At 42.7% G+C, this 61,987-nt stretch overlaps 4 protein-coding genes and 1 pseudogene across 6 annotated transcripts in view; 3 read left to right on the top strand and 2 right to left on the bottom strand.

Moving 5' to 3' along the window:
• Nucleotides 1-16,383: 16,383 nt before the first annotated feature.
• On the bottom strand, nucleotides 16,384-20,504 carry tyw3 (tRNA-yW synthesizing protein 3 homolog (S. cerevisiae)). The gene is given in 4 exon segments (XM_070436754.1): nucleotides 16,384-19,103; nucleotides 19,288-19,417; nucleotides 19,535-19,610; nucleotides 20,206-20,504. Coding segments are annotated over 4 exon segments (531 nt in total). The 5' UTR covers nucleotides 20,314-20,504; the 3' UTR covers nucleotides 16,384-18,886.
• Nucleotides 20,505-20,840: 336 nt separating this feature from the next.
• LOC111956974 (quinone oxidoreductase-like) lies at nucleotides 20,841-24,373 on the top strand. Its single transcript, XM_070436781.1, has 6 exons — nucleotides 20,841-20,869; nucleotides 21,209-21,281; nucleotides 21,455-21,593; nucleotides 23,607-23,778; nucleotides 24,016-24,078; nucleotides 24,244-24,373. The coding sequence occupies exons 1-6, from the start codon at nucleotides 20,841-20,843 to the stop codon at nucleotides 24,371-24,373; spliced, it is 606 nt and encodes a 201-aa protein (XP_070292882.1).
• Nucleotides 24,374-45,360: 20,987 nt separating this feature from the next.
• On the top strand, nucleotides 45,361-48,231 carry LOC111956872 (protein FAM151A-like; annotated as a pseudogene).
• On the bottom strand, nucleotides 47,995-57,027 carry LOC111956870 (acyl-coenzyme A thioesterase 11). Of its 3 annotated transcripts, XM_023977554.1 has the most exons (17): nucleotides 56,570-57,027; nucleotides 56,399-56,456; nucleotides 56,119-56,291; nucleotides 55,244-55,313; nucleotides 55,064-55,124; nucleotides 54,834-54,935; nucleotides 54,530-54,665; nucleotides 54,233-54,386; nucleotides 53,820-53,939; nucleotides 51,085-51,223; nucleotides 50,881-50,936; nucleotides 50,710-50,776; nucleotides 50,174-50,257; nucleotides 49,865-49,998; nucleotides 49,559-49,723; nucleotides 49,322-49,448; nucleotides 47,995-49,114 (listed from the first exon to the last, which is right to left on the bottom strand). In XM_023977554.1, the coding sequence occupies exons 3-17, from the start codon at nucleotides 56,264-56,266 to the stop codon at nucleotides 48,926-48,928; spliced, it is 1,752 nt and encodes a 583-aa protein (XP_023833322.1). In that variant the 5' UTR covers nucleotides 56,267-56,291; nucleotides 56,399-56,456; nucleotides 56,570-57,027; the 3' UTR covers nucleotides 47,995-48,925. The 3 variants fall into 3 exon arrangements, with proteins under 3 accessions (XP_023833322.1, XP_023833321.1, XP_070292919.1); XM_023977553.1 differs by lacking the exon at nucleotides 56,399-56,456; XM_070436818.1 differs by lacking the exon at nucleotides 56,399-56,456 and having other exon boundaries at nucleotides 56,911-57,022.
• A 2,876-nt stretch (nucleotides 57,028-59,903) lies between these two features.
• Nucleotides 59,904-61,987, top strand: part of LOC111956363 (trichohyalin-like) — an 8,568-nt gene continuing 6,484 nt past the window's right edge. Inside the window, exon 1 of the mRNA XM_023976821.2 lies at nucleotides 59,904-59,947. Within this exon, the coding sequence (XP_023832589.2) occupies nucleotides 59,937-59,947 (11 nt within the window). The 5' untranslated portion in view covers nucleotides 59,904-59,936. The remainder of the gene's footprint in view (nucleotides 59,948-61,987) is intronic.

The raw sequence follows: 61,987 nt of genomic DNA, 5'->3' as shown, positions 1-61,987 counted from the left end.
TCAGTGACGAAGTCGGGGAGGTTAGGCCACAGAAGAAGAAAGAAACCGGCAATAATTTTTATGAGTGGGGGCACAGTAGCAGTCCGGCAGGAGCCAGTCTGGGAGAAGAATGAGAATTCGGAGGAGAGGAAGAATGGGAGGGAGTGTTGAGGTTGGTGGAGGACACACGATTTGGAAATACAGGCTCATTAGGCATGTGTTTTGTGGGCCACCTGAGTCAGCTCCCCATACTCGGTCCTGAAACGTTTGTTAAATGTTCCGTAAACAATATGATGCGGGCTCATACGCACCAGGTCTCCAGTTAGCTCACAACCCAGTGCGTCCTGTTGCCAACTCCTCGCACTCTTCCCTCAAGTGTGCTTTCCCAGTCAGGTGTGTCCTGTTCCTGTTCCTGCTCCTCGCACTCTCCCTCAAGTGCGTGTCCCCAGTCAGGTCCGTCCTGTTCTCTTCCCCGCACTCGCCCTGAGGTGCATGTCATCAGCCCGGTGCCACCTGTACCGGTCCCACGATCATGCCTCTAGTGTGCCTCCACAGTCCAGTGCGTCCTGTGCCTCCTCCCCGCACCGCCCTGAGGTGCGTGTCATCAGCCCGTGCCACCTGTACCGGTCCCGCCGCATCAGGCCTCCAGTGCTCCTCCACAGTCCAGAGCTTCCGGCGACAGTTCCCAGTCCAGAGCTTCCGGCGACAGTTCCCAGTCCAGAGCTTCCGGCACAGTTCCCAGTCCAGAGCTTCCGGCGACGTTTCACGGCTCCACGCCCAGAGAGCCAGGTGCCCTCCAGGGACGGTCGCGGTCCGCAGCCTCCAGCGACGGTCGGCGGTCCAGACCTTCAGCAGGGGTTCTCAGTCCAGAGCCTCCTGCGACGATCTACGGTCCGGTTCCTCCGTCGACGACACACGGTCCGGTTCCTCCTGCGACGATCCCCGCACCAGAGCCACCATGGAGGAAGACGTCGGATCTGCGAGCGGAGTGTACCTCGTCCCTCACCGGAACCGCCAACGACGGTAGATGCCCACCCGGACCCTCCCTATTGAGTCAGGTTTTGCGGTCGGAGTCGCACCTTTGGGGGGGGGTACTGTCACGCCCTGACCATAGTAAGCTGTTTATTCTCTGTGTTGGTTGGGGAGTGATCGTGACTAGGGTGGGTCATCTAGGGTTTTTGTATGTCTATGTTGGCCTGATATGGTTCCCAATCAGAGACAGCTGTTTATCATTGTCTCTGATTGGGGATCATATTTAGGTAGCCATTTCCTCATTTGTGTTTGTGGGATCTTGACTATGTTTAGTTGCCTGTCTGCACTATTTTGTATAGCTTCACGTTCCGTTTGTGCTTTATTGTTTTGGTGAGTTTTCAGTTTATTAAAAATATGTGGAACTCTAAGCACGAACTCTTGGTCCGATCATTACGACGAACGTGACAAAATGCAACAAATACATTTGTTCGTTTGACATGGTGGGATTATGTTGACCATATGTGACTGACCGGCTCAAATCAGTTTTAGGTTTTTTACATTGGGAAAAAGTAGAGACTCAGAGCTACAAAATGGTATATCATACACTGCATTGTTTGAGGAACAATGGGAAAGTAATTCTGCTTTGAAAGTTGATAAACTTGTAAACTCACTTTTGAGAAAAGGATCTTTGAATGTTTTGCTACCTACTGGAGAGCTGTCCTTTGTCTACACCYATCCAGCATTGTTCACACCCTCTTAAGCCAGCCCCACCCATCTCTTTATGGATTCACATGTGAGGTCATGTGCTAAACAGTGAGTRGTGTAGTAAAGATTAAGACTAAAAGTGGAAGTAGTCTACAATAAAGAAAAATTCCAGGTAAACAGAAAGAGTCCAGATAAAAATATTTTATAAATATTAGATGACACTTACCCAGACACACTTGTCTAAATTGATGGGTCATGTGAAAGAAATGCTGTAACMCCCAGCCACRTCCAGTGGTGGAAAAGTATTACATTGTCATACTTGAGTAAATGTAAAGATACCTATATAGAAAATGCCTTCACACCAGTACATTAGCATAGTTTATATACTGTTACACACACACTTATCACATAGTATTCCATACATAAGTTAAGGCCATGCAACCTGAGTTGAAACCTGCATGAGGTGCACATGTACAGTACATAAACAGATGCATGCACCATATATTTATGTGGTGGACACTTGATACGGTCACATTATATTGTTGTGGTATGTCACAAAATCATGTTATGACCACAAATCAATATTCATTTTATATATCAATATTTTGCTAAGTCTTGCTAAGTGGATGGGTCTCTACAGAAGGTGTAAACGGTACAGCCAAATGGTTACTTACATAGTAGCAATATCAGAAATAGATAGCGTCAGTATAAATAAAATAATATACAATATGTATACGAACAATATCAAGTGATCGACAAGGTAGTTATATGCATACAAATAGAGGTAAAGTGGCTGAGCAGCAGGATAAAAAAAATAGTAGCAGCAACGTATGGCGTGTGTGTTAGGAGAGAGTCATTTTAATAGAGGCACTGCAGATAGTGCTGATGACTGGCCCGTCCGAACCACGCATGAACAAGGGAATCTAAATTCGGAGAGCCTGTTTCTGTCCTGCCCTTGACTTTGGTTCAGGGCATGTGATGTCCATAGCCTCTTCGTCGCAAAACTCCCATATCTTCTCAAAAAGATAAGTTTGTCTAGCTGTGTCCAGTCCAGGTGATGCTTGTACAGGCAAGCATGACTAGTATGTGGTACCGGTTGATGTTAAACACTTCTCCAATCCTCTGTGCAGTGCAAGACGAGATGTAGGACAAAATGGCCAATCCTGCCAAAAACATTGTATTCATCAAATATTCATTGGGGTGGCAGGGTAGCCTAGTGGTTAGAGCGTTAGACTAGTAACCAAAAGGTTGCAAGATCAAATCCCCAAGCTGACAAGGTAAAAATCTGTTGTTCTGCCCCTGAATGAGGCAGTTAACTCACTGTTCCTAGGCCATCATTGAAAATAAGAATTTGTTCTTAACTGAGTTGCCTAGTTAAATAAAGGTTAAAAAAAATACACTGTCATGCAAAGTTGTCCCACATGTGGATACTAGGTGTCATGTTCTGACCATAGTTCTTGTGTGTTTTAGTGTTGGTCAGGACGTGAGCTGGGTGGGCATTCTATGTTGTGTGTCTAGTCTGTCTGTTTCTATGTTTGGCCTAATATGGTTCTCAATCAGAGGCAGGTGTTTTGTGTTGTCTCTGATTGGGAATCATATATAGGTGGCTTGTTTTGTGTTGGCGTTTGTGGGTGGTTGTTTCCTGTCTTTGTGTTTTCTCTGCACCAGATAGGGCTGTATCGGTTTGCCACATTTGTTATTTTGTATCGTGTTTATCGTTTTATTAAACATGTTGAGCACTGGCTACGCTGCGTGTTGGTCTGATCCCTGTTACACCCTCTCTTCTCGTGAAGAGAGGGAAGGCTGCCGTTACACTAGGTGGGATCTTTTTGTGTTGTAAAATGTATTATGCGAGAAATGGCGGTGGAAASTCCTTAATGTGAAAATATTGATATAATAACTATTATATCGAAGTAAACTTGGAGTCATGTGGTCCTCGTTTTTTKGGGGGGGCTTGCCTGTTTTGCATATTATTTTTGWATTAATACTTGTCACATATCAGTTTGCAAACAATGTAAAAATAATATATATCATTGAGTTAATAAGTCTGCGTTAAATACATGGTCTCTTTTTTGTGTTGTTGAGTAACGACTTTTGATGAAAAAATTCTGCCACACGCAAGGACCGGCCGCCGCCAACTTCCTGTTCAAGTGAGGCACAAAGTGAGTCCCAAAAATGTCTTGTATGCCTGCCTGATACATCATGTAATATGCCAGGGAGATATGTAATACTGCTAGTAAGTAATACTAAGTGTATGTTGGCAATATGTAGGCTGTTAGTAGCCCATGTGCCTCTCCCTACATACCTAATATAGGCTTATGGTTACTCATACCTACTCTTAAATTTCCGCCTACTGTTCTCTGAACTGTTCTGCTGTAGTCTTATAACCTGTTTTAGAGAAAATGTAATAATCAAATATGTAAGAGCTTTCATTGTCTGCTTTTATGCCCCTTTATTTAACCTACAGTTCTGACTTGGTATACAGGGAGAACACTGAAAGAACGGACAATGTTCTGAATTCTGTCAAAAGTGTTAAACAAATAGTTATATTGACTAACGTTATGTCCGTCCTAGCGCGCTCATTAATGTCTTAATCGAAATTACAGATTGCCTCTTATCCGCTGTCGTCCCCTTATGCCATAATTTGTGCATCTCAATTGTCACTTAGAAACCACATTTGTTTAAGCAAGTGATCCATATCAGCTATGGTTTTTCTAAAAGGCAGTAAATGAGGATGAATTAACTGTTTTCGCTGCAGACAAGGCTCAACTGATAGCCAGGTGTAGCAGTGGTAAAATGTTGGGACTGCTGTTGGGACGGTTTTATGTAGATCCTAAGCAGTTTGTGGCACACTGTTTGTCATCGTTATAGTACAATTCTGTATTGTTTAGTGTTGTGTTGTAGTGGCTTTGCTGGTCATGCATTCCAGTTGTTGTTTTTTTTGCCCCACGAAGATTTACATGCTAAAATCGCCACTGATTAGGCATAAAGTTAGCAAGTGTGGTGAAAGTTTAGAGTTAGATTTAAAATCAGACTTTTAAGAAATGGCGGTTTTATGACTGTGTGGCTGTGGTGAACTAGTGGTGACCGTGGTCCTCCCACGATGACTCGTGTAAACCATGCAGTTTATTAGGCTACGGATGAAATAAATTAAGATGAACTTCACAGGGTRGTGAARGTACACAGTGATGCTCCTTTCTAATAAATATTGAAGGTCTTATTCTGGTGACATGATGATCGATGCTTGACTGCCGTTTGACAAATAAAAATGATCCATAATAATCTCATCATGTAGACTAGCCTATGTGCACAGCATACCTGCACTGTATCTGCAAACTATTGGCTAGAGAACACGTGCCAAAACCAGAGTAGACACATTTGCTATTTAACACMACAGYTGCTGTGACAAAACTATCGGTACAGTTGAAAATGCGATGGAAACACATTGAACTCTGATTTTTATTCGGTACATGGAAACTTAATCGAAAAAGTGCATGTCATTAAGCACTGATTTGTATCTGCAACAAGTTATCCTTGGTCCTATCCATATACGTGYGTAAGGCAGAAAACKGAGGYGAGAAAAATAACAGCTCCAAAGCCCGGGACCTGTAAGAAAAAGCTGCATTAGGACGTAACATCACTTTGGAGTCGTCAGGCGCAAACTAGAAACAGGAAGGGTGTACTGATAGCTCATGGAGATCCCCAACACGTTTGGCTGATGCCAAGGCCATGAGCAGGGAAGTCTTGTAGGAAAGGACCTTCAGGTCCACAGACTCCAATGGTTCAAACGGAGGCTCACACAGAGTGTCCAGAACCAAAGCCAGGTCCCAGGTCAGTGCCATGGGCTTAGACACTGATCTGAGCCGRCGCACACCTTTCAGGAACCGCACCACAAAAAGATGAGACTTTGGGGTAGAGCCGTMAATCCCTACATGATACACAGAGATGGCTGCCATATAAACCTTCAATGTTGAAAAAGAAAGGCTCTGTTCAAAAAGCTCTTGCAAGAAAATCAAAACATTCACTAAAGAGCTCTGAAAAGGAGAAACTCCTTAAACCTGACACCAACCCTTTAACGCACGCCACTTAAATGTATACAACCCTCCCGTAGAGGGCACATGCGCTGACTGTATAGTTGTAATCCCTAGTCATCAAATTGAACCTTTCWGGAGCCAAACCCACAGATCCTATATCTGTCGTCGTGGGTGCCAAACTCTCCCGTGYGCCTGGTACAATAGATCCCAATGACACGGAAMCCTCCACTGGTCTCCACTTGCGGATGATCTCTCGGAACCAAGGTTGTCAGGGCCAATGGGGAGCCACCAGAATCAACAACAGACCATGATGGACCCTCTCCATGGTGGCCTGAATCAGGTCCACTGGAGAAAACGCATAAAGCAGGGTCCGAGGCCACTGATACGCCAAAACATCTGCTCCCAACRGAGCGCCCAGATCCCTCATTGAGATGAACCGACGACAATGCTCGTTTTCTTGAGAGCGTAAAGATCTACGTCGGCCCTACCGAACTGGTCCGAGGGGTGCAGTCTCCACCCACACACACACACACTGGAAAGTAGATCTGCACCTACGATGAGAGATTCGGGATGATACGTCGCCCTGACCGACAGGAAATGTGCCCTGCTCCATACGAGCAAGTTTAGGAGAGAGACCATGTGTCCCCCCACCTGTGTATGTACACCACCACCGTCCTGTTGTCAGATCTTACCAACACCTGCTGGCCCTCCAAAATCGTAAGGAAACGCCTCAGCGCTAGCATAACAGTAGCTCTAGGTAATTGATATGCAGTGCCCTTTGCACTGTTAACCAAATCCCTCTTTCTGAGTAGCCCACACAGATACTTCCCTTCCCAGTAAGGATGTGTATGTCGTGATCACCCTGCATGACACTACYTGGCTCATGAGAACCCCCTGCAACAGCAGTCGCGGGTCCTCCAAAGAGTCAACGCCCTKAGACACATGGATACGTTGAGCTACCTATGGCAGTGGTGAGATGTGTCCAGATGCCTAGCAACCCCCCAGCACTGAAACAGATGCATCAACATAAGTCCCAGAGGCACTACAGCTATCATAGATGCGATCGGACCCAATAACCGCGGGCAGAAGCAAACCATGCCAGACAGAGTCGGAANCATCAACATAAGTCCCAGAGGCACTACAGCTATCATAGATGCGATCGGACCCAATAACCGCGGGCAGAAGCAAACCATGCCAGACAGAGTCGGAAGACCCTCCTCTGTTGGGACAAAAACGCATGATTCCAAACCAAGTCCAGAACAAGACCCAGAAACTGAATGTGCAGAGCCGGAGTCAAACAACGTTTCTAGTGATTCACTATGAACTTCAGAGACTGAATATGGAAACCAGTGTGGCAGTGTGGAGCCCCACCTGTTTACTTAACTCCGCTATGACCAGCCAATCATCCAGATAAGCCAATACTCTGATCCCCTGGCACTGCACCCGTGCCAAAGCCTCTCCACCACCATAGAAAAGGTGCGGAAACTCGTAGGCCACTCCCTCGAAATGAAACCTCAGAAACGTCCTGTGGGAAGGATGTATAGCCACATGGACATAATGCATCCTTTAGATCTATAGACGGGAACCAATTAATGGGACGCACCGACTGCATAAGTCGGTGAAGTGTGAGCATTTTGAACTTGAGGTTTAAAACACACCAGTCCAGGATGGGACTCAACGTCCCCTCAGTCTTGGGAACTAAGAAGTACCGGCTGTACCAACTGCTTTGTACTTCTGACACAGGGACAACCCGAATAGCCTGCTTTTGAAGAAGTGAGGAAATCTCTTCTCTCAAAACAGGCGCTAGGACCTTGGGGACCATTGACATAATGATGTCACGAAAAGGAGGAGGATGCACAGCAAACTGCAGACTGTACCCCCTCGTCACAGTCCTCATCACCTATGGTGAAACTGCACATGCCCGCCACTGGACGGAGCACGCTGCCAGTCTCCCATACATTATCTCCTGAACGGGCAGAGCGCCACCCTGAGAACTGGGATAATTCGTTTTTTCTGTCATGCTTGTATTCATATCCACCACTCTTGGCAACCGTGTGTCTGAATGTGGGGAAGGAACTCTGTTTATTATGCCCACACCTGGATGATACCGCACTCTCAATCCCCTTGAAAACCAAGGAACCTTGGTTAGAAAYAATGTGCTTTTGTGGTACCGCCGTTCTGATACTCGGCCCAACCCAAGTTTGGGGACTTTGGCAACTAGTAACTTGCTCCCATTGACCGAGCCACTTGGGACCAGAGTAAATGCTTTGGGAGGGAGGGCCACGAGAACACGCCCCCTCCCCCAGCTTCCGAACCGCGAAGAATCTGCTTTCAGCCCGCTCTCCTTTGACCCATTACAGTGTCTGTATCAAGACAACCGCCACTGCCCAGAAGCAGCAAGACTTGTCAAAAACTGACCTCGAAGCTGCCCCCTGGCAACAAAATGGGCCTGTAGGGCTTCCTTGGCCATGCCAAACAACCTTGTTGGCAAAACTGGCTCATCCAAATACATCCGCCTGTATCTCAGGAATCCGGGAGAAAGTCAACCAGAGGTAGCTCTGAGCCAGCACCGTCACACTCATACTTTTCCTCACATGCCAGGATAGTACAGCGGGACAGACGCAGCTCAAAATCAGCCATAGCAYGGATTTCATYGAGAAGCTCTGAAACTGGCYTCCCAGCCTCCACGGTCTTATTCAGCTCCTGCAGCAAATCGATATGACACATCTGCAGCATTGTGWCCACATTCAACGACRATACCAAGACCCAAAACTTGCAACATCTAGGGGGACGAGTACTCTCTCCCCATTAACAGACACCTAAGTCTCGTAGTCTTCATGTGCTTGAAAAGTTAGCAAATTGCATAACACGTTCTTCCTTTAGGCGAGCTGAAGAGCGAAACATTTAGGAAATTAATGCTGAAATTAATTTGGACTATTTTAAGTAAGTGACTATTTTGAGGTATTGGCTATGTTGTTGCTACGGTGACTCAGGAGGGACAAACAACAGTACCTGCCAGGGTATGAACAAAGCACACCCACTYCAAACCACACCCCCAAGACAACTCTCCTTTTGCAGTCATGGCCGCTAGCATTTCTTAATGAGAAATCTTCAAAACGAGGCCAAATCAGGAAGTGCACTTGCCCTTTAAGAAATTGCCGACAGCCTGTATGCCCAACCACCTATCTGTTTCATGTATCAGGTAGYCTGCAAAATCCAGCATGGATAGAATGCAATAATTGACTAATATTTGCAATATTCTAATAATTATCAAGTGCCAATGTATCACCACGGTCCGTGCCATGGTGAAACTTGCACTCCTGTAGATCTGAAATAATTGTATTGTGAAACTTGCATCCTGCCAACCAGAAAAGCAAGTCAAAACAATTCAGATATTCTTGAAAGTCAGGACAAGGATCCTGCAAAGAAACATAATTTTTTATAGTTGAAAAATACATTTAGTAGGCATTTAGAATTAAATGTGGACTGGAGTTTCATAGTTACATTTTAACATCACGTGCCCCACGTAMCTTCAAAATGATTTGTTAATCATCATTTGGTTGAAAAACACTGTTTCCATCATCATTTGTTGCAATAAAGAAAGTAAAAAATAAAAATCCACCCGTCAAACAGACACAATTTTTGTCGATCTATATCTACCACTCCCATTACACTTGCAAACCTGCCTACGCTTGCAGATCATAGTGACTCACAATCAACTTTAGGTCAAGTTCTAGGGGAGAGAGTGGGGTAAGTTGAGCCAAAGGGRTAAGTTGAGCCACCCATCATTTCATAGAGTCTGTGAAGGAAKWAACCACATGGAGTCCAAAAAACATAAATCATTTTTAGATTGTTCTATACATCATTTAGGGTCTCTATAAGCTTCAATATGAGGTCCTAAACCTAGCATGAAAGTGCATCCTTGTAGCGTGTGGACTAATAGTAAAAATGTGGATGTCGATTAAGTCAGCCCCCCCACACCTCTCTGATTCAGAGGGGTTGGGTTAAATGAAGAAGACACATGATTTTGCCAAAGGCAAGTTGAGAAAATTGAAGTGTTTTCTTCCCAGGCGTAATGCAAGGCTTTATCGCTGGAATATGAGGAAACAACAGGRCCTGGCCTATGTTAAAAGTGTTTAAACAAGTACAAAGTGTTTGTTAGGTGTTAAGGCTGTGTTAAATTTTTTTAATTAAAATACAAAAAATTATTGTGATTGTGTTGAATTGTGTTTGGGAAATAAAGATAGCCATGGTTTTAAAAAGGTAGTGGTAATATTTCATTCAGTACAGAAATGTATAGGCGGCTTAACTTAACCTGTCACGTGGCTCAACTTACCCCATACCTGGGTAARTTGTGCCAAACTATCCCTTTTTTGGACAAGCTGTTTTCAAAACTGTTATGTTTACATGAAACCGGATTATTTCCAGGGATACACAATATCCTGAAATACTGTATATGTAGATATCTTTGTTTCCCTTGACGGTGTGATGTTGAATGTAAAAAATGTCTCAACTTACCCCACTCTCCCCTACTGCAGTTGTTTGTTTAGTTACCAGGACTGAATTCACAAGTTGGGAATCTTTTACATTTTATATAGAGCATCTTAATTAATCTGAATTCTATTTGACAATTTTTACAGTTAAAATTCGGATAATTTATCCAGATCTAGCCCTGTCTGGTTTCACTAATAGGTAGCATTATATAGGATGTTTTTTTATGAATGTATGTACGATATTGTATAAATATTAGTTCACAAATGAGCATAGGCTAACCCAACCTCTGACCTCATTTTGTAATGGTCTACCTTCTTGATAGCTCTGATCAGGTCAAGAGTTGTTGATAATGGCCAACCCGCTGTTGATTGGTTTTCCACATCCATCTCTCTACTTCCCATGTAATTGCTTCCTTTAGGCCTCTCTAAAATGAAGGCAAATGGAGACAGGGTCAGCTCAGCTGCCCTCCTCTCTTCTCCTCTTTGTACCCTCTTCATCCTTCTATTCAATTCAATTCAAAGGTCTTTATTGGCATGGGAAACACATGTTTACATTGCTGAAGCAAGTGAAATAGATAATAAGCTAAAGTGAAATAAACAGCAAACATTACACTCCCAAGTTTCAAAGGAAAAGACACATTTCAAATGTCATATTCTGACTCTGTACAGTGTTATAATGATGTGCAAATAGTTAAAGTACAAAAGAGAAAATAAATAAACATAAATACGGGTTGTATTTACAATGGTGTTTGTTCTTCACTGGTTGCTCTTTTCTTGTGGCAAAAGGTCACAAATCTTGYTGCTGTGATGGCACACTGTGGTATTTCACCCAATAGATATGGGAGTTTATCAAAATTGAATTCCTCCTTCTCCGCCGGCCCCTCTCCTCTATGTACCCCCTCCATCCCCTTGTCCCCCCCATCGACCACTTCAGAGGGCTCCAGGAAATTACAGGGGATCTGACTAATTGCAGCCGGCCCACCGGCAAACAGGGAGCACGCCWCCCGTCAGGAGAGAAGGGAGGASAGGGGGAGGGGTGGAGGAGATGGTAAAATGTCTAGGGGCCTGATCGAGACAGAAGTCCACAGGTTATGATTTGACCGAACAGGAACAGGTAGTGAAGAATACCTTAAGAACAGTCAGGTACAGGCTACGTTATTACGGCACATTACTAAATACTCTACTGTGTGATGCCACTTGCATAGATGCTTGCAGGAGCCTAGTGGTTAAGTGCGTTGGGCCAGTAACCAAAAGGTTGCTGGTTCAAATCTCTGACCTGACTAGGTTTAAAAATCTGTTGATGTGCCCTTGAACAACTTAACCCTAATAGCTCCTGTAAGTTGCTAAATGGCTAAAATGTGTAACTTAAATACCTGCAGACATCATGTTAAAAAATGGATGATAAACCTATATCTATTCTCATCTAGACATATACCGGTAAACTATTTCCTACTTTACTGAAGGCCTACCACCACTCTGGAGGCCACTGTACTAAATGGAAGCAATTTAGGCAAGGTAACTAATAGCCATGCCTGGAGTGGACAGCATGTGATTATTCAGGGCTCTGAGATGGGCCACCCTCAACCCAAATGATGCCTAAAGCCCAGAATAAGGCCAATTCATCCTGATGATGTAATTTCCACTAGTCACAAGTGACTTGCAGCCGGCCCTGCATGTGTCGGCCGGCGGAATAGAATGCATCCGTCATTCATCGGCTGATTAACRCACTCCAGATGTGCCCGTACTCCGATTTCAGGGCTTCCCGCCCCCTCGCTTTGTTGTGATAATGATACAGTACCCAGAGTACAACTGTTTATTTTATTTTCCGTCCGTTTCTCCGGTGGTGTAGCCGGGCAAGTCAGGGACCTTAGGTTCGAGCTGCTTCTCGATAGCCAATTGTGCGGCTGAGATGAAAGCGAGAGTCGAGTTATTCTACTTTCCCCGTGGAGTCAGGCCCCCCTTCCTCACACTCCCGTCCACCCTACCTCAGACATGAGTGTAATTGTAAACTGCTGCTGGTAGCTGTACTGTAAGTTTTGAGGTGGAGGGACCACCATGGGCCACGTAGGAAATTCATGAATGTCAGAGTTGTCAGGATCAAACGAGAGRCACTTCCTGTTTGGGTCAGGTGACAACAACTCCAGGCAGGCAGCGTGGAGGGTGGTTTTGTCTGGAAGGGACTGAGCTATACACAGAGTAGGTAGAAGAAGTTGCCCCCAACCTCTGATACTAGGGTCAGATAAATTTAGGATTGGGGTTGGGTAATCTGATCCTAGAACTGTGGTATAGTGACTGCAACTTGTACTTCTAGTAACCCAAACCCTGATTCTCACCATAACCTTGACCCTCTGAAATGCTGCCACTGAGGAACCCTCACAGATAAGGGATATAGCCATCTCTCTTAGCCCTGATAGGCCRTATAAAGATACAGATCTAGGGGGGAGCCTGTGTAGAGGCTGGTGCAACAGGACAAGGTGGCCAAACAATCTGCCCCAAGGAGGATGACAACAACCCTTCAACAACACACACACTCAAACACCACCCTCATCCTTAAGAGATTAGACTTGATGGCTGTTCCCAAAACAAAAAACAAGGCATATCCTCCACGTTTTAGGTTGTTTGTGGACATGTTTTGGGAAGCTGGGAAAGCCAAACCCACTCACAACATTTCTTCACAAACAGGATTGACTCACAAYACAAGTTATGACCTTATAGTGTTCCAGAGTTGACCTTTGATGAGATCCACAGAGTCCTGATGCCAAGCCTAGGAGTATCCATTGCTTGACCATCAGCTGCTCGATTTACTTGTATCAATCTTCTCAAAAAGTTTAAACCTTTCACATAACCCACATGAAAAAAAAACTATAGTATACTATAGTTTTCACTGTAGTGTTTTGTTTTGTTTTTGTTTTATTATCTTTGTCATAGAAGTGGAGGCTTTCCCTTCCAGGAAACCTACTGGAGAAATACAACAACAACAAAAAATCCAGAAATTGTAGTTAGGAACTATCTATTCAGGTGTCTGGACAGATAGTTCAGCGCTTTCGCTCTGTTCTATAACCTGTAGGGAACACACTATATGGTCTGCWCCGCCCACAACCGCAGGGCTCTCCAGAGGGTGGTGCGGTYTGCACAACGCATCACTGGGAGCAAACTACCTGACCTCCAGGACACCTACAGCACCCGATGCCACAGGAAGGCCAAAAAGATCATCAAGGACAACAACCACCCGAGCCACTGCCTGTTCACTCCACTACCATCCAGAAGGCGAGGTCAGTACAGTTGCATCAAAGCTTGGACCGAGAGACTGAAAAACAGCTTCTATCTCAAGGCCATCAGACTGTTAAACAGCCATCACTAACACAGAAAGGCTGCTGCCTACATAAGACTTGAAATCATTGGCCACTTTAATAATATGATCACTAGTCACTTTAATAATGCCACTTTAATAATGTTTACATACTGTATCTTGCATTACTCATCTCATATGTACAATATATACTGTATTTTATACCATCTATTGCATCTAGCCTATGCCACTCTGTAATGTCTCTTCCATATATTTGTATGTATATATTCTTACTCCATTCCTTTACTTAGATTTGTGTGTATTAGGTAGTTGGAATTGTTCATTACTTGTTAGATATTACTGCAGTCGGAACTAGAAGCACAGGCATTTCGCTACACTCACAATAACATCTGCTAAMCATGTGTATGTGACCAATAACATTTTATTTGACTTGGCATGTGGGGGAGGGGAATGGGCTTGGTATATGCAAATTAAATACTGTAGTATTCTACAGTATACTATAACATTCTACAGTAAGTACTACACATGATCGAGAGATACTACAGTGRGTAGTATAGTATACTACAAAATTCTGTAGCAAGCCAGCAAGCAAGCTACACCCGGCACAGCCAGAAGAGGACTAGCCACCCCTCATAGCCTGGTTCCTCTCTAGCTTTCTTCCTAGGTTTTGGCCTTTCTAGGGAGTTTTTCCTAGCCACCGTGCTTCTACACCTGCATTGCTTGCTGTTTGGGGTTTTAGGCTGGGTTTCTGTACAGCACTTTGAGATATCAACTGATGTAAGAAGGGCTATATAAATACATTTGATTTGATTTGATTAGTATAGTACTCTATACGACAGTTTACTACAGAATTCTATAGTAAGTACTATAGTATTCTATAGTAAACTGTAGTCTTTTTCCATCTGGGAAACCTTCACCTGTGATATTGAAATGAAAGCTAATTTCTGGTGTGTGTATGGAAGGAGCAATGATAATTCTACATGCCCTTTAAAGTACCAGGCAATTTGCCCTCTGTTCTATGTGTGCCAGTTTATCACAGTGAAGGGGGAGTAGATTGTCCAACTAAGGTCAGATTGACAGTAATAGCAATAATTACTTGGAGTGACTGAGGAGCACACCCAGCTATCCAATCAGGCACTGAGGGGACGTCCAGCCATCCAATCAGGTGAAGGACCCTAGTTACTAATCAGTAGCAGAATAGCCCACTTGACAATCAGACAGGACTCCCAATTCACCACTGATTGCAGAGGTCGTATGCCCCCCTCAAAACCCTCAACCAACCCCCCAGCCTGAAGACACACTGCCAATCCTAATCTCTCGCAATGAGCCACCCTGGCCCTATAAGCCTGTTAGCAGTGAAGGGTGCATGCAAAATAATGATGTGTGCATGCAGGTGTCTCTACAATATCCCCTGAGTTAAATTGAGTATAGGTTAAGTTATTTGTCTCATCCACCTTGAGGTTTGTGACCAGCTGTGTTTATACTGCAGCATGCAGATTAAAAGCATATCTAGTCTACTCTTCGGCTCAAATCCAAACATGGAACCAAACTGCAGTGTGCTCCATACGATTCTCTCCAGAGTAGCGAAAAGCACATTTTCAGAAGGCAAATGTATTCAGAATAGTAGGTGAAACCTTGAACTGCTTCTGACATAGAAATGTTCTATTGAAACCAAGTGAAGACAAATAATTTTAGACAGACATGCGGCAACCGAGCCAGACAGGGAGGCCTATGGACAGTGTAACACCAGGGGAAACCCTGGGCATGAAGCTGGGCCTCCTGGTGGTTCAGAGCAGAGCCGGTGCAGTTCTTCCTGGTTAATGAGGCGGGTCTCCCTAATGAGGCATGAGTGCAGCAGGAACCAACCGGGCCTGGACAGAACCTGACTGACTGGATACTAATCCTCAGGAAATGGGCTCTTAACCGCACGCCATATCCCCATCAGAGCAACTGTCAGACATGAAAAAGGTGCTTGGCGGTCTGTTGATGTATTACCCTGTAGTACTAAATCTCCTCTCTCTTCACAGGCAAAGRCACAGAGCGGCCAACTTTGTACTCAAATAGAAAGCACAAATACATACACACATGGATGTACGTATGCTTGTGTGTGTATGTTCTTCTGTGCGCTTTGAGACAATGATGGTGGATTAAACTGAAACAGACTGGAGGGAGTTGCACGGGAGGCAAAAGCAAACACGAACGTGCACTTTGTTTTATTGTTACACAGGCGCCAGTCATCAAAAACAAAGGGAGGTAGAGTCTTTAGTGAGATTAGATTTACGGTATATTTACATAAAGGACAAATATGGATGCACTCCATGCTTTGTCTTAAGGCTATGTTTGATTGACCTTGTAATATATTTACAATAATGTGTGGTTGATCTGTTTTTAAACCTCCTTCTGCTTTAGTCCAYTAATAACACCACAGTTGAATACACTCCACTCTTTACTCTGTCTAGACTAGCTTTACAGTGTCTTCCAGAAGACCAGTGTTTTCCTAATGATTATGGGGACCAACGATTATCTCTGAACAACCCTGTATGGAGGCTGAAAAGATTTGCATTGGCCCTCAGACCCTCAAAAAGGACTAAAGTACTGATGCACCAAGTCTGGAACCAACAGGACACTAAACAGCTTCTACTCACCAAGCCATAAGACTGTTAAAAAGCTAGCTAAATAGCTACCCGGACTATCTGCATAGACACTTTTTTGACTCTTCACATACACTGCTGCTACTATTTATTATCTATCCTGTTGCCTTGTCACTTTATTACTAGGTATAGTGYCTTCTGAAAGTATTTGACTTTATGTTTTTCAGTGGCAGGGACTGGGAGACTAGTCAGGATCGAGGGAAAGATGAACGGAGCAAAGTACCAAGATATCCTTGATGAATACCTGCTCCAGAGCGCTCAGGACCTCAGACTGAGACAAAGGCTCAACTTCCAACAGGACAACGACCCTAAGCACACAGCCAAGACAACGCAGGAGTGGCTTTGGGACAAGTCTCTGAATGTCATTGAGTGGCCCAGCCAGAGCCCAGACTTGAACCAGATCAAACATCTCTGGAGAGACCTGAAAATAGCTGTACAGCGACACTCCCCATCCAACCTGACAGAGCTTGGGAGGATCTGCAGAGAAGCCAAAGGTGATTCAACAAAGTACTGAGTAAAGGGTCTGAATACTTACAATACCAGTCAAACGTTTGGACACACCTACCCATTCAAGGGATTTTCTTTATTTTTACTATTTTCTACATTGTAGAATAATAGTGAAGACATCAGATATATAAAATAACACATATAGAATCATGTAGTAACCAAAAAAGTGTAATACAAATCAAAATATATTTTATATTTGAGATTCTTCAAAGTAGCCACCCTTTGCCTTGATGACAGCTTTGCACACTCTTGGCATTCTCTCAACTAGCTTCACCTGGAATTCCTTCCCAACAGTCTTGAAAGAGTTCCCACATATGCTGAGCACTTGTTGGCTGCTTTTCCTTCASTCTGCGGTCCAACTCATCCMAAACCATCTCAATTGGGTTGAGGTTGGGTRWTTSTGGAGGCCAGGTCATCTAATTCAGCACTCCATCACTCTCCTTCTTGGTCAAATAACCCTTACACAGCCTGGAGGTGTGTTGGGTCATTGTCTGGTTGAAAAACTAATTATAGTCGCAAACCAGATGGGATGGTGTATCGCTGCAGAATGCTGTGGTAGCCATGCTGGTTAAGTGTGCCTTGAATTCTAAATAAATCACAGTGTCACCAGTAAAACACCCCCACACAATCACACCTCCTCCTCCATGCTTCACGGTGGGAACCACACATGCAGAGATCATCCGTTCACCTACTCTGCGTCTCACAAAGACAYGGTGGTTGGAACCAAAAATCTAACATTTGGACTCATCAGACCAAAGGACAGATTTCCACCGGTTTAATGTCCATTGCTCGTATTTCAGGCCTTCAAGTCTCTTCTTATTATTGGTGTCCTTTAGTAGTGGTTTCTTTGCAGCAATTCAACCATAAAGGCCTGATTCACACAGTATGCTCTGAACAGTTGATGTTGAAATGTGTCTGTTACTTTAACTCTGTGAAGCATTTATTTGGGCTGCAATCTGAGGCTGGTAACTCTAACGAACGTATCCTCTGCAGCAGAGGTAACTCTAGGTCTTCCTTTCCTGATGCGGTCCTCRTGAGAGCCAGTTTCATCATAGCACTTTTTTTTGCGACTGCACTTGAAGAAAGATCTTGAAATTGACTAACTGATGACAAAGTTGTCATCAATGCAAAGGGTGGCTACTTTGAAGAATATATTTTGATTTGTTCATCACTTTTTTGGTTACTACATGATTCCATATGATTCCACTTTTGACTGGTACTGTAGGTTTACTAAACAAAAGCAATGTCGCAAAATAATCCCTGAGACATACAGTATGTAATGGAAATGGMAGATATAGAGTGYATTCGGAAAGTGTTCAGACCCCTTCCCTTTTCCCACATTACAGCCTTATTCTAAAATAGATTAAATTAAACATTTTTCTTTATCTATCTACACACAATACCCCATAATGACAAAGAGAAAACAAGTTTTTTGAAACTTTACAAATGTAGAAAAAATAAAAAACAGAAAAACCTTATTTACATAAGTATTCAGACCCTTTGCTTTGAGACTCGAAATTGAGCTCAGGTGCATCCTGTTTCCATTGWTCATTMTTGAGATGTTTCTACAATGTGATTGGAGTCCACCTGTGGTAAATTCAATTGATTGGACATGATTTGAAAAGGCACACATCTGTCTATGGTGTTGGTTACTACATGATTCCATATGTGTTATTTCATCATTTKGATGTCTTCACTACTATTCTACAATGTAGAAAATAGTACAAATAAAAGAAAACCCTGGAAAGAGTAGGTGTTTCCAAACTTTTTACTGGTACTGTATGTAAATGTTATATTTCAGTTTTTTATTTTTAATACATTTGCAACAATTTCTAAAAACCTGTTTTTGCTTTGTCCTTATTGGGTATTGTGCGTAGATTGATGAGGGGGGGAAATAATTTAATCAATTTTAGAATAAGGCTGTAATGTAACAAAATATGGAAAAGGTCAAGGGGTCTGAATACTTTCCGAATGCATTGTATATGTACTTATCTACCTCAATTACCTCGTACCCCTGCACATCGACTTGGGACTGGTATCCAGTGTATATAGCCAAGATATCATTACTCATTGTGAATTTATTATTGCTTGAATTATTACTTTTCTATTATTTCTCTATTTTCTCTCCCTCTCTGCATTGTTGGGAAGGGCCCGTAAGTAAGGATTTCATTGTTGAGTCTACACCCGTTGTTGACGAAGCACGTGACAAATACAAATGTATTTGATTTGATTTGTCTATGTGAACAGATCCAGCCCACTGCCCAAGCAGTCCTCAAGGTCAACTGGATTAATGTCTCTGTTGTCTTGGCAGGCGTCTGTCTGAGTGTCTGTTTAAACGTCTGTCTGTCCTCTTTTCCTCCGTTGCTTGTAAACAGATTTCTCCTCCGTCTCCTGTCTACTTGGGCTTTGAGGTTCAGCTGGTTGGAAAGCAGACTGTAGCCACTCGTAGAACCTGTTGATGCACRAAAAACTTTTGCTATAGCGAATCGTATGCTCAAGAGTTGAGGTCTGAGAATATTTAAATTCCAATAAATTCTGAGCGCTTTTTGTAAATCAAGTCATGAACTAAACTTTGATCATCATTTTAGACACAATGATATGTAGCTAGCTGCTGTAATTGGTCATGGACAATTTACCTCTSAATTTGTTTGACATTTTCCTCCATTTTCTGATTGGCTACTTCCACCAGGAAGTAGATGTAGTCCTCCTTCACCAGGACCTGTCCTTTGTGGCTCAGTGGAACCTCCAGACCATGGGTACTTCGGACTGCCTAGAGAAATATCCCATGGAGAATGCACACAGAATAAAACAAACATCTTCTGTTACACAAGCATTAAAGCACTTCATTACAGAAGAATAATTGAAAAACTTAAACTCAATAACAAATCGTTATGATTTTGCCCTTCTTGTCTACAGTCAATCCAGAGTTTCTAAAGCCAGAGTTTATTGCCAAAGAGTGCTGTAAAATAAACATCAGTTTACATTAACTATCACTGCTGTGTTTTTCAGCCAACACATTGCATGCACAGTTCATGGTACAGTAGTTTTAATATAAGCAAGCTATACAGAGCCAACTGCAACATGTTGTAAACTAGTCTGGAGAGTCTGATATTTTTTTCTGGTGTTTTCAATGAGAACTAGAGAGCAGGACTTTAACTCCAACCAGAAGCTGTGCATCTTCAAGCTGTCTGCATTGGACATGAAGCACAAAACTTAAAACTTCAACACAGTATCTTCACATGACATCTCCAAATCAGACATCAAATCGCCCATATGACATTTCTTGGTGTGATGAAAAGCCAGGGACAGTTCAGTTTCTGCACATCTGGAGTGTCTGACACCTGGGACGGATAGATGATAAATAGACAGACACCACAGGAATAGGATGATACACCAYTGTAGCTATGACTTGCATAGTAGCTAGCTATTTGAATAATGTAATGGATGACAGTAGGCTAGCTATCTAACTAGCTTACAATGGTATACTAGTTAGATAGATAGCTGCAGCAGGCATTTAGTGACTGGAATAATACAAAAGCTAGCAAAAACCTCACCCSATCTATGAGAAGAATCMTTCCAGAACAKGAGCTGGTGGTGAAATAATAGGCTGAGTTGTTTATGGCAGAAACAATATGTGAGATGTCCTCCCTTCTTGCTGACATCTAAGTTATGTTGTTWAGACATTGTTTCTTCCATTGGATAAATGCATTTTCCATTTTAGCTAACAGACAGATTTTGAGAGTATAGTACTCTGTATCATCTATAATATACAGCGTTTTGCATTTAGTAAGCAAGCATGCTTGCCTAATGTTTTGAATAAAATGTCCTGTTTATCAAATGAAAAAAGCGTTTTACGGTTGCCGAGAGAGTCAAATGCTGATCAGTCAAATCAGAGAGGAAGAGGTAAAGCGAGAGGGATAGCTGGGCCCAAAATCCGTCTTCTCTGGCAACTGTTTTTTTTTCGCTCACCAAGCGAAGAGTTCTTCTCAAAATGTGATTTTAAACCTAACCCTGATCTTAACCACACTGCTAACCTTATGCCTAACCTTATATTAAAACCAAAAATCAAATGTTTGTTTTGATGAATGTTTAATATAGCCAATTTTGACTTTGTGGCTGTGGTGGACTAGTGGAAACCTGTTGTTCTCATATCTAGTTAATATAATGGATAATCTGTGGTCAAACGCGGATGTTTAAAAATTTCCTGCTGTCGCCACCGTGAGGCAACAGAGGGGAGGACAGCCACTTACAACTTCTCTCATGAATTAGTCCGTTTTGACATACCTTATCGTTGCCTTGATATATGTTTATGCTAGTTGTATTTAGACACATTATGGTATTTCTACTCAAACGTCCTGTTGACGTAATGAAGTTAGCTACCTAGGTAACAAGAAATTGCTTACTTGCTAGCTAATGCCACTKTCCAAAGACCACAAGTCACTCGTGTGTCTTCTACTGCTGCTTGCCAGCGTTCTGCATTTAACGTGRTTTACAAAGACTACTCTATTTGTGTGCAGATTACAACATCCAAGTTAACGAGCCATTCGAGTGAGTGAGTAAATTTGGAGGACCTTCGGTTTGGAAACTGTTCCCACAGTACATACCTGCGCCAAATTCAGATCAGAAACCAGTAAATAAAATAATTCAAAAACTTGAACTTACTATTACTTTTGCTAAAGTACAATAAATACATTGCATGGTTAGCTATTGCACTTCTACCTGTAGCTGTTTTATATGTTGTATTATGTTAGTTGAATGTAGTTCTGCCGATGGTTCTCATGAAACTGCCTGTGTGTTCTCCAGGTACTGATCCATGTGTGTGGAGTGAACCCAGTGGAGACCAACACCTGCTCTGGGACCTACACCAGGAAGCCCAGCCTGCCCTACACTCCAGGAACTGATGTGTCCGGGGTTGTGGAGGCTGTTGGAGATGGGGTCCAACTTACAGGTGCTGATTTTCTCCATCCATCCCTGTTACATTATGATTACTGATGGTATTCTCACGCGGAATGTGATGCTAGTGTAGTTAAGAAACATTTTGCATCCAGCACTACTTAAGAATATAGACTGATGAACCACAAGTAGCCTTTTGGTGAATGCATTTACAGTTCATATTAGGAAATCAGCAGAGGTGGGACCAAGTCATTGTTTTACAMGTCCCAAGTAAGTCTCAAGTCTTAGCACTCAAGTCCCAAGTCAAGTCCCAAGTCAAGACAGGCAAGTCCGAGTCAAGTCTCAAGTCATAAACTTTGAGTTTCGAGTCCTAAACAAGTCATAATGTGCTCTTCACCAAATGTAATACCATTTCATATGTTTAACAAGCGTAATAGTTAGTATATTACATTTACGCAAATCATGAATGGTTTAAAAAAATATCTATATATTTATTACTTTCCAAATAAACATTACATTTCCATGGAAATACATGGGTAGCCATGAGAAGACCCCCGCCCACCCAATAGTGATCGACTATCGAGGATCGCTATGGGGCGCAATCGGGCGATGTAGGCTTGTACACAATCTCCCAACCTTAACATATACACACACACACACATATACACACACACTCTGTGTGTGTACACTCTGTGTGGTTACAGTAGACTAACATATGTCAATGGTTTTAGGAACAGCAGTAACATCAGGCAGGATTTAGGCTACAGTCAAGTCACGAGTCATTGGTGTTAAAGTCAAGTTGCAAGTCATCATATTTGTAACTCGAGTCTAAGTCATGTGATTCGAGTCCACACCTCTGGAAATCAGTCAATTGAAATTAATTCATTAGGCCCTAATCTATGGATTTCACAACTGGGCAGGGGTGCAGCCATGGGTGGGCCTGGGGGGGCATAGGGCCACCCACTTGGGAGCAAGGYCCACCCACTGGGGAGCCAGGCCTAGCCAATCAGAATACATTTTTKCCCACAAAAGGGCTTTATTACAGACAGAAATACTCCTCAGTTTATTCAGATGTCTGGGTGGCTGGTCTCAGACAGATCGTAGGTGAAGAAGCCAGATGTGGAGGTCCTGGGCTGGCGTGGTTACACTTGATCTGCTGTTGTGAGGCTGGTTAGACGTACTGCCAAATTCTCTAAAACGACATTGGAGGCGGCTTATTGGTAGATCAATTCAATTGTCTGGCAACAGCTCTGGTGGACATTCCTGCAGTCAGCATGACAATTGCACGCTCCCTCAAACTGTGGCATTGTGTTGTGTGACAGAACGGCACATTTTAGAGTGCCTTTTATTGTCCACAGCACAGGTGCACCTTTGTAATGATCATACTGTTTAATCAGCTTCTTGATATGCCACACCTGCAGGTGGATGGATTATCTTGGCAAAGGAGAAATCCTCACTAACAGGATGTAAACAAATTTGTGCTCAATCAGAGAAATAGGAGTTTTTGTGTGTATGGAACATTTCTGGATCTTTTATTTCAGCTCATGAAACATGGTACCAACAATTTACATGTTGCGTTTATATTTTTGTTCAGTATATATTAAAGAGATTCTCTGAGTACTATTGTACACTTTTTAGACAGTATTTCTGAATGTAGTGCTCACGAGCCAAAAGTGGTCCCCGAAAATTGCTTACTACGTCACATATGTGTGCCATGTCATTGTTCTCTACCTCTCGCTCTGCTGTGTGTGCATCTTGCAGGCTGTCGCTTAGTTGGCGAGGGGCTGAAGCTCATTGGCTAGAACTTGAATTGCTCGGGGGCTGGCCCACGTGGGGGAAAATGTAAGGAAAATGGCGCATCATAGCTTCCAGAAAAACTAGGGATTTCGTGGCTAAGTGAGGTAAAACAGTAATTCTGCTCATAGATTATGCATGTATGAACTACACATTGACACATCCTGCCCAAAGCGGGAGGTTTAAAAAAGACTTAGTAGTCGCCAAAGTTCCTGAACATGTCTTTAAGTTGTTTGCATGACATTCAGGTGTATCTTTTGACCTTTCATCTTTCAGGCTGGTGACCGTGTGTTCACCACGGCCACAGAGACCGGAAGGTATGCAGAATACACCGTTGTGTCTGATGACCTTGTCCCTCGGCTGCCAGACTCCTTAGACTACAAACAGGGAGCTGCCATTGGGATCCCCTACTTCACAGCATACAGAGCTCTCTCCCATAAGTAAGACACCAACATTTTGACACCAATGTTTTGGTTGAGGTTTTTGGATTTGACATGGTTAGACAGATTCAGCATCACAATCGATTTAATGTTCAATTAAATTGAGGAGGTTCATTGACTCGGCTGGCAGAAAAGACTTACATTTTATGTTAAAAGCTGTATGCCTATTATTAAGTAATAGGCTTTGTTTGGGGGGTGTGTACAGTACAGTATAATGAATTSTGTCTTATGATGCAGAGCACATGCTAAAGCAGGCGAGACAGTACTCATCCATGGAGCCAGAGGCGGGGTAAGACCAATGCCCTCTTCTGTTTAATGTTTGTGCTGTATATTTTGTTTTTCATTTTGATTTATGAAGATCAAATTAATTCAACTGACCTTTATTGCACGACAGGTTTTTTAGGTGGGGTTGATTAAATACGGCTCAGCGTTTGTGACGTTTTCTTGGTGGTGTGTATCTGTCAGGTGGGGGTGTGCAGCGTGTCAGATGGCCTTGGGTCTGAGGGTCCTGGGGACAGCAGGGACCCCAGAGGGACTGAAGCTTGTCCTGAAGAACGGAGCTCACATAGAATGCTCTTTCCATGACATAGACTGACCAGATGAATCCAGGTGAAAGCTATGATCCCTTATTGATGTCACTTGTTAAATCCACTTCAATCAGTGTTGATGAACGGGAGGAGGCAAGTTATAGAAGGATTTTTAAGCCTTGAGACAATTGAGACATGGATTGTGTGTGTGCCATTCAGAGGGTGAATGGGCAAGACAAAACATTTCAGTGCCTTTGAACAGGGTATGGTAGTAGGTGCCAGAAATACCGGTTTGTGTCAAGAACTGCAACGCTGATGGATTTTTCACGCTCAACAGTTTCCAGTGTGTGTCAAGAATGGTCCACCACCCATGAAGCCAATGGTGACTTTAACAGAGTTACYGAGTTTAATGGCTGTGATAGGAAAAAAACTGAGGATGGATGAACAACATTGTAGTTATTCCCCAATACTAACCTAATTGACAGAGTGAAGAGAAGGAAGCCTGTACAGAGTAAAAAATATTCCAAAACATGCATCCTGTTTGCAACAAGGCATCAAAGTAATAATGCAAAAAATGTGGCAAAGCAAATTCAACTTTTTGTACTGAATACAAAGTGTTATGTTTGAGGAAAATCCAATACAACACATTACTGAGTACCACTCTCCATATTTTCAAGCATAGTGGTGGCTGCATCATGTTATGGGTATGATTTGTTCATTAAGGACTGGGGAGTTTTTCAGGATAAAGAAATGGAATGGAGCTAAGCACAGGCAAAATCCTAGAGGAAAACCTGGTTCAGTCTGCTTTCCACCAGACACTGGGAGATTAATTCACCTTTCACCAGGACAATAACCTAAAACACAAGGCCAAATCTACACTGGAGTTGCTTACGAGAAAACAGTAAATGTTCCCGAGTGGCCGAGTTACAGTTTTGACTTAACTCTACTTGAAAATCTATGGCAAGACCTGAAAATGGTTGTCTAGCAATGATCAACAACCAATTTGACACAGCATGAAGAATTTTGAAAATAAAATTCCAGTTGTGGAAAGCTCKTAGAGACTTACCCAGAAAGAGTCACAGCTGTAATCACTGCCAAAGGTGCTTCTGCATAGTATTGACTCAGGGGTGTGACACTTATGTACATGTGATATWTCTGTATTTCCTTTTCAATACATTTGCAGAAATWTCTATAAACATCTTTTCACTTCGTCATTATGTAGTATTGTATGTATATGGGTAAGAGAAAGAAAATTGAATCCATTTTGAATTCAGTCTGTAACACAACAAAATGTGGAATAAGTCAAGGAGTATGAATACTTTCTGAAGGCACTGTAAATTGATGATCTGATCGCATTCGACTCCATCAACACTCTTTTTCACTTTTTTCACTTTTACGGAGTATACCAAACATTAGGAACACCCACTCAAAGGCACTTAAATCTTTTGTTTTGCCCATTCATAGCTTTCACATGGATTCGCCTGGATTCATGTTCTTAATGTTTTACATACTCAGTGTATATTTGGGTATCGTCAGCCTAGCTGTGGAAGTTGATGTTATAGTCTCTGGGGATATGGCCAAGAGGGAGCATGAGATTAGGAACAGAATAGGCCCCAAAATGGACCCGAGTGGGATACTGCATGTGACTGTAGACTCCAATGTGTCCATAATATTCATAATCTCTTTGAGCACCAGAGGGTTATAGATGGTAGTATGATTCCCTTTACGGTCTATTGACATGCTTAAAACTGTTGTASTCCCCTACCATTAGAATACAGTTATTTGAATCCATCTTCCTTGAGGATATTATTTAACGGATTGCACCTCAAGATCTAGATTGTTTTTGAATAGGATCGCAACACCTTTTGAACTCCTTAGCCCATGACAGAAATAGAATTTACTGGCCCGCTCTTTTTCCCAGGCCACTTTGTCAGAATATATTGAATGAGTAATCCTTCTCCTTTAGCCATGTAAAAACTGCTCTTATTTTCCTATTGTCAGCCAAGKCATTGGAATTATATCTAGCTATACTCAATTCACCAGTATTCTATTTTGAGATAGGCACTGGTAGGTGTGGAAAACTAACTACTTACTGTTAAATGTTACTGATCGACATAGAGGATGAAATTCTGATTACTGTACATGAGGTCGTGGAGGAAGCGTTTCATGCATATGGAATTCACGTTGCTTGACATCTTGCCACAGACGAAGACGATGGTGCTCACTTTTGGTTATCTRCCTGTCTTTAATCATGTGAATTTGKTGTAATTTAGRTRYATTGGGTCGAATCMTTTCAATTGCTCACTGGCCATAAGAAAAATGTTATGAAATAAATATTTTATCTGAATGCCATTYTTCTAAATTGTTACAAAGGGAAGGCCCCCTGTTTCAGATGAATAGAGTTGAAGTGCACAGTATTTGACCTCTATCAGGTACAAGAGAAGTCAGGGCTGCGTATGACACCGTCCCATCCATGCCATCTCAGGTGACAGCCCCTGCGGACTGAGCATGCCCAGAGGAGCACAGGTAACCTTACCCAGCCTCTACAATAGGAACACAGACGGTTGACTGTGACACAGTAGAACTGACTACCGTAACCTGGGCTGGTCAACATCGACATGATGAAGCACAATGAGAAATKATGTTTATTACATGTATTCACCTGTAATGGACTAGCAGCTGATCTGTGAGCAGCCCGGTGGTATTTTTGTACTGTTTGATTCTCTGGTCCATGTAGGCCTGCAGGTAAGACTTGTTTATGATCTAGATAATGTTTCTTTGTTGCTGTCACTTATATGGTACTTATATGATGCTGAYGCTTCTTTTACATTTATACACACTGAACAGTGAAGGTTCCTCAAGGGTTCTTTGGGATGGGTGTTGGTTCTATGTGGAACTATAATGACTCAGATAACCCTTGAGCTCTTCAATGGTACTTTACAGTTCACAAAAGGGTTCTTTKCTCTTTTAGTGATAATTAAAATGTATGGGAGGTGGCTCATTAGAACATTTGCGGCCTTGGTTTGCCCACAGCTCTTTTTGCACAAATGTGAGTGAGAGTATCATTCCAGTCCACAGCTTCTACCCACAAGCCAYAAAACTCCTGAACAGCTAATCAAATGGCTACCCAGACTATTTGCATTGCCCACCCCCCTCTTTTACACTGCTGCTACTCTGTTCATTATCTATGCATAGTCACTTTAACTACATGTACATATTACCTCAATTACCTTGGCTAACCRGTGCCCCCACACATTGACTCTGTACCTGTACCCCCTGTATATAGCCTCGCTATTGTTATTTTACTGCTGCTCTAATTATTTGTTACTTTTATTTWWTTTWWTTCTTAACTGCATTGTTGGTTAAGTAAGCATTTCACTGTTGTATTCGGCGCATGTGACAAATAACATTTGATTTGAGTTTATCTACTGTGTTGTGTTCAATGATTTATATATTCACTAGATGACTTATAGGACAGAGGGCTCTATGTTGAAGCCACCGTGCCTCCATCTTGGCACTCCCCCACCATTGTTTAAAAAATATTTTGAGTTATAGAAATACATTCATTTTTGCCACATTTATTCTATTACATAAACCTTAATGTATACTTTTAAATTATATTATGTGAGCTAAACATAACAAAAAAATCCTTGAAGATGACTTAAACATTTCTTTTGTCCTTTTAATTTAATATAAATAYTGTAGAATTCTATTCTTTCCTATGGAAGATTGTTCCTACTGGGGAATGCCAATATGGCCGATCAGAGGCTTCAAAGCCTCCCATTGATGTCACTTGTTAAATCCACTTCAGTCAGTGTAGATGAAGGGAAGGAGACAGGTTAAATAAGGTGCCTTTGAACGGGGTATGRTAGTAGGTGCCAGGCGCACCGGTTTGAGTCTGTCAAGAACTGCAATGCTGCTARGTTTTTCACGCTCAACAGTTTTCCTTGCCTAGTTAAATAAAGGTTAAATAAAATAAATGTAATCCTGTGTGTATCAAGAATGTTCCACCACCCAAAGGACATCCAGCCAACTTGACACAACTGTGGGAAGCATTGGAGTCAACAGGGGCCAGCATCCCTGTGGAACGCTTTCGACACATTGTTGAGTCCATGCCCTGATGAATTGAGGCTGTTCTGAGGGCAAAAGGGGGTATTCATAAAGAAGGTGTTCCTAATGTTTTGTATACTCCGTGTACAGTTGAAGTCAGAAGTCCACACACACTTAGGTTGGAGTCATTAAATCTCGTTTTTCAACCACTACAAATTTCTTGTTAACAAACTATAGTTTTGGCAAGTTGGTTAGGACATCTACTTTGTGCATGACACAAGTAATTTTTCCAACAATTGTTTACAGACAGATTATTTCACTTATATTTCACTGTATCACAATTCCAGTGGGTCAGAAGTTGACATACACTAAGTTGACTGTGCCTTTAAACAGCTTGGAAAATTCCAGAAAATTATGTAATGGCTTTAGAAGCTTCTGATAGGCTAATTGACATAATTTGAGTCAATGTGGAGTGTAACTGTGGATGTGATGGTTCAATGGCCTATCTTTTCAAATCTTCAAGTGCTCTTTTGCTTTGACATACATGGGAAAATCTAAATAAATCAACAAGACCTCAGAAAAGAAAATTGTAGACCTCCACAAGTCTGGTTCATCCTTGGGAGCAATTTCCAAACGCCTGAAGGTACCACGTTCATCTGTCCAAAAATAGTACGCAAGTATAAACACCATGGACCACGCAGCCGTCATACTGCTCAGGAAGGAGACGCGTTCTGTCTCCTAGAGATGAACGTACTTTGGTGCGAGAAAAGTGCAAATCAACAGCAAAGGGCCTTGTGAAGATGCTGGAAGAAAAAGGTACAAAAGTATCTATATCACACAGTAAAACGAGTCCTATATCGACATAACCTGAAAGGCCGCTCAGCGAGGGAGAAGCCAACGCTCCAAAACCGCCATAAAAAAGCCTGACTACGGTTTGCACTGCACATGGGGACAAAGATCGTACTTTTTGGAGAAATGTATGAAACAAAAAATAGAACTGTTTGGCCATAATGACCATCGTTATGTTTGGAGAAAAAGGGGGATGCTTGCAAGCCGAAGAACCCTCATCCCAACCGTGAAGCACGGGGGTGGCAGCATCATGTTGGGGGGGGGTGCTTTTGATGCAGGAGGGACTGGTGCACTTCAAAAAAAGAGATGGCATATGAGGCAGGAAATTATATGGGTATATTGAAGCAACATCTCAAGACATAGTCAGGAAGTTAAAGCTTGGTCGCAAATGGGTCTTCCAATGGACAATGACCCCAAGCATACTTCCAAAGTTGCAGCAAAATGGCTTAAGGAAAGTCAAGGTATTGGAGTGGCCATCACAAAGCCCTGACCTCAATCCTATAGAAATGTGTGGGCAGAACTGAAAAAGCATATGCGAGCAAGGAGGCCTACAAACCTGACTCAGTTACACCAGCTCTGTCAGGAGGATGGGCAACAAATCCACCCAACTTATTGTGGGAAGCTTGTGGAAGGCTACCGGAAATGTTTGACCCATGTTAAACAATTTAAAGGCAATGCTACCAAAAGCTAATTGAGTGTATGTAAACTTCTGACCCACTGGGAATGTGATGATAGAAATAAAAGCTGAAATAAATCATTCTCTCTACTATTATTCTGACATTTCACATTCTTAAAATAAAGTTCTGATCCTAACTGACCTAATACAGGGACTTTTTACTTGGATTAAATGTCAGGAATTGTGAAAAACGTATAAATGTATTTGGCTTAGGTGTATGTAAACTTCCGACTTCAACTGTATATGACTATGGGCAGTGACGATGTCTTGTGAAAGACTCACGTATGGCCTTGTGCCAATTAAGAAAGGTTGACAAAATCAGTCAGTGGTTCTCAATTCCCTCCTCAGGGGACCCCCACCTGTTGCAGAGGTTGCGCACTTGATTTAACTTGTCAATTAACACAATAACAACACCTATGGAATTTTAACAATATAATATGGCTGATCAGAATAAAAATAAACTTGTATGTTTCTTTAAAAGGATCTACAAAGAACCTTTCAGAATGAGAACGTTTCTTTATAGAACCATTCTCCATAAACTTTCTATAAATAACCATAAAAAAGGGTTCTATATAGCCCCAAAAAGGGTTGTAACCATAGCGGAACCCTGTTTTGGTGCTATATGCATCCTTTTTAATGGTTCTTTATGGAACCTTAGGAAAGTGTTATTTATAGCACCATGCAGGTTCCATTGAGAACCTTATGAGCATGGTTCTTTATTGAACTTTCAAAAAAGGGTTCTATATAGCACCAAAAAGGTTTCACTTTGGTTACAAGCCAAATAACCCCTATCTGGTACTATTTTGAAGAAAAACAATGTGGGTACAATCGTCAGGTCCTGTTTTGAAGTAGTATTGTAGTGCCCCTCAATCTGAACACTCAACAACAGTTGAGCCCAGTTTGATCTGATCAGATTTTGGCAATCGTATAGGATCAAATGTTATCCGATTGCCAAAAAACAGATAAATTAGATTTTTCTGACTTTTAAATCAGAATTAACATTTTGTTACCTTATTCTAAAATGGATTCAATAGTTTTTTTCCCTCATCGATCTACACACAATAAATACCCCATAATGACAAAGAAAAAAAATGGTTTTTAGAAATGTTATACAAATGTATTACAAATAATACAATACCACATTTACACAAGTATTCAGACCCTTTACTCTGTACGTTCTTCTTGGGTATGAAGCTATAAGCTTGGCACACCTGTATTTGGGGAGTTTCTCCCATTCTTCTCTGCAGATCGTCTCAAGCTCTATCAGGTTGGATGGGGAGCGTCGCTGCACAGCTATTTTCAGGTCTCCAGAGATGTTCAATCAGGTTCTAGTCCGGGCTCTGGCTGGGCCACTCAAAGACATTCAGAGACTTGTCCTGAAACCACTCCTGCGTTGTCTTGGCTTGTGCTAAGGGTCATTGTCCTGTTGGAAGGTGAACCTTTGCCCCAGTCTGAGGTCCTGAGCGCTCTGGAGCAGTTTTCATCAAGGATCTCTCTGTACTTTGCGCCCTATATCTTTCCCATCGATCCTGACTAGTCTCCCATTCCCTACCACTGAAAAACATCCCCACAGCATGATGCTGCCACCACCATGGTTCACCGTAGGGATGGTGCCAGGTTTCCTCCAGACGTGACGCTTGGCATTCAGGCCAAGGAGTTCAATCTTGGTTTCATCAGATCAGAGAATCTTGTTTCTCATGGTCTGAGAGTCTTTAGGTACCTTTTGTCAAATTCCAAGTGGGCTGTCATGTGCCTTTTACTGAGGAGTGGCTTCCCTCTGGCCACTCTACCATAAAGGCCTGATTGGTGGAGTGCCACAGAGATGGTTGTCCTTGTGGAAGGTTTTCCCATCTCTACAGAGGAGCTCTGTCAGAGTGACCATTGGGTTTTGGGCTACCTCCCTGACCATGGCCTTTCTCCCCGGATTGCTCAGTTTGGTCGGGCGACCAGTTGTAGGAAGAGTCTTGGTTGTTCCAAACTTCTTCCATTTAGGACTGATGGAGACCACTGTTCTTGGGGACCTTCAATGCTGCAGAAATCTTTTGGTACCCTTCCCCAGATCTGTGCCTCGACACAATCCTGTCTCGGAGCTCTACGGACAGTTCTTTCGACCTCATGGCTTGTTTTTTGCTCTGACATGCACTGTCAACTGTGGGACCTTATATAGACAGGTGTGTGCCTTTTCAAATCATGTCCAATCAATTGAATTTACCACAGGTGGACTCCAATCAAGTTGTAGAAACATCTCAATGATGATCAATGGAAACAGGATGCACCTGAGCTCAATTTCGAGTCTCATAGCAAAGGGTCTGACTACTTATGTAAATAAGGTATTTCTGTTTTTTATTTGTAATAAATTTGCACAAAAAAAAAAAAAAATCACTTTGTCGTTATGGGGTATTGTGTGTAGATTGATGGTTTAATTTTATTCTATCCATTTTATAATAAGGCTGTAACGTAACAAAATGTGGAAAAAGTGAAAGGGGTCTGAATACTTTATAAATGCACTGTAGGTAGGTGGTCAGTTGTTATATTGAGAAGTGACAAATAAATGCATCTTGTAAGTGATATGAAAGATCTAATATTTTTTTATCATACTTTAATTCATGTAGTTGACTCATCTTTTTCCCTGACGGTGTAGAAGTAGTACCACAACCTGTTCAACAGATGGAAAGGTGTAAGCCTTGGGTCTAATCACTACTCCAAACAGTTGCAAAACATTCGGTTTTGCTACGAAAATTAGTTTCTATTGGACAGATTCAGATAAGTCCCTCCCCAATTGATCCCGTTTAAGAAACGTTTTGCAACAGAATCGGCGTAATGACTGTTCAAAGCACTGAAAGTCCGGATTCTGTGATCTTGATCAGAATGATCCTATCTGATTATTTTCTGAAAAAAACGGCTCAAAAACAGCAAGATCGATCTGATCCTGGGAAGTAAAAAACAGGGCCCAGATGAGACATGGCCCAGTGGGAGGGGTGTTTACATGCTTGTCCCACAGACCTGTTTCTCTGTCCTGGTGGTGAGTTAAGGAGACAGTTTACATGAACAGCCTCCACAGAAACCTGACATCTTAGGTGTYAGACCCATCTAAGATTCCCCGAGTGGTGGAAAGTACTTAAGTAAAAATACTTTAAAGGACCACTTAAGTAGTTTGGGGGGGGGTATCTGTACTTTACTATTTACATTTTTGACAACTTTTACATTTACTACATTCCTAAAGAAAACATAAAACGTTTTATTTATTTACTTTGGAAGCTTAGCAGGACAGGAAAATGGCCCAATTCACGCACTTATCAATAGAACATCCTTGGTCATCCCTACCGCCTCTGATCTGGCGGACTCACTAAACACACTCACTTAAAACGTCAACATTCTGGGACTATGTTAAGTATATTTTAGCAATTACRTTTACTTTTGAAACGKGAGTATATTTMAAACCAAATACTTTTACTCAAGTAGTATTTTACTGGGTGACTTTTACTTGAGTGATTTTCTATCAACAATTGAGTGCTTTTTCCACCGCTGGATTCCCCCTATCTGGTCACTGTGTACATGGCAGCTGTTGCTARTCTAGCTATGACTGATAAACACACATGTAACATGGGTGAACTGAATAGACTCCATGCATGTTGCATTACTCCCAGATTGTTAACATCGCTTTTCCTCCAGTTTGATTGGTCTCCCCTGCCAAATGAGCAAAATATTTGTTACTGAGCTGAATGTGTTTTTAACAATATAATAATTAGATATTGTATCTGGGTTTTTTTTTGTCCATAGGAGCAGTAAGACTAGGCCCGTGAAGGAGTTAAGACAAGATGATGCATYAAGCTTTAAGACGATGATTCCCTGAGACCACTTACATGGATGAGCAAACAAAAAAMCATGCAGCCTGGCCAATAACCAAACCATGAGAAGTAAGTCTACCATACCCTTACAACACCCATATGTCAATATTGAATAAATAGAAGGTATATTCTCTTTGTACACATGTGCTGTACAGCTATTGGATTAATGCTTTACATTACAATGTAAGCCTATGGAATGTATGAACAGCTAAGATACTAAATATATTGACAAGAAACACAGTAACACCGCATTTAGGTATACCATTCCCCCTCCCAAGCTAACCAGCTGTTTGTGTGTGCGTGCGTCCTTGGTGAAACCCAGGTGTTCTCCTGATGCTGATGCTGTCAATCACACGCACCCAGAGCCTCTCTTCATGTCCAGCCTCYTGTGTGGTGTGCTCTGACGACGCTGTCATCTGCCACAAGCTCTCCAACGTCATAGGTAAGAACGAGCATTGACCGAGTTGAGATGAACAAATATKGTYGTCTACTGATGGAAATATGGCATTMATTTGAAAATGATTTGTTGGAATGTCTGGCTCCACGCTAGCCTATGRCTATCATAAAGATCCTGACTATTTGTGTCGCTATCTGTGTAGCCGGCCCTATTAAAGCAGTAATGATTGACTGACGGGTGTATGTTTTCTTCCCCGTCTAGAGGCCCCTGAGACCACCAAGGCCCTGATGCTGACCGATGGCGCCATCGTCTCTGTGGATCGCCACTTCCTTTCTGACATGTCCAACATGACCGTGCTGTCCCTGAGCCACAACGCTATCACCACCCTCACCCACAACGCCTTCCAAAACCTCACCATCCTCCACACCCTCCTCCTGGACCACAACCACCTCTCCAGCCAGACCCTGGACAGGGCCACCTTCTCCTGGCTGCCCAGGTTGGAGATCCTCCAGCTGGGGAACAATGTCCTGAGGGAAGTCAAAGGCTCCTGGTTCCACGCCRCTAGGGCCCTGCGGACACTGCAGCTGGGGGGGAACCTCCTCACCAGGCTGGACGCCACCACCTTTGCCTCGGCCGACCTCCGGGGGCTGGAGACCCTGGATCTGTCCGATAATCTGATAACATATCTGGGGAGGGATAGCTTCCGGGGCCTGCCGGGGCTCCGTAGTCTGGATCTGTCCAGGAATCAGCTCCGGAATGCCCTGCCTGAAGCATTTTCCTACCTGTCTTGGCTAACTAGTCTCAACCTGGAACTGAACAGGTGGAACTGTACGTGTGAGCTGAGGGAGCTGGCGTCTTTCCTCACCAGCTATATGGAGGCTCCGGACAAGGTTGTTTGTTTTAACCTCTTATTGTTGTCTTTTCATATAATGATTTTATTTGGACTGCACATTGTTTGAAAAGGCGCTAAATAATGTTTGTTATTCTTGTTCAGGTRCTGTTCAACGGGCGTAGGATGGTATGTGTGAGTGCTGATAACCCGGCAGTGAAGACGGTGCTGGAGCTGACGGAGGCCAACTGTGTTCCACCCAATCAGAACATCACAGTGCAGGTGGAGGCCAAGAACTCCGTCTCTCCTCAGCGCTACACCAGAGACCTGGCTCTGGCCGCTGCCTTCTGCTTCGCTGGTCAGTACCTCAGGAACTATCTCATCAATGGCCACATGTAACTTTTCTCTTCTTAAATAGTGGTAAATACAGTATGTGAAATTGATTGGCTTCTGTATAATTCAACACTGTAAAATACAGTGTGTTTTCTCTTTTATCCCCTWACATAAATCCTTAGTCAGTCGGCTGTAACTCATAACTATGCTAATAATTTAAAGGTGGTGTTGGACTCACCCTAGTTGTGGTGTACATAATTTACCACAAACTGGAGACGAACAAGAGAGACCGGACTGGAGCTAAGGAGGAGGAGAATAGGAGGACAGCACCCACCCAAACAGTCCCCCAGTGGGATCTGAGCAGGGAGAACCAAGCCCTTCACCTGGCTCAAATGGGACTGGAAACCAAGCTGATGCTCCCCAATAGCAACCAGCAAGGCAGCCACCTTCAGCCCTGGGAAAGGGAGAGAGCCATGTATGATCTGAGGATGGGTAAAGACGGCTGCCATTTTACATGCCCCAACTGTGGCCCTGCAGTCACTGGGTCTGCAGTGGAACAGGGGGGAGGAGTCGAACACATAAACACCCTGGACATGCTCAGGCAGGGAGGAGCCCAGCCCAATAAGATGGGGAGTCTGGCCATCATAGATGAGAGGAGGAGACACGTGCCAACGCAAGCACTGATCTCGAAGATGGAAGGTAAGCATGTTTTGGTGAATATTTTCCCTGACTGCGTAGCCAGCACATGGGGATGTGTGAAACGTACTCCTCAGCATGAAGTGTCACCACCTGTGCCACCAAATTATWAACTTTTCGGTGGTGCCGACTGGTAAAGTGCTTCGGGRGGGCGGTCACATGTGCTGGCAAAGCAGAGGTCCTGGGTTCAAGCGTCGGTATGAGCCGAATCAGGAGGAAGTGGTACTCKCTAAGCAGGGTTGGGTAGGTTACTTTCTAAATGTAATCCGTTAGTTACTAGTTACCTCTCCAAAATTCAAATCAAATCCAATTTTATTAGTCAAATGCTTACTTACAAGCCCCTAACCAACAATGCAGTTTCAAAAAAATACAGATAAGAATAAGAGATAAAAGTAACAAGTAATTTAAGAGCATCAGTAAAATAACAATAGCAAGACTATATACAGGGGGGTACCGATACAGAGTCAATGTGCGGTGGCACCGGTTAGTTGAGGTAGTATGTACATGTAGGTAGAGTTAATTAAAGAGACTATGCGTAGATGACAACAGAGAGTAGCAGTGGTGTAAAGAGGGGGAGGGGGGGCAATGCAAATAGTCTGGGTAGCCATTTGACTATATGTTCAGGAGTCTCATGGCTTGGGGGTAGAAGCTGTTTAGAAGCCTCTTGGACCTAGACTTGGCGCTCCGGTACCGCTTGCCGTGCGGTAGCAGAGAGAACAGTTTAYGACTAGGGTGGCTGKAGTCTTTGACAATTTTTAKGGCCTTCCTCTGACACSGCCTGGTATAGAGGTCCTGGATGGCARGAAGCTTGGCCCCAGTGATGGGYTGTTCACACTACCCTCATACCAGGCAGTGATGCAACCAGTCAGGATGCTCTCGATGGTGCATTGTAATCAGTAATGTAACTTTTGGATTACCCAAACGCAGTAACGTAATCTGATTACTTTCAGTTACTTTTGGATTACTTTCCCCTTAAGAGGCAATTGAAGAAGACAAAAAGGCATCAAACGCATTTACTGTAGTGTGTCATCATAGTGGTCTCTGATTTGTSGTCAGACTCGCTCAGGTGGATAAACGTAAACTTTTTTCAATGCTGAATTGAATGTCGTAATGTCATGTTTTTTTTTTCTTCTGCAAACATCCTTTCTGAATTGAAAAATAATCCAAGAAGTAATCATCTAGTTTTTTTTTTAAGTATCTGATTACAATATTTTAGCTGGTAACGTAACTGATTGCAGTTTCTTTGTAATCAGATTACAAGTAACTGAYTACATGTAATMATTTACTCCCAAACMCAGTCGCTAAGCAAGGAGMGTGACATCCATTAAAAYGGCATAAACTGTTAGAATGGGAGAATGAAGGGAAAAGTATTAGTATTAAAGAAAACTAGACTACAGACAGTACAATAAGTCATTGTCAGACACAAACTTCAGATTATCAAAGATTTATCTAACACTGTCTTTCCCGGTGTTCATACTTAGATCTAAGAGGTCAAAGGTCATTCAACAGGCCACCAGAGGGTCAGAGCAACCATACTCTCAGTCATCAGGAGTTACTCTATCACCAACAGGGTTATAAAAAACATGGTCCTAATGGCAACAACCAGCCATTGGGTGGCAGCAACAGCTACTTTTCACCTGCTCAAAGAAGCATGTCCACACATAACTGTCTAAAAGATGGGATGGCAAGGCCTGGAAATTACATTGACAACAAACAGTCAAATTTGAATTTCCAACCAATGAGTGGCAGACCTGTGACTGACTATCAACCCCAAACCGCCAGCTGTGTGAACTGTCACAGAACCTATGAGTACAGACAGCCAGGGGATAAAGCCAGGGATGTTTCATATGGACTCCATGCAAGAGAATCTGCTGGATATGAGGGATTCCCCAACCACAACCAACTGACAAGGCAAAATATGGGAAAGAACATGAACTACAACCAGTCTAATGTGGACATCTATGCAAAGCATGCAGGTGAGCAGAGGAGTGTGACTTTTGACTTGGAAAGATCTCGAGTGCATGTCGTTGATGTACAAAAGATGAACCGTGATAGGGAAGGCAAACATGACAGGATTCAAAGTTCTAGGAAGGCGGAATATGGTGACAAGCAGACACTGCGCTATGAAGGCAGTGGACGATCTGCGAGGAGTAATGCTCTTGAAAGAGAAGACAATTCTAAAAGGCATAAACATAAAGTCCAGTCAAATGGATTACTAAAAGTAAAGCTCAACCTTAACCCACTTAAGAAAAGCAAGGTCCATCCAAGGAAAAACAGCCACAAGAACCTAGAACAGGGCGACAGAGAACCAACCAACTCCAAGAACCGAAAACAACTGAAAACGAGGGGTAAAGATGTCAAAGGCAAAAGTCACCACCAGGATGAGTCCGAGTCTAAAGGAAAAACAGACAAATCCAGTAAAGGAAACTCGACTGCCAAAAACAAAGCCAATCAGACATCCAAAAATACATCTACCGTTAGCAAATCTAAAGAAATTGATGATAATTATGAAGATAATGAGTCCGAAGAGGAGGAAGAGAAAGAAGATCCAGTGCCACAGCAAAACAAGGCATCCTCCAAGCAAAAAAAGACAACCTCAAAATCAAAACAGGAACACCAGGAAGGCTCAAATGACCATCCCAAGAAGAGTAGAGCTGCTCAAGATCAGAAGAAGRCCGACATCTCACAAAATAGAACTGGAGGAGTAACTGAGGAATCTGGTGAAGCACCTATACCAAGCAATTTGAGTCCTTACCAGTCAGACCCCAACAGAGCTGGTGGTAGTTCAGCCAATGGGCAGCAGGTGAAGCAATACAAAAATGGACAGGGCCAAGCACTAATCCCTGAGGTACCCCAACACCACCGTTACCTAGGCGATGGAGTGCCTCTTCAGAGGGCATTGAGTAACCCACAGCTGTCAGCAGCACACCCCCTCACAGGAATGGAAATTACCTCCAGTTACAGTAACCTTCCTGTTCAGGGAGGAAACTCTRTACTATTACAAAACACTGTTGCTCCAAACCCTGCTTACGGTGGCAAATTACAGCCTCAAAGCTTGAGCAGACAAGGCAGTTTAGACRATTTACAGGCTCAAAGCTTGAGCAGACAAGGCAGTTTAGACAATTTACAGGCTCAAAGCCTGAGCAAACAAGGTCGTTTAAGTCCTCCACCTTTACTGACTAACATCCCACACACATTCCCACTATACACAGGCAATGCAGGGAGCTTGCCTGTAAATCCATTTATCCCGCTGTTGTCACAGACAGTTTCAGGCAACTTTAACCAGGAGGCCATGATCGGCTCTCAGMCAGCCCAGTTTCCAGCACTCCAAAGCGTGGAAGATCTCACTCTGCTTGCCCAGGGTGCTGGATCACTAATTGGGCAGAATATCTCTCCAATTGCCCAGGGTTCTGGTTCAGGTCCAGGCTCACTAAATGGGGAGAATCTCTCTAACAACAACAGTATGAACGCAGCATCCACGGCCGCCTGTTCCACAGGAGTACCTAACCTCAGCAGAAGGCTCACCCAGAAGGATTAGACTGGTGCTGCCTGAGAAAACCACTAACAGACCGCCAACTGCTCTGGAGAGGAAAATCAGATAAGTGGATTTGAATTGTCCTATTGTGTTTCCTTGTGGGTTCAAAAAAAGGGATAGCTCAAAATGTCCGCTWCATCTTAATGCTCAAGTGAACCTAGAACGATGCCCTCTATTACAGTGATAGAACTTCTCAACATACTGTATGTCATGTTATATTGAATATCATGTGAAAATGTTATTTGTCCTATGCTTATTATTCTGCCTAGTTGCTTGATCATAAAATGAAAATAATTGATWAAAAAAAACATACTGTACAATATTTACCATATTTATTTGTCAGCCAATGCACTTACTCAACCCGTCATCCTATTTTTAACACCTGACTCAAGGTGTTATAAATGATTAAATGCTGAATKTTTGTCAAGTGTGTGCATTGGTAGATAACTTGTATTTTTATAAATTCTGTTTTACACAAATAAAAAATTTGAATAAACGTGGAAATAAAATGTGCCCTGTCCTCAAGTCTCCTGAATCCTTATTTTAAGTTACACATGTTGTTGGTTTGGGTAACATTTGGCACAGGGTAGACACATGGCAGTGTATACAGTTTAGTTTGACAGCCCTACTGAACTCTAAATCCTCTCCATTGGGTTTAGGCTTACACAAGGTGACTGTTGTGAAGGGTCATGGCACCCCACAGKACTCCATTTGCTTCCAATTACCCTTAATCACCTCTCCTCTACCTTTCACCATATAAGCAGCTTTTCCTCCCTTCCTTTTGTGCGTGATATGAGAAAGTGCCTAGTTATTATGTTGTTGGAGAAACCATTACATAAAGCACATCCTTGTTATCCACATCCAAGCCTATCTCCAAGGCCTTACAAGCCACAACTTCTAACACATCCTTCCTACCTACCTACCTACCTACAGGCCTTACAAGCCCCAACTCCTAACCTCCATCCAAACCATCCCCCATATGCTCTGTTTGTTCCTATGTTCAACTGTAATATATACCCCTAAACCTGGATTCCTGCTCCATCTCCTCATTTGCGTTCTGACTGATGCGTCATTGTGACAGGAACAGTCCTGAACCTAGTTTACAGTCCATTCTAGCCCTAGTCCTTTTCTTCAGTGATACTTCATTGTAGGGGTTTGTAGCACAGCAAGGGGCTCTATTTCCAGGTAAACTAAGAGGGGTGGTTTCCCAGACAGAGTTTATTTTAAATTGGACTAGACTAATTCTACTCAAATTAATCCAGATTTTAAAAAAGTATTGCTTAACTTTAGATTAATTAGTCTGGGACTCCCTAGTCTAGAACTAAGGTAAGTAAGGACTAACCAGTTAATCTTTGTGAMGCCTAATTAGATTAACTATGTGCATTTGGTGCTGAATTAAGGATGCGTAAAAAAAACAGTGATGGGACACTAATACAATAAGCATTGTGTGGAATTGGAGCAAGTCACCTAAACCAAACAATGGACGGASGTTAAAGAAAACATACAAAGAATTTCAGTGACTTTGAAAAARAACGTTGAAGGGAATTGTGTCAAACCCCCCAATTATCGAGAACAAACAGCATGATTCATCATCAGAAAGCAAGAAAAATAATCTATGGACTACCATTTGTAATGAATTCAACTCAAATGACAAAGTAAACAAAAGGATGGTGTGACAGAAATATAACACACGATATGATACATAATTACTAATATAATTTTTATATTGTCTTGTGATAAGTTCCTGTGAAAAAACTAAATTCAACTTAAAGAAGWTAAATGCTGTTGCTCGTAGGGAGCATTTCAAGACTGATGGCGGACCCCCAGTAAAACCAGAGACAGATGAGCTGGTGGACTTGACCGGGATCATTGATGGCCAGCAACCGTATCCCAATGATGACCATATGGACAACTCAGACGAGCAACCATTTCAAACCTCATTTGGTGGGACACATCAATTAAACATGTGCCATCCCCGGACTGTAGGGAATATGTAATGTCACCAGTCATCTCTTGCACTCCCATAATAAAAATGAAATATGAAATATATTTGGATTTGTTGAACACTTTTCGGTTACTACATGATTCCATATGTGGTTATTTCATAGTTTATGTCTTTACTATTATTCTACAATGTAGAAAATAGTACAAATAAAGAAAAACCTTTGAATGAGTAGGTGTGTCCAAACTTTTGACTGGTACTATATATATATATATATATATTTATGTGTCTATGTATGTATATGTATATAAATGTGGGTATGTATGTCAATGTATGTGTATTTATATTAATATATATACATATATTTACAAAAAATATATATWTTAGGGATTGGAAATGATGCAGACAATTRCATTGATGGAAGCTACAGTCTGTCTGCTGTATTAAAGCTGATCTACCCCCTAAAAAACAAATAMAATWATATTTCTGAAGCACTGCTGTTACAATTATGACAGTGCAGCATCTTCTTGGTTGAAAGTTGTGTTTGAGACACTGGAAGCGACTCTTCCACACACCAAACATGCGCTCCACTACACCTCTGCTGCAGATATGAGCTTGGTTGTACCGTTGTTGCTCAGGTCCTATTGCATGAAGATGGGAGTGAACAAGAAGTTGGTCTGTGCATATACCCACCGTCACCATATGGATACCCACTGTCACCAAGTATGATTCCACTATGGTGTCCTCTTTCGACCTAAGCATACAAAGAGGAGTTTTGGAAAATCCTTTAGTCAGGATTTGCATCTTTCCAACATGCAACAATGTCGGAGAACTGCAAATTGGGAGTGCACAATTTGTACATTTCTTGAGAACCAGGTTTTACGATTCCAGCACTCCTCAGCATCTGCTGTAGAGGTACACTTGATGGGAATATGACATCCCTCTATACAGCCAATGACTCCAGGGAAGTTCTTATATCCATAACTCTACCTTGTRGTTGGCGTGGGCAGCAGAATCAGGGGACTTGATGTAATTGTCTTTCARTTSACATATAGCATTGCAGACTTTGTGGACTATTCTGCATACAGTCTGTTCMCTTACACCACAGAAATCTCCTGTTTCATGATGGAAGGTTCCAGATGCCAAAAACCTCAAGGTGATCAGTACTTGTAGGGAAGGAGGAATGGACCTTCCCCTAAGAGAGTCAGATGAAAGCYTTGGCTCAAGCAAACAAATGATGTCRGCTGCMTTTTCTTTGTACATACGGAAACGGTCACAGAAATAGATTATCAAAATCATTCAGTGGATTGCGGTCTGTCTATAACCGCCCTTCTGTCTGGCCTTGGTGGTGCTCTTTGATCATCATTGAAATAGTCCAGGTAATCCATTGCCACGGTCAACCTGGGGGCCAACATCCTGGGGGCCAACATCCGTTAATCTGATGTTAAACCTTCCCTTAGATCTACATTAACTCTAATCATCCTTCTGGAAATCAGACTTTTAAAATCTAGAATTAGGGCAAGTCTGAGGCTATTTTAAACCATGTCTGAGAAAAGACATTTCAGTTAGTCCAGTTTTAAAAAAGTGTTTAGTCTAGGATTAGGCTTAATCTGTGTCTGCAAAACCACGACTGCATGAGTGGAACAGTGGGATGAAGTTCACTGAAGAATTTGTCTGAATGGTAACCTTGTAATCTCTTAGCCTTGGTTGTGTGTGAATATTATATATATATATTTTTTGTATTTAAGAAGGCAAATCAGTTAAGAACAAATTCTTATTTTACAATAACGCCTACCCCAGCCAAACCCTGCCCTAACCTGGACAACGCTGGGCCAATTGTGCGCCGCCCTATGGGACTCCCGATCACRGTTGGTTGTGATACAGCCCGGGATCGAACCAGGGTCTGTAGTGACAYCTCTAGCCCTGAGATGCAGGGCCTTAGACCGCTGTGCCAMTACATAATCCACTATATAATKAATAAGGCAGTCTACCATTGTTACCAGCTTGCACCTGAGCCTAAAACGAATGACAAGAGTCACTTATTCCATTGTTTACTTGGCCCACTAACTTTTTTATTCACATTTAGTYATCTCATGTGATCCCCTCATAGGGCTCTGAGGTTTCCAAATACCATGTTAGGCTTTAAGAAGGGCCCAAAGTTTGTATGTTTACCATGGTCAATATCCATAGTCATGAGAATAAATTGCAATCATCAAATTGTTTTGCGGTATTGGGACTGTCTGTCCTTCACAGGGTTCAGTGGTGAATCACTGGGTCATGTTCATCAGGCACTAAATGGAAGAAAACATACTGAAACAGTCCACTAAGAAACACACATTTTTGTTTTCCGTTGCAAAATATTTTTTGCATTTTCTGTTGTCTGGAGAAAAACAATGTCCAGATTAGCTGATAATATGACATTAAAATACAAGGTGCAGGAAAATAAACTCCCCATCACACCTGCAGTTATTATTGCTATATATTTAGATAAAAGGGTATARATAATTAACCCATCAACTATTGGATAAATTAATTTGTTCTAAATCATCACTTCTCCTTCTAAGTTTATCCTTGACCCGTGAAAAACCAATAGTTCTCCCTGAAGGGTCGAGTCATTAGAGTGAGATGAGTGGTGATAGGTAGAATACAAAGCACTATCTGCTCTGTGAAATCAATGTGATTTCTGGTCCACAGATAACACTTGTTTGGCCTGCACTGGAGAGTAAACACACACACAGTAAAACACTCAACTTTCTCTCACTCCACAACAGTCCAACAGTTCTTGTCTGCACCCAATTTACTGCACTTGCTTTGAGATCTCATAGAACAGAGAAAGAATTTATGACGAAGTGAACGATGCATGGAGGAAGAAACCATTTGAAGAAGGAAAGAAGATGAAGAGGATGAGAACCAGAGGAGATACAGTATAKCCAATACTTTACTAAAGAATAGTAGATCGTGCTGTGTCAGTGTAGGTCYCCTTGTAGTGCTTCTGACCACCACCTCTGCCGTTGTGACTCAAAATGCAGGTAACTCAAACTTCTTCTTTTGTTTCCCTTTTTCAAGACAGAACAAAAAAGACAAATTCACCAGCATACAGTAATCATATATACTTGGAACATATCATCTACAGTATTGATCTTAATGTCATACAATGTTAAAATGACCTTTGTATTTACTGTAGCCTACTGTATATGACTTCCTTATTTAACTTTATAACAACAGTTTACATGGTAATGATAGATAACCAGCTGTGACTAGAAGATAACTGTGCCTGTGGATACTGCTAGGGACCTCTGAGACGATCCTACCGTTTGCTACCGATGGACACATGCTAGACTTCCTTGTCCAAACTGGAGACATCAGGGAGAGACACACTGCATGCCACCTGGTATCACCGTACCAACAAGTCAGAGATGAACAAAGCACTCCAAAGTAATGTATTTTGATAAAATATKAATTGTTCTCTGAATTCTATGTAACTTTAGCAGTATAGTACAGAAAGTGACAACATCAAGTATACATTTGACAGTATACCGAGGGGATTTGCAGTAGTAAAAGCCTGGGTAGTGTTCATTAGGACACACCTTAGCAAAAYGTTTAMCAAAGGGAGSGACTACCTGAATGTGTTTCCTATTGGACACATTCAGGTAGTCSCTCCATGTTTCAGTCCGTTGTCGCCTAATGAATACAACCCTGTTCTGTCCACCCCTCTAGGTTCTATCATGGTTCTGGAGGCGGTCAACGTGACCACCAGCCCCATCAACACTCTGGGCCAGTGGCTGGATGCAGTGCTCCAGTCAAAGAAAGGTATCAAATCTATCAATACAACTTTAGATATCAATTCAACTTTAAATCAGTTAGGGCCTTAGCTTCTTCTGGTCCTTTAGTACCAACCAATAATGTCGATCAATTACCTAAAAGGATCAGCTGCACAACATAATATAGCACATCTAATCAAATGTTATGTGTTACGAAACCAGCTAGCTAGACTAATGATATTGATACACTCGCTAAAGCTAGGGGTTCTAGACAGTCATTGTGTAGAGAATCATTGTACCATCTCAAMCGCTGTGAAATATATTTTCCGCTTTTTAAAGCTGGTGTACTAAACCGAAAGTAAAGGACGCAAAAACGAAACTTAAGAACGGGAAGCATAGCAATAGTGCACATAGAATAGATCTACTGCTTCTTAGACTTGCTTTCAATGAGAATGAAAGATCTATAACCTAAATTTCTATGTGAATTTGGTCATTACGTATTGTAGCTTTAAATTACATGTAGCTTTAACAAGACTCCCTGGCAAAGCACAGCACCTGACAGGGTGATGCTGCCACCTRGGGATGGAGTGTGGAAGTGGTAGTGTAGTGTCTAAATATGCTCCTAAGAACTAACCTACCTAACCTAATGCATACAACAGGTGTATGATACTATTATATTCGGACTCCTTCAGGCATAAAGCTGGACTTCAAAAGCATTCAGGCGGTGACTCCCTCCCTGGACATCCTGAGCATGACAAACCAGACTAAAGGGATGAACCGACCAGTGTGGCTGAATACTGACATCTTCCCTGGGTCCAACGTCCCAGTCTTCTGACCTATCATTAACGGATGTGAGCGAGTAGCCAGGAAAGAGCAATCCTATTAGCCAGATGTACGCCATCATCGAAAATGTCCCACAGAAAGTCACCTTTCCCGTCCACGCTGTAATGGCCAGAAATAGATGGCCTCAACAGCTGGCTGCTCAGTCAATCGCCAAGGTAACTGGAACTRCTCCTATATACAGTAATTGATCTAGTTAGGACTTTCAAATCTTTCAATCACACTGGTGGAGGTTACGAAAATATCTCAGGTTTGACTCGTTCACACTCACTAGTTATCACATTGGACAGCAACAAAGGATCTCCACTTTTGGTTAGACTGTTCTGAACTAGGAGCATAAAACGTTTCGCTCACAAAACAATAGTGTGAACGACCTGCTGTTCGTCAGGGACAACACCAACCTTGAACGGGTCTACTACGACATCTATGAACCTGTCCCAGTTCAAAGAAGCTGCCAGTAAGAAAAAGCTATGGAACTCCCAAATCCTTTGTATGAGGTAATCTACAGTAACTAATTTATGTACGGTCATACAAATCATTATCATATTTGTTATTATTACCATTCCCCATTCCTGTCTTGAAAATGTAAGTACTTCAAAATAAGGTATTTTCAACAACTAGTAAAACCAAATGGTATTTCCAACCAGTCCATCCTGATGTTAGGACTAAGTTGTACGTGTTGGTGTGATTGCAGAGCAGAGACCGGCCGAGGAGGTTCTACCCTGGAGACCTGATTGAACTATTTTCAGCCAAAATATTGAGATTTCCTCCATATCCAGTGGAACAGTCACATGCCGAGAGCCTCACTGCTATCTCTGCTGTCAGGTAGACCTGGAGGGATTATGATGGGGTGGAACCTAAATGCCACTCATTGACAATTGCAACGATGGTTTATATACAGATGGGGGGGGGGGTTCATCACAGTTTGAGTCCAGTGACATTCATACTTTCTAAAATTGACAATTGAATACAAGAGGTCAAATCTCCTGATTGCTTCATAATCTCTTACAGTGCCAGTGGGATGCTCATCATTCCAGTGGGATCTAGTTCTACCCAGCCTGGAGTCCCAGTGGTGGACAGCTCCCRTCCAGAGCTCCCTCTCCAGGACTGCCTGGACCTGGTTCTGGCCTCCCCGAAGCCCTGGGGTACCTACCTGAAGATCCAGTCCCAGAACTAGCTGGAGCCCCCTCTCCACTTCCTCAGCTCAACCTACCACTGGGACCTCCTGTACGGCCCCGTCTCGGTCAACATGGCCCTGTCCCATGGTGCCTCCCAGACCCAGGGCTACATCACCGGGAGCGGAGTTCCTCCACACAGTCAACCAGGTCTTCTATATCCCTCTGGCCCCTAGATGGCCCCTTGAAGCCCTGGAGGTGGGGTATACCAGGGCCATGGTGGAAGACATGGAGGAGGTATTGAGGGGGCCCTGGCAAGGAGTGTCACTGCAGGTGAGGGCCGAGCCRCTAGGTAGGTCTGTGAAGGGGCAGAGGAGGCTTCAGGAGGGGCAGCCACGATACTCACTGACAGTGGAGCACGGCATAGAAAGTGGGATCAGTGAGGAGGCTGGACTGCAGGCGATCATGGCCAACCTCAGAGCGAAGACAGAAGCTTGTTTTGTATATCTGAGAACCACCCCACTGGGTAAAAACTGGTTGAATCAACACTGTTTCCACATTATTTCAACCYGAAAAAAATCTAGGTGATGACTGAAAACGGATAGGATTTGTAAAAAGTAATCAACGTAAGTGCATTCTTTTTATCACCCAACTTTTTACCTAAATCCAATGACATGGTGACCTTTTTTGTTGATTTCACATTGAATTCATGTTAGTTGACAACTCAACCAATTGTAAATCCAAACTAGACGTTGAATTGACTTCTGTGCCCAGTGGGAYAGGTCTAAGATGTGAAGACATGATGGCCTCTTAAAACAGCAGTTTGCTACATTTATTTGTTTTGTTGGATTTACAGTTATAAAAAAAGAAAATCATATGTCTTCAATTTCATCGTAAAATATTGATTGTACAATTATTAGCAATAGTCTACTCTTTTGTATTTTCTATTCAATTTATCCCCCTTTTTTTAATCGCCTTAGTTTAAGATAAGATATTGTTATCTAAGATACAATATTGTTTGTGTAAAGTGAAACATTTAATAGCCTCGCCATAAACTAGTTAATAAAACATATCCGACATATCAAATGCAATTCTGACCCTTTATTATCAAATAAAAGAGCCCGTCTCGGTAAAAAAAAACGACATCTCGTTAGTATTCTTTCTCTGGAAAAGTTCAAATACTTTWAAAATGATTTCAAACATTGCCTCATATTTTTCACAAGTTACGATTGGAACATTGTTCAAAAAGAAAAACATATAGTTTYCCACACTAATAATCCTTGTTGTCAACATGGATCAGCTTAGTGTGTGAAGAGGGCAGAGTGCTCTGGGCAGCGTTGAGCCAGGTCACAGGGGGTTGGGTGTCAATCTAATGAACACAGGTGGGGAGTATAAGGAGACCTTAAGTGCTTTAAGGGGCAATCATAATTACTCACAGCCACAAAAACTTTCCAGGTGCTGGATTGAGTCCTGTTCAAACCCCATTTCACTGTAGATGCTCTAAAAATYCTCTTTCATTATAGCCTGGTCCCAGATCTGTTTTGCTAACTCCTACATTCATGGTCATTSTCAATGACCATAGGAGTTGGCAAGACTGCACAAACAAATCTGGGAATTAGGCTCCTTTCATAAACCATTCTAATAAAATAAACAGTTGAGGATAATCAGAGCATGTAATGGCAGTGTGTTCAGTCGATCAGTACAATAGTCATCCAGGGTGAGGGGGTCAGGGTGGTGAAGGATAAGGGSTTACAGTTGTGTACTTTTTAGTGTAGAGGAGGGTGGTTGGGACTGGGGKGTGGAGGCATGGTCACCCCTGTTCTCCTGGAGGAAGGTGTTACAGGCGCAGAAGATGCCGTAGAAGCTGGAGGARAGCCCGGCGATGTCTGTGGAGATGTAGGGCAGGACCTCGGGAGACGCCTGGTTGAAGTAGGAGATCTAGGAGAGCCAGCACAAGGATAGGAGTTGTCATCATCATTAACGGTGCAATCTGTCATGTTCATTTCCCCAGTGGAAATTCAAGGTACTTCAAAGCAAAAGGCAAACAATTACATTTGCCAAGACCCACCGCTTTGGTTTAAAAACAAGTGCAGGGGAAGAACTTATGAGCAGACAAACAAAATGACAGTTTCCACCCTTTCTTACCTTGGAGATATTTTTGGAGACCTCCAGGATGCTGAAGCCGGCACACAGCACCTCTCCCCTGTTGTAGCCCTCTGTAGGAGGGTGTGTGGGTAGAGTGACCGAACGCAGAGCAATAACATAAGGGTCCCTTGGAAGGCGCAGAAAAACATTGTCACTCAATCGCTTTCGCTCGCGTGGTCTCCTCTCTTTTTCCTGCCTGCCTGTGTCTGTCAGTCTGCCTGTCAGTCTGCCACTCACCCGCTGTCACACGGTGGTCTCCTGGAGGCCAGGAGGATGAAGTCCTGGACCTTCCCTCCCTGATCGGCTGAAGGGCTGTTACTGGCCCCATCCTGGCCTATGGAAGGAGTCACCACGCGGTACAGAAAGTCATCATCGTCCACCCTAAGAATCAGCTCACACCTCCTACACAGGGGAAAGTCATGAATTCAGGAGAAGCCAGTGTGACACATTGCACTGTAAATGTGGGGGAGGCCGCTGTGTACACTCTTGAGGCCTTACTATACGCCACCTGAGTCCGGAGTGTGCGTGCATACAGATACCCACTTGTAGTTTGAGTCCCACTCCACTCTCTTGCTGAAGTCAGAGAGCAGCATAAAGGCCCTCTCCGCTGGGATGTCTACCTCCGTCTCGACCTTAAAACTCAACACCTGCTTCTGCTCCATGGTGTACAGGCTCACCTGGTGGACAGAGGAGGATTACATAAACCAGGATTAGAGCCCTTAGTTTAACATGGGCCCCGAGTTTTTCCTAGTTCGGTCATGTGATCAGGAAAAACTCAGGGCCCCCTTGGCCATAACCTGTGGTCCACTCTGCCTTGTGGTTAACCTAAAAGAGAGTCTCAAGAAAGCTCACCTTGTTTTTCTCAGAGTTTAACAACCAGTTGTTTCTAGCGGCCAGCATCTTCAGAGCAGACACGTTGTTGTAGCTGAGGTACACCTGCAGCCGTTCACAAAACACTCAAAGTCAGTTGTTACTACTATCACATTACTACTATATRTGAATAGGAATTGTTACACTATTCATATTTCACACTAATTTAGCTTCAAACACAGTAAGTGCAATGTTTTCATTGGGACAGTTAGACATGAGATAGCACTTTTGCAATCACGTTATCACCCCGGCGATATGGTTTATATCTGATTTCACGGCTAACGTGATTGGACAGTCCATAAAACCGGCCCACGTATGAACTTTGGTTTTTACTCGTGACTGAGACATGCTTATTATTCTTCATCCTTCTTGATCAGCATTTCAACTCCTGCCGGTACTGTTTAACTCTCACGTCCAAGTTGTATCAACTGTTATGTTAAGAGAGAACCCGAGTGAGAACCAAAGCTTGTAGTCAGTGAGTAGAGTCAAACATTTGGGGGCCCCCCCTTCTCCTCTACCTGGTTGCTGAGGTCCCACGGTACAGATAAGGGCACCTCTGTCTGCTTGCAGGATATTATGTACTTCCTGAATAAACACAAAAAAATATATTGGCATCTCCGTTTTGTGCCCTAATTCCAATTATGATCTAGATTTTGCACTAATGTTAACAAATGGGCTCATCTGTTCACCTGTCGAGTCGGATCTTGTTTCTAGCGATGGCCTCCTGGTAACGTCTCCTTCCCTCCTGTCAGTGAGATTCAGATCAGACAACAGGACAATATTGTAAAAATTGATGAAAATAGGGCCCTTAGTTACTGTTTCTAACATTTTTGGTTAAAATGTGAATATTTATCTCATCTTGATCAGTTGTGAATGAGCATCAGGTGACTGACCAGCGGTTCGGGTCGTATCCTTGGCAAAGTGCACGGCTTGCCTTCCCGGTCGCGGATTTCGAAGGTCATGAAGGCGCTGTTGATGTGTCTCAGAGGCCCCTCCCCCTGATAAGCCTCCGCACACACGCCCACCTCCATGCTGCGACACCACGGGGATACTMACGTTACCATCTCAGATCAGCAAGTCAGATCCAATGAAAGTTAATGAGTGAAATTTGAACGTATTAGAGATTGATCAATCCATTACCGGTAACACTTTAGACTAAGGTTACATTTGGAAAGGGTTTATAATTACACTTCTTTTTTTTGTCCAGGATTTAAGGCCTCATCTGAAGMTCTCAAGTCATATTATTGGTATGGTTCGGAGAAAGCCCCGACTTTGTGAGATCTGCTCATCTGTGAAACGCGATWGAAATAAAGACGAMCTGGAACGTGACCAGAATGTTATTGTTGACACTCAYCATGTGACAGTGGGTCAATTTCTATTCTGACTTGTAATGTTAAAGGGGATCCCTCAGGAGAATGGCCAGAAGGTTTCCACTTTCTTTTAAGCTATATTTTTAGAAGTTATAAATATTGGTAGGCCTAACTCATTAATGCATGATCAGTAGGTTTTCACTTTCCTTATAAAGGTATCTTTTCAGCAGTTATAAATGTTGGTAACTCATTTGTTAATGGTCAGTGGATTGTCACTTTAAAATAAGGTATACATTTTGTAGTTATACATGTGAGTAAATCATTTATCGATGATTTGAGAGTTCACTCAGAGCTTAGACATACACTACATGACCAAAAGTATGTGGACATCTGCTCGCCGAACATCCCATTCCAAAATCATGGGCATTAACATGGAGTTGGAACCCCCTTTACTGCTATAACAGCCTCCACTCTTCTGGGAAGGCTTTCCACTAGATGTTGGAACATTGCGGCGGGGACTTGCATTAGTGAGGTCGGGCACTGATGTTGAGCAATTAGGCCTGGCTCACAGTTGGCGTTACAATTAATCCCAAAGGTGTTTGATGGGGTTGAGGTCAGGGCTCTGTGCAGGCCAGTCAAGTTCTTCCACACCGATCTCGACAAACCATTTCGGTATGTACCTCGTTTGTGCACGGGGGCATTGTCATACTGAAACAGGAAAGGGCCTTCCCCAAACAGGTTGCCACAAAGTTGGAAGCACAGAATCATCTAGAATGTCATTGTATGCTGTAGCATTAAGATTTCCCTTCACTGGAACTAAGKGGCCTAGCCCGAACCATGAAAAATAGCCCCAGACCATTATTTCTCCTCCACCAAACTTTACAGTTGGCACTATGTATTCGGGTAGGTAGCATTCTCCTGGCATCGCCATACCCAGATTCGTCTGTCGGACTGCCAGATGGTGAAGCGTGATTCATCACTCCAGAGAACGCATTTCCACTGCTCCAGAGTCCAATGGCGGCGAACGTGATTCACAACTCCAGCCGACGCTTGGCATTGCGCATGGTGATCTTAGGCTTGTGTGCGGCTGCTCGGCCATGAAGCTCCTGACGAACAGTTCTTGTGCTGACACATCTTCCAGAGGCAGTTTGGAACTCGGTAGTGAGTGTTACAACCGAGGACAGATAATTTTTTACACGCTATGCGCTTCAGCACTCGGCAGTCCCGTTCTGTGAGCTTGTGTGGCCTACCACTTCGCGGCTGAGCCGTTGTTTCTCCTAGACATTTCCACTTCACAATAACAGCACTTACAGTTGACCGGGGCAGCTCTAGCAGGGCAGAAATTTGACTAACTGACTTGTTGGAAAGGTGGCATCCTATGACGGTACCACTGAGCTCTTCAGTAAGGCCATTCTCTTGCCAATGTTTGTCTATGGAGATTGCATGGCGGGGTGCTCTATTTTATACACCTGCCAGCAACGGGTGTGGCCAAAATAGCCAAATCCACTCATTTGAAGGGGTGTCCACATACTTTTGTATATATTGTGCACTTATAGGCAGTATTGGGTAGTCATCACTACATACATGAGAAGATTCAACACTTTGTTAAACATGCTCAGTCAATAAATGGTGGGTATGAAGACCAAAACATTCCACGTTGTGAGAGGATACCTCCACTATTTCCCCAAMCGAAGGTAATACGGTTACCATTTCACACCAGAGCGTTCACCATACTGTAAACAGAGAAGTGGTAAGTGTGTTGACATCATCTGGAAAGGGGTAATATGTTAGGAATGATGATTGAATAATGTCCTGGAAGTAAATTTGGCCAGGGCATCAAGGTATCAAAGGTGGGTCCAGACATCATGAAAACCAACCTCTTCTGTTGCTGGGACAGAGCACCAATGCATCAAACCCAAAAGTAAGAAAATAAACTATTGTTCAACTGTGCAACTATTGAAAATAAGGTTGCATGATGATACATAAGGGTTTTTATAAATGGTTAATAACTGGAGGTAAATATTGGCTCAATATTTGGCAAACACTGACCTGTTATTGCACTATTTTGACCAATGCGATACAACAGTTTATTAATGGCTTATAATGCATTTACAAATRATTAAATATATCATTAATGACTTTATTATAACCCCTTTACAAATGGAGCCTTATCGTAAAATGTTACCCAGATTACTCAACCAATAACGTGAGCACAAGTACTCCCCCATTGATTTGAAAGACTCAAATACAACAACAAAAAAATCACTGTCAAACCAATTTATAATTTTGCTTTATACAGTATATGATCTGAAGCTCACCTGTTCTTGAATGCATTGTTGACGATGGCTTTGAGGACCAGCCGGTCGCCCACGYGTGAGGGACCCCTGAAATGGAACATGTCTATGCTCTGCAGGGTGGGGTGGGCGTTACACAGACGACTGGAGAGGAGAAGGAGGGGATGACACAGAGGAGTCAAAAAAAGTCATTTAAATGTCATACGCTTTGTTTTATCTGGAATCAATGTGTAATAACATTACTACACTCGGCTAGTGTCAAAATACGACCATCGCGCTCTCCCAAAAGTTTGGTTGGAGCGTAAAAACCAATTCATCTAGCTATGCAAAAATGTGATAGGTGCGCAGTCCAAAAAAGCTTTATGAGTGCAGTCCTATCACATCTTTGCATATTTAAGAGAATTACAGGTGGTGTGCATCTGGTGTGGGTGTTATACCTTGCAGCGATGGTAGCCACGTTCTCCATCCAGGCCATGATCTGTCCTCCGAACGTGTTGACCTGGTGGTTGGCATGAGTAGGAAGAACCAACTCAACACTCTCCACCCGTGTCCTCTCTGCTGGCACTGCCTTCTCAGCCTCCTGGACCTCCACTAAAACACACACACACACAGGTTATTACAGAACTCGTCAGCATACACAAATTCAATATTACTCAGCATGAAGTGTCATACACCATTACAGTTCCTGTGGTGGTGTTAGTCCTCTCGCAAAGGTCAATGCCACAGCGACTGACCTTGTTGGAAGGCCCTGTTGGTGAGCAGGTCCTTCACGATATCAGCGTGGACGAGCCTCATCCTCCTCCTCTCAGCTGCTAGACTGTGCTCCACCTGCTCCGCCTGTGTACAGGGGACCAACGGACGCAGCTGCACCTGTAGAGTGGACACCCGCAAAGTCAAGTTAATGTCGATTACAGCAGAGAGCAGACACACACTCAACATTACTCAGTATCAACTCTTAAACGTTATCACAGCATCTTTATAAAGGCATTCTCTCATTGAAGGTCGTCCACACACTACGGCCCCCCAATCCAGTACCACCTTCCCTCCCGTGGTGCTCTGGCTGACAAACGTGGCAACCGCCTGACACACCCTCCAGTGGCTATCGCTGAACAGGTCTTCACAGCTCACCACGATGCCAACCTTTAGACACACACAAAGCATCACAGTAGATTTTWAAAAATCACCGGAATTTAACTATTGCGCAGTTGGAATTCAATCCGTTTGGATTTGGACTGGGTATATGTCATAGGGTTTAAACGTGTCCTGACCTCCATGCTGGTGTTGAAAGCTCGATTGACTTTGGCCTTGATGTTGACCACCTGTCCAACCCTGAAGAAACACACACACACACTTCCTTAAGTAAGCCATACTTTATCAGCAGAAGTTGTCATTAAGAGAGAATTAGTGCACACAACAATAGAAGGCGACCTAACAACCCAGACACCTACCCAATAGTGTGTTCAAAGTGGATGTCGTCGACCGAGGCAGTGACACAGGGACACCCRGCATGCCTTTCAGCTGTGGTGAGTAAATAAATAATGAGGTTATACTTCCTGTCCAGAGAGTGCTGATTACAGTTAAGAATGGACTACTGTTSAAAATACTACACATAGCCTTGTGCGCCAAGCTTAGGGCTCTAGCGAGTGCAAGAGTCACTTTCTTTATGTCACAGCAGCACATCAGTAGGAAAAGTGCCTAACCTGACCGTATGTTTTCTCCCCCTAAACAAACGTTACAAATTGTTATGCCAGAGTCAAAGAGTCTACAAAGTATATTTCAYCCGTTATCATAAGCATAGCCTATTACTCCAGATGGTCAGTAACAGTGGAGTATTCAGACGTCCTAGAAACATCACCGCTGGTTTTATCTGTGAAGATAACGCTGGTCAGTGTCACCAACTATTACAGTGTTACAATGTGTTGACATTTCATAGTGAGAAACTATGCCATCATTATATACGCAAAGGRCTTCCTGAGCATGATGTGGACGTGTATGAGATATTATGACTCAATCATGTCTTAGTAAAAGTTTCTCTTAGGTTTCATAGCTATGCAACCTAATCATGTCTTACTAAGAAACTTCAATCGCACTGTCCTTTAGTGTTCTTAGTTTAAACTTGCGTTGCTGTTCTTGTCCATTAGTGTTCTGTCTTTTGTCAAGTTCTGTGTTTTGTCTGGACCCCAGGAAGAATAGCATCTGCTTCTTCTACAGCTAATGGGGATCCGAATAAAAAAAATCCTTAAAATTATCATCCCATGTATAATCCAAAACTGGACCRATAGGCCTATTCCCACTAGCCCACTGTGAGCAAGAGAACACACACCTGACAGACAGGCTGTAGAGTCCATCCATTTGAGCAGCTCTCCCACACTGAGCTCCTGGCGGTGGTTGGCATGGCAGGGCATCACTATCTGGCTCTTCTTCACCTCTGTTGGGTTCCTGTACTCCTCCCCATTTTGGTGTCTGCTCATTTTAGGGGTCCCGGAGATACTTTCTCTAGGAAAAGTCATATGTTAGTTGATGCATTTCATTTGGGTGACCTACAATGACCAACATGTTAACCATAAAAATAGGCTATAGCCAGCAAATACAGAAATACCTACCATTTAAAATGAAATATAGAATATGCTTTATAATTCCTGGGTTTTTTAATCCCTGGGTCTTCAAAGGGTTAAATARAAAGAGCAGTAGCAGTGTCATCAAATATTTATTATTTATAAGTTAATATTTATAAATTAACTGTGGCAGTAGAGCTCGCCTGCTCCRTGACTCACCTGAACTCAAATATACACAGTAGGTGTGACAGATTCTTGCGCAGTACCAGTGATTGCAAAATCTTGTTCTGCTATAGGAGCTTCCCCTAACCTAGACAGCTAAGTAGCAGCAATGCTAGTTCTTTCCATTCGACAGCTGCAAGTACCGTTGTAAAAAACGTAGCAGCATATTAGCTAAATTAAATCAGCTACCAGCATGAATAGGCACTGCACTAGTGAGCGCAAGGGTAACTAACTGCAGAGAAAAGTTCACTCCAAAGTACAAACATTAAATCAAAATGCCCACGCAGCAGTGGAATCAGGATACAAGGAAGATACTTCGATGTTGTCGATTAATTTACCTCAAAAATTATAACACGCACGGAATATTTCGAGATTGAGTTTTCCCAGAWCGTGTACTCTGCCCATGTAGTGTCGACAACCTCCGGCGCGCATCAGGTGGTTATGACATTGTGGTGGAACCGTTTTAGTGACTGTGGGTAGGACGTGACGCTGACACCCTCCACATTTTAAGGTGGAATGGATCATTTCACCGGCATATTTCATTGYATCTTGAGTACGACATACAGTCCATTTTAATTGTGTGACATCTGTAACCACTCAATAAATTATGGAAACCAAAAAAATCCTTAAAATAATGTGTTTATCATAATGACATAGAAATATAGACGCAACATGTGAAGTGTTGGTCCCATGTTTCATGAGCTGAAAYAAAAGATCCAAGAAATGTTCTATATGCACAAAAAGTTTGTCTCAAATTTTGTGCACAAATTTGTTTACATCCCTGTTAGTGAGCATTTCTCCTTTGCCAAGATTATCCATTTAAAATGACAGGTCTTGCATATCAAGAAGTTGATTAAACAGCATGCTCATTACACAGGTGCACCTTGTGCTGGGGACAATAAAAGGCCACTAAAATGTGTTTTGTCACACAACACAATGCCAGAGATGTTAAATGTTTTGTGGGAGCATAAAATTGGCATGCTGGTCTGCAGGAATGACCACCAGAGCTGTTGCCAGATAATTTAATGTTMATTTCTCTACCATAAGCCACCTCCAACGTCCTTTTAGAGAATTTGGCATTAMGTCCAACCGGCCTCACAGCCGCAGGCCACGTGTAACCACGCCAGCCCAGAACCTCCACATCCACAACTTCTTTACCTACGGGATTGACTGAGACCAGCCACCCGGACAGCTGATGAAAATGTGGGTTTGCACAACCGAATAATTTCTGCACAAACTGTCAGAAACCATCTAATCTGCATGYTCGTTGTCCTCAMCAGGGTCTTGACCTGTTTGCAGTTCGGCGTCGTAACCGACTTCAGTGGGCAAATGCTCAACTTCGATGGCCACCTGCACGCTGGAGAAGTGTGCTCTTCATAGATGAATCCCTGTTTCAACTGTACGGCGATGTGTGGGCAAGCAGTTTGCTGATTCCAAAGTTGTGAACAGAGTGCCCCATGGTGGCGGTCTGGTTATGGTATGGGCAGGCATAAGCTACAGACAACAAACACAATTGCATTTTATCAATTGAAATTTAAATGCATAGAGATACAGTGACAAGATCACCAGACATGTCACCCATTGAGCATATTTGGGATGTTCTGGATCGACAGCGTGTTCMAGTTCCCGCCAATATCCAGCAACTTCGCACTGCCATTGAAGAGGTGTGGGACAACATTCTACAGACCACAATCAACAGCCTGATCAACTCTATGTGAAGGAGACGTGTCGCTCTACACGAGGCAGATGGTGGTCACACCAGATACTGACAGGTTCTCTGATCCACACCCCTACCTTCTTTTTTAAAGGTAAAGTATCTGTGACTAACAGATGCATATCTGTGTTCCCAATCATGTGAAATCCATAGATTAGGGCATAATTYATGTATTTAAATTGACTGATTTCCTTATATGAACTGTAACTTAGTAAAATCTTTGAAATTGTTGGATGTTGCGTTTATTTTTGTTCAGTGAAATTCAAAAGCACAACAGTCCGAGGGTAGAGAAACACAATCAAACGTTTGACTATGATGGATAGATAGATTATCTAGGGTCTCTTAATTTTCAGATATGACAGTATTGACAGTAGAAATTGGAAGGTTATTGGTGTTATTCAGGYGCTGATTTTTGCAGCTCACACAGCTCCATTCAGATAAAGGGACAGGAACTTCTGGAACGTTTTAGACTTGTACCCCGACAGACCTGGAGGAATCTGAAGAGGCAAAGCAGAGGGGGAAAAAACCTGGTCATATGTTTTCAAATACCTTTTGTATAAAAACTAAGTTACAAAGTAAAATGGATTCACTGTTACTATCCATTTCTGTTTATAACAAATGTGTGACAATTGTGGGACCTGTAAAACTACACAGCTGTACAGTGTATTTTATAACTGTTAGATTATGTCCAAAATTAAATCTAGAAWCGGCTTCCTATTTCGCAARCAAAGCATCCTTCACTCATGCTGCCAAACATACCCTCGTAAAACTGACTATCCTACCGATCCTTGACTTTGGCGATGTCATTTACAAAATAGCCTCCAACACTCTACWCAGCAAATTGGATGCAGTCTATCACAGTTTTGTCACCAAAGCCCCATATACTACCCACCACTGCGACCTGTATGCTCTTGTTGGCTGGCCCTCGCTTCATATTCGCTGGTCACCCCCAAAGCCAATTCCGACTTTGGCCGCCTTTCCTTCCAGTTCTCTGCTCATCTGTAAATAGCCCATCCAACTACCTCATCCCCCATACTGTTATTTATTTTCCTCCTTAGCACCCCAGTATCTCTACTTGCACACTCATCTTCTGCACATCTATCACTCCAGTGTTTAATTGCTATATTGTAATTATTTCRTCACTATGGCCTATTTATTGCCTTACCTCCCTTATCCTACCTCATTTGCACACACTATATATAGATAGACCTCTTCTATTATATTATTGACTGCATGTTTGTTTATTCCAAGTGTAACTCTGTGTTGTTGTTTGTGTCGCACTGCTTTGCTTTATCTTTGCCAGGTCGCAGTTGTAAATGAGAACTTGTTCTCAACTAGCCTACCTGGTTAAATAAAGGTGCAATAAATAAATAAAAAATGTCAGTCAAATCCTATGGATCTGTAGGTGTATTGACTGGTTTTGCTGACAGATAAACAGTAGTATTACCTTTATGGTTCTGCTCCTAGTAGACCTGGACACTCTGCAGGTAGATGGTGGGAAAGATGGGGTAGAACGTCTCAAGTACRTGGTCGGCCTTGCTTTTGAACTCCTCCTTCCCAGCAAGCACTGGGAGAGGGGCCATGCTCTTGAGCAGTAGTCAGTTTTGTTCTCACACATGGAACAAGTCTTCACCTGGGAGGGAACAGGGGATGAATAACAGGTGCAATATAACAGCTAAGCTATTGATCAATGTGTGTAGTAATCTATGGCTGGCAGTTTACAAACCTTTTTATTTTTATTTTGTGTGAGCATTTACCYACCTTTAGCAGGAAAATGCATTCAAAGTAAAGGGAGTGTTTCTTTACTTACCGCAAACGGCGATCAGCGTTTACCCAACTATTTTTTTACCACTACATCGCTGATGGCTGGGATTCAATGCAAGTTGCGTTATARTGCAGCGCACTAAACAGCCAACAACGCGCCTTTAAAAAGGCATTTTCCCCTGACGTTCGCGGAGACTGYATTGATGGTTRGCGCTACACATGTCGGCTCAAGCRTAATTTACTATTAGAAGTTTGTTATATTGTGCTGCTCTATAACACCTTGTATTGAATCCGKGCCTATACTCCCCTATGTATTTATCTGGACAGTGAAGCTAAACTTTAAACTTGTCTTTATACTAAATTTCGCTCTAACTTTARATACCGGCTCTATACTTATTTGCGGGTATTTTCATACATATCTTTTTTAACGTTTAGAAATTACTTGATGTCAAAGTCAAGTGTTCACATGGGTGTATAAGCACATGTTTATGTGATAAAAGTCATACGGTGTAACTAAAATAAGCATTCGCAGTMACCAGAAATTCCGGTTACACCATATGACGGGGGCGGTAGGTCGCCTCGTGGTTAGAGCKTTGRACCAGTAACCGAAAGGTTGCTAGATCAAATCCCCGAGCTGGCAAGGTAAAAATATGTCGTTCTGCTCCTGAACAAAGCAGTTAACCCACTGTTCCTATGCCGTCATTGTAAATAAGAATTTGTTCTTAACAGACTTGCCTAGTTAAGTAAAGGTTAAATAAAAAAATGAATGACTAAATGGTTGTACTGAATGATGTCAATATGTTTGTCTTTGTATTAAGTTMATCTACAGGTTTTTGTAGGATAAGGGTGTTTTATGTCAAAAACATTTTTTTATAGTATATCATCAAGCAGCTAATACTGAAAATACATTTATGTAAACAACTACTAACCTATCTACCTATATTAATTGAGGGTCAATTTGCAGATGCCTTTATCATCAGGATACAGATTACTGCTGACTCACTTGCAAATTAGCCACAGAAACCCAGGCGTTCTACTTTAGGGGGAGTAGACAGCAGTCTATGATCGAARGGAAGCCAGTCCTACGCCACCATATCTGACTCTCTTAGACATGATGAGAGAGCAGTATKGGCTCACCTGGAGTCTGTCCTAAGAGATGTCAAGAACAAGAATCCACAAATCATGATACTCCACATGATGAGCTATGGTCCCGTCACCCAATACAGAAACAAGAAGGACATGTACCTACTTCGCACTCTGCCACATAGTTACGGCTTCAAACAAATTACCAATCTTCTTTAACAAACTATCTCCCCTTTTCCTGACATTTTTAAGTCATTCAGATATTTATTATACTGTAACTTATAACTTCCTTAATGTTGAATATTTGAGACCACATTTATTCATGTTTTTTGCTTGAAATAATGGTCCAAAAACCTTAATGATTTGTCTATTTCAAGCACACAGCCATGCAATCTCCATAGACAAACATTGGCAGTAGAATGGCCTTACTGAAGAGCTCAGTGACTTCCCATGTGGCACCGTCATAGGATGCCACCTTTCCAAAAAGTCAGTTYGTTATATTTCTGCCCTGCTAAAGCTGCCCCGGTCAMCTGTAAGTGCTGTTATTGTGAAGTRGAAACATCTAAGAGCAACAACGGCRCAGCCGCGAAGTGGTACAAGCTCTCAGAACGGGACTGTCGAGTGCTGAAGCGCGTAAAAACTGTCTGTCCTGGGTTGCAACACTCACTACCGAGTTCCAAACTGCCTCTGGAAGCAGGCAGAGAGAAGCAAACTCTGCCTTCTCYGATGGGCCCAGAGAGCAAATCAAATGCACTATAGGCCTACTGCTCAGATGACTGCAGCTCTCTGGGCCCGCCGGGAAGGCAGAGTTTGTACCTTCAGACACATGAAATGGTTCAAAATGGCAAAGAGAT

Source organism: Salvelinus sp. IW2-2015, linkage group LG32, assembly GCF_002910315.2.
Source record: "Salvelinus sp. IW2-2015 linkage group LG32, ASM291031v2, whole genome shotgun sequence".
Lineage (NCBI taxonomy): Eukaryota > Metazoa > Chordata > Actinopteri > Salmoniformes > Salmonidae > Salvelinus > Salvelinus sp. IW2-2015.
Note: the sequence above shows the minus strand (reverse complement) of the source record. Positions and strands in the feature narration are given on the sequence as shown.

What these genes read in the sequence shown, in the direction of transcription:
- LOC111956974 (XM_070436781.1), top strand. Translation starts at nt 20,841, where the DNA reads ATGTTTAAAAATTTCCTGCTGTCGCCACC. An exon ending in AATTTCCTGCTGTCGCCACC is followed by an intron (nt 20,870 to 21,208) that starts GTGAGGCAACAG and finishes CGAGTGAGTGAG; the next exon opens with TAAATTTGGAGGACCTTCGG. An exon ending in TACAGAGCTCTCTCCCATAA is followed by an intron (nt 23,779 to 24,015) that starts GTAAGACACCAA and finishes CTTATGATGCAG; the next exon opens with AGCACATGCTAAAGCAGGCG.